This window comes from Aphelocoma coerulescens, chromosome 1A (assembly GCF_041296385.1).
Source record: "Aphelocoma coerulescens isolate FSJ_1873_10779 chromosome 1A, UR_Acoe_1.0, whole genome shotgun sequence".
Lineage (NCBI taxonomy): Eukaryota > Metazoa > Chordata > Aves > Passeriformes > Corvidae > Aphelocoma > Aphelocoma coerulescens.
This window is the reverse complement of record NC_091014.1, coordinates 38,918,932-38,990,325: the sequence shown is the minus strand read 5'-3', so window position 1 is coordinate 38,990,325 and position 71,394 is coordinate 38,918,932. Positions and strand designations below refer to the sequence as shown.

The following is a 71,394-nucleotide window of genomic DNA, read 5'->3' as shown; positions in this document are numbered from 1 at the left end:
CCTTGGTAGGAGTTTGAAAACAAATAGGTGTAATGCTAGTGAGACCTTAGATAAGTATTATCAGTCACAGTCATTGACTACAGGCACTGAAGGCTAAAATGGGAGCCAGGGTTAGAGACTCCACTGAGCTGCAGTACAGCACCAAGGGGACCCACACAGGAGGGAGACTTGAGCTGCCTGCAGGCCACGCACACCAGAATGAGGAGTGACACAAGACCACGTCAAGAAGCTGAGTTCAGAGGGCAGCACACCAATACTGCCCATTTTGGCACAACACAAGAAGTCAGTAGGACTGGGATTAGACTGATTGTTTAGCAGCAGGAATGAGGACAGCAGGAACAGAAGCATGGCTGGAATATTCAGCATCTAATGAGATCCTGTGAGACTGAAAAGCATTCAGGTGGCTGGCTACTGCTGTCTGCCTCATGAGATTTGGAAGGAATAGCTGTAGATGTAGGTATTTTTGGAGTAAGCAATCAATTTAATGAAACAGGATTCCTCCAGTTCATTGACTGTCAAGAGCATATATTTGCAAAGCAGTATTTCATCAACTCATATTTTATCATCTAAAAAAAACTAGGGCTCTGAGCATGCTAGACATTCATAAATATTTGGAGCACTTCTTGCCTATGAATTTATATCCCATTTACAAATTACTTAATTATTGTATTCCTATTTTTCTAATACAAGTAATTATAAAATGCTATGTAATGTGTAAGTATTTTAAATATCATGACATTCTAATGAATGTATTCATGTCTGAATATCTAACAGGAAACAGTATTTTCAAACAATGCTTTACTGATAGACTGCATAATGAAATGTAGTAGTTTATAGTAGTAAATGTTTATATTAGTATTTTACGGTCCATAATATATTGATATGTGAAATGCCACTACTTGGGTAGCTACAGAAAACTTAAAACCAATATGTTACCCTAAATGTAAAACTGGTTTGGTAGAGAAATCGCAAGAGCTCCAAGGTACAATTTACTTTGTGGACAGACAAATCTTCCCTAGAAATTTCTGAATTCTGGAATTTACTGAAGACTTGTTGTAAAATTCAATTTCATAATGTTGAATTTACATAGAACACCTGATTTTTACAGAACAAATGTAATTATGGTTGTCCATTCCTAAATAAAAGGTGGTAATCTTTTTTAAGTATGTCTGTATTGTTAGTGATGGCTAATGCTTATAAATTATTCATGTTGTAATCATATTATTTTTCATTGTGCATTAGCAGTGAATTCATGACTGGATGATCAGCTGTTAAGGAGAAATCGGAGAATCTGGCCTTTGACATGTGGGGAATTTTTTTTCAGAATCCCTTAAGGGATTTTGCAGAAAGGCTCTTTCCACCCTTTTTTCTGACTTCCTTGTTATTTTATCCACCATTTATTATTCCTTTTGAGCTGAAAAAAAAGGCTATGCCACAGTAATGTTTTTTCAAGAAGTTGTTTATGTAACAGATGCACATTTCTGTCTCTTCTCACTGCATAGCTTCACTGTTGGATCAGGTTGCCTCTTTACCTTTATGGTGCCTCATTTGGATGAATTCCCCAGGCTTAAATGCTGCTTCATAACCAGGTATTTCCAGCTCAATGCAGATTTGTTCACTCGAGGGACACATACTCACCATAGCAGTTCTAGGCTATCATCTAGACCTTTCAGGAGTCCTGACCCGGTGTCTTGTCCTTCTGGCATCAGCAACAATACTAAGAATTGTTGCTTCCTGGAGCAGCAAATTAATGAGAAAAGGTATCTTGAGGACAAACACCACATCTGCCCCAAACAACAGAGCTGTGCTAAGGGAAATGAGAAACACATCATACAATATTTGCACATCTGCCCACACCTGGAATTTTGCAACCATCAACAAGTCCCAGAGAGTAATTCTGGAGCACCTGAGGAAAATGGACTCAGGGAGCCAGGTGAAATTGGGCAGAGATGTTATCCTTACAAACCCAAGCCAAACAACCTACTGACTGTATCTATACTCTCTCCATTTCAGACCCAGATACCTCTGCGGGAAACAGAAAGGAAAAAGAACACTAAACTTGCAAAATAAATATACTAGGCAATTTGTGTTCCAGGCATTCTAGGGCACTCAGGTTTGGCAGTATAAGCTGCCCAGACTGCTTCTAATCTTCATCTTTCTGTTCTTCACTTTAGATGTTGAAAATAGTTCTAGAGAATTTATGTGGATTCATTAAACGCACTCACTTATATTTGAGATCATCCTCTAGGCCTCGTATTGTCAACAGACAGAAAGAGGCATTTCTACAGCATAAGTCCCACCTTCAAACAGTTAAAACAGCCCAGGTGAATTGCACTGTGTGAAGGCTTATCTTTCTCCACTATCAATGCAACACAGGAAAGTGGTGATATTGAAGTCGAGAACACCTAAAGTCAGGTGGAATTAATTCCACTCCTTATTTTTAAAGGCTTTGGTTACTTCACTCACCAAACTTCCTCTCCTTTGCTCTCCTCCCATACTTTGCAACTTCCCTTTATTTTTCTGCCTAGTTTCTGCCCTGCCTCCTTTTTCAGCTGATGTAGCAATACCACAGAGTTCTTAGGAACCCCAGGTCTGCTTATTGCAGTGGGAGACAGAGAAAGATGAAAAGCAAAAGCATCAAAACAAAGCAACAAAACAGAATGATAAGCAAAAAAGTCAAAGCAGCTTTAGCAGTACCATCAGCTTTTAAATACTGTTATATTTTGTAAGAAACCAGCCTAAATTAGGCTACAGATATGATTTGAAATGCGTAGAGATTATAAGGCCAAATGATGCAGAAGCAGTCTGCTCTCCTGCAGAACGCTAAAATGCTATATTTATAACTGGGACTCAGCATGGCTTTCTAGAAAGAGACCTAATAAATAACAGAGAATATAGACAACTTCCACTTCCCCAAGTATGAATGCTCTCTTTCACCATGCAAATCTGTCATGCAAACCATAGTGAACAGTTTTGATTTGCCTTCCTCATGGACATTCTGGAATTAATCAGATGACATGTGAGCATTGTGTATGTGAGGCATGCTGTGCTACTGTTCTGGTTCTTTTAAACTAATGGTATTACACTGCATTTTTCATAATGAAAAATTTAGCTGGGAGTTTTTTTGCAGCTTTTCTATCTCACATCTTTCACCATCAAATGCCAACAAGGCTTTTATCTAAATACCATAGAATCACAGATAGTCTTCTAGTCTAAACTCCTGCTCAAAGCAGGAACAGCTAGAGCAGGCTGCTGAGGGCTGTGCTCAGTTGGGGTTTGAGTATCTCCAAGCATTCAAACTGGTATCCTGTGCCAGTGTTTGATCACTCTCAGAGTGAATAATTTTTTCCATATGTGTAAATGAAATTTACCATATTTCAATTTGTGTCCGCTGCCCCTTGTCTTTTCACTGGGCACCACTGAGAAGAGTCTGGCTCTGTCTTCTTTATTACCCCTAGGCAGGTGTTCATAAATATTGATAAAATTGCCCTGAGTATTCCCTTCACAAGGCTAAACAGTCCCAGCTCTCTCAGCCTTTCCTCCTATGAGAGATGCCCCAGTCTCCTAAGCAGGACAGCTCTTTTCCAGAGCTGGTATGTACATCCATATCTTATTGAAGAGCCCTTCAAAAAGGGAAGGGACTCAGCACTACAGATTCATCTCACCAGGGCGGATCAGAGGGGAAGGAACACCTTCCTAGACCTTATGCAATGCAGGAGGCTGTTGGGTCCAAACTTTCACTCTGTCTTCTGAGACCTGGAACTCCTGAAGGCAAATCTTATCTGTGAAAATGGAGGCAAAGGCAGCATTGTGCATCTTGGCCATTTTCGTGTCATTTGTTTGTCCTGTTCAACACAGGGCCCTTCCTGCTGAGACACTTGTAGGAGCCCTTCTGGTGGCCTTTCATGTCCCTTAACAGATTCAAGTCCTGGTAGGCTTTGCCTTTTCTAATGCTATTCTTGCATGCTCAGACAGCACCTCTATATTCCTCACAGGTTACCTATCCCTAGTCCTACCCCTTGTGATGCTTCCTTTATATGACAGTGTTTTTTCAGGAGCTCATTGTTTGTCCATGAAGACCTCTTGCCACCTTTGTTTGGCTTTCTGCAAATCAGGATGGACTGCTCTTAAGCTTCGAGGAGAGGACCTTGAAAAATTAGTAAACTCACCTGGACCTCTCTTCTCTGCAGGCCTATCTCCTATGGGATTCATCTAAGTAGGTCCCTGAGCAGGCCTTTTACCAGGAAAAGTGTAAGAACTTCCCTCATAATGTTGTTATTTTAGCACGTTCTTATTTGGGTGTATATGCTTGAAGTCCCCTTCAATCCTGCACTGCTGGTTTCAAGGTCTCTCTTTTTTACCCTGCGTCTTTTACTTGTCAGCCCAGGCCATCCCTTCCTCACTTGACTATGGTTGTCATTTCCCTTTCCCATCTTTCCCATTTTCAAAATGTCTTTTACCTCGTTGGCCAGCCTGTTGGCAAAAATGTTTTTGGCCTGCCTACTATGGTGGGATCCCATCTCTTCCCCAATGATCTTTGATCCTCACAAAGGACCCAGGCTCATAAAAAAAAATCTCTGTCATTGACATGAGCTGCACAATCACTTGTTGATCCAAAGGATTAATTCACTCCATGTCCAGCCCTTCCCCTTCACCAGCAGGATCAAGGACAAACGCATTTGTCCCCCATGCTCTCACCCACAGTCATGTAGACACACTCCATACACTTCATGTCTTCCCTGGTAGTAGCTTTGGTGTCCACCTGGAAGTGCAGCAGGGGTCAATATTCTGAGGACTGGGCAAGCCACATCAGTGTCTCCACAACGTCCCAGATGTAAGCCCCTAGCAAGTAGCAAACCTCCCTAGAAACCAGTTCAGGTGGGTAAATGGGGCCTTGAGCAATATCAATATCCAGCATGATCTGATCAAAAGTGTGCTTTGGCTATTCCAGTAAACAGGATTTAAGCATCTGAGAACCCCACTGGTACAAACTCTTCCAGACACCCTCTGGGACAGAACTGGTGTCAGCCCCTGCCAGACTGTCCTAAGAATCAGCATTCAAGATAGTGCAGCCATTGGCCCAAACTCAAAGACCTTCAGCTGAATATCCTTACCTTTCCTTATGACTCCTCTCAGCTCTAGCCCCAAGCCAAAGCTACAGAGGAAGCAGTACAGGAGCAAAGAGAGAAAATGAGTCTTACACAAGGTTTAAACATGCACCATTTCTTACAAATTTACTTAATAAAGCTTGTTCATATCCCCATGTTTACATGCTTCAGACAGCTTTCGTCATGCAGCTGATAAGACTTTGAATGAATACTTGAAGTGCTGTGTTTTGAACTGTAATTTTGAGGCACCTTTAATTTTTTTGCCGACTGGAGCAGCTACCATTCTATCCACCTGTATTCTGTACTTCTATGTGGTGCCAAGGCACCTGCCTTCAGGAAAGAAAAAAAAAATTTGCTCATGTTGCTGAAGAAAACAAAGATTTAGAAAACTGCATTGAGAAAAGCAAGCAGTGTCTGTGTCTATGCTCATTGAAGGTTCATCATCTTCTGAGAAATCCAGCTACAAGGGGGGAAGGAAGTAGCTCTCCTGTGCTAGGTCATACTCTGACTAGAGCTGCTGAGAATTTTATTTTAAAGGTCAAGGTCATATATTAAGTTGGTTATTGTCAATTCATTGAAAATAAATTGCTTGTCCAAAAGGGTTAGTCTTAGCAAATGTTTCAACTCAAGACATGTATGGGACAAAAGTGCTAAAATTGTCAAAGTTCCATTTTGTTATTTTTAAATTACAAAATGCAAGATTTGACTTTATTATGATTTTTAGTTGCAAACATTAGAATTAATGCTAATAAAGGGATAGTGAAATAGTAAGAATAAAATTAAACAATTGAAGATGATCTAAATGGAATGTTTGTAACTGCTCCATCTGTGATTTTTTTAGAGGGAAAAAAGGAGGCAGGGAATTCTGTCCACAATAATGGGTTATTGTTTTCTCCCCCTTATTTGGGATGCTATTTTTTTTTCATATGGCTCCAAACCATTTCCTGCCTCACTGTGAGGCTGAATATATATCCAGGGGTGCTACTGTGGGCACTTGAACAGCAACAGAGAGTTCTGGCACTGGCTAGTGCACTCTCTTACTGTGAAAACACCAAATCAAATCAAACCAAACTCCAAACTGTTAAACCTGGTAAGGTCAAAGAACTGGAGTAGTTTAAGGGCGTGAACTTACTCCTATCATGTATAAGCTATTGGACACCCTTTAAGTTATGTATTACATTCTTATGAGACCAAAGCAAACCCCTTGACTGTAACTATCAATTTTCATGGCATTTATTTTCTCAAGTGAAGTGACCAGTAATACTAGAAACAAGAACCCCTCTGGACATAGTTTTCCTGTTAGTGTTAGATACATTAGTGTTAGATACTGTGTTAGTATTAGATACATTAGCACCAATCACAGGCATTACAAGAGATACAGCTTCTTTTTCTATTATTACTTAATTCACATGCATTATAAAAAGATTTGTTCTAATGTAATGATTTAATAATTCATCAGTTTCCACATACAGCTTCTCTAAAAAGTCTATTCTACAGTGACATTTCAGTTAGCACTCCTGATTTTTCCCCAATAAAATTATTTCACAGTAAGTACAGTATTAAAATAAAACCCACCAAACCTGCAGGGAGTTCTAGCCCCCAGCAATTACCCTAAAAATACCAAGTGTGCCGTACTTGAGATTTTAACTTCTGTACTACCCCTAATGTACTTGTACATACATTTCTTCATTGTTTTCAATACATGTGAATCATTTACATTTTTTTCCCCACTTTATCACTACACACTGTATCCCTATTTTCTCTATCTCTCCTCTAGGTTTGGATTTTTTCTGTTTTTTTTTCTTTCTGTTACTTTTAATTTATACCTTGTGCATCCATGCGCAATCGCTCTAATGTAAGGAAGGTCGTGATTTAGTCCCTGGACAGTTAAAAATACTGAAAAATGAAAGATGTTGAAGGTTTACTGTATCAAAAAGTGTATAATCTTATTTCAGCATTTCACTTTTTTTTCAAACCATGTAATTTTTCTTTTTATTTTATTACAGTATGTCAAAGGTTACACACACTGTATTTCTTTAGTTTGCTGCTAACCCCTGCATTCCCTGAGGGAAAATTTGCACTCATTTCACAAAAGTAGAAGCAAGTGCAAACCAGAAACCTGTGAGAACTGTTCACTCAGCTCTGCAGAGGAATTTGCATGATTTGCCATGTGTTATCTCAGCAGAACTTTCTATGCTGCCTGTGGCACTGTTTCTAAACTATGACTTGCTTTCTGGGATGATGTGTTTTCCTTTATAAAACAAGTAGCTGCTCAAAAAGTAAACAATACAAGGAAAAACTAACCAGCTCTGTGCTGTGTCATTCATTGTCTAGCCATGTAATTTAGAATAATCCAGTAAGAGTTGAAAGAATTGCTTTTAGCCACAAGAAAGCAATCTAGTCTTGTTAAAGGAATACTCTGGATTCTCTGTTTTCACTGTGAACTGATTAACCTAGTAGTTCCACATGGGGTTTCAGTGCTATTTGAAATTGTACCGAGGAAAAGGCATCTCTTTGTGGCACTTGGAGGTTTTACTCTGTAAATGGTTGAGTGTTCTCATTTTCAGTGACTGATGACAACTTCCATGGTGATTGTAGCTCAGCCAGCTACCAGAGACACAAGTAGACAAGGAGCACTCATAGCATCCATTGCTGTAACTCAGTGCTCACATTTGCCAACAGATTTCAGGAGACAGTAACCTTGGGCAATTGGTCCTTTGGAAAACAGTCAGGGTGAGCTGTTCTGAAATGAGCTATGATCAGAAGAGAATGCATAGCTTTTCATATATTGCAGGCTTGCAGTGCTGAGCAGGACACGAGTCCTGTAAAACTGAGCCTTTATTAGGTGCCAAACCTGTGCTAGTAGTCTGAAGGGATGTCTATGTGTTCTGGTAATCACATCCAGGTTCATACTAAGGACCTTCTGCATTTTTCTAGTAGTACAAAAGAGACTGAAAGCAGCTTTAATGTTCAGTGAATCAGCTGCCACAGTGAAGTACTTGATCCAAAGTAAACATACTAGGCTTCATGGCCAACATATTTCTCTAGCTAAGGCACTGCGGCTTTAGCTTGGCTGTAGCCTGAATGCAGCACAAGCACACTGGATGCTGTGCTTAGTGAGACTGAGCCTGGATGTCAGTGCCAAACCCATCTGTTCTGCAACAGGCTGTTACAGAAATACTGGTTTAGCCTCCTGCAACAGCATCAGCACTTAACCTTCCTCAGGGCCCACCATGTACAAACCAAGAGCTGTGCTCCAGCCCTGAGTGCCCTCCAGGCTTCTGGAGACAGCCTCTGCTTGAGCCCCCCTCCACAGTCAAGGACTGAGTCAGTGATGCAAGCTCTGGGGCAAAGGACTCAGAAGGGAGCATCGCTGATAAGTGCTAGGCACTGAGGGAGAGGTCAGATTCCTTGGTATTGTATAGCTCCATGAATAAGACACTCAACTAGCATGTGAGGGACTGGTTCAAACTCTTCTTCTGCTGATTTGGAGCAGCAATTTGACCTCAAGTCACTGTCCCCAAGACATATTCCAGCTTCTATGCTACAGGGAAGTTCTCCTAGTGTCTCTCATCAAGGTTCTTTGTCCCAGCTGGGAGAAAACAGTGTGTCTCTGTGTACTCAGTGACCACATCTGAACATTTCTTACACATACATTCTGAGTCTTTTAAAAAAGTTTCAAGATGTAATATTAAAAAAACCCCCCACATTTACAAGGAAAATATATCTATGTCAATATCTAAGATATTCTCAGGTTGCTTTATTCCCATTATTCAAAAAATGGCATTAGTTTGATGTTCTGTGCAATTCCAAGGCAGTACGTCAACTATCCAGACAGACTGAAACTAGAAGTTACAGAGCATGCTCATAGGAAACACACAAAAAGCAAAGAAAAATATATCAGCCATTAAAACTCAAAGTTTCTTTATATAATTTTCATGACTGTACAAATGTCAGGATAAGTTGAACCATTTGACAGCAAAGCAACCGAAACTATAAAGCTTGCAGGTGCATAAAATTCAGATATTGTAAGAAATAACTTTGTCTTTTCCTCTTTTCATACACATGCGGTGGCAGGTGCCACATGGAAGCAGGAGCTGTGTCCTTATATCCCGTCACTTGTCCCTTTCTAGCTGGTCACAGAAACTGCTTCTTATTAAAAAATGTTTCCATAACTTGTTTTAGCTGTTCTTCAAAAACTGCTAAAACGCCCTTGGTTAAGGACTTTGGTTTTGTCTTATGAGAAGGGGCCGACTTACTTGACTAATTCAAACCTCCAAAAGACATTTCCAAATTCTGGTGGAAAAGAATTTCCCTCCAACCTAGAGGTACGCTTCCAGCTTAGACATGCTTAGACCTGTGCCCAGTCCTTAGCTGTGGCTGTTGACTACCTTATGCTCTCTACTCCACGCTGCTGGCTTCTGCACGTCTCATTCCTTCTGTACCTCTTCACTGGGTGTCACCTCAGGGTTCTGCAGGTCATGAGGTGCTAGATCTCAGAAAGACAAGCAAGGTGAGCCACTGCCTTGTGAATCACTTGTTTACAAGCTGATTGCCACTTTAGCTGATTGAATAAAGGGAACGCCTGCAATAGCATATAATTGTTGTTGCAATAATATCAGTCGACTGCTCATTTTTACCAAATGCCTTCTGTGCATCTCTGCCCTCTTCATATTCCCAAGCACCAGACACCTCGGATAAATAAGACACTAGTATCCAGTGAAATTTTAAAAGGGTTGCAAGTGGGGGTAGAGGTATTTTAATTTTAGAATCATGTGGCACCTCCATCTCTGTTTCTCCCAATTCCTATCACTTGGACTATGCACCCCTTGTCCTGGGTCCTTCTTTTTCCTCCTTACAGTTTTGTGGTTTCTAGCTATTTAAAACTGCATGATATAAAGAAGCCCTTCAAAATTTCAGTGTGCTGGGGAATAGGAGGGCATCCTTAAGTTCTCTCCATAAACTTCTGTCTTGCAGATGGGATTTATTTACCACAAAGACATCTGCTTTTGGGGGCCAAGATTTTACTGCCAAACACTGGAACAAAGCTGGTGTGGCACCATATGGAATAGAATCCTTTACAGTTTCCTTGTTCTTAATATAGAATGTGTTGCAGATACTTGGCAGATCCACCACTTTTTCTTCTTCTTTTGCTTTCTGTTGTCATTTCCATTATTTAAATAGATACATTTACACTATAGAGTGCTTTGACAAGTAGATGGAAGAATTTGGTAAATTCCAAAGAGTACACATTAAGTATTTGGCAATATAATCCTTAGCAAACAGCTCTTATGCCATCAAACCATGTGTCTGGCCATCCCACCTAATTATATTTGGAATCATTGGCTCATTCCAGCCAAGGGGAACTAGAAGTCTCAAAGACACTTACATTTCTGTAAGTTCAAAGTAGATCACAGGTGTTTTCTCCAAGTGTGCTCCATGCTATTATTCAAGACCATGAGCATGGGACAGAAACCTTAGAACGGAAACAGCTTTAGGAAAGGCTTAGTTTGGACTTCGAAGTCAGGCATGACAGGCATTTGCAGGAAACCAAGTCTGCAGGAAACCAAGTCCCTGGCAGGCAAGTGCAGCAAGTCAAAACGGGAGGGTTGAAGCTGTTGCTGCCTCTGGCTGTTCACGCCAGCCAAGGCAGAAATGGTCGAAACCCTGATGAAAGAGCTTTCGAACCACCACAGTGCTCATCTTGGTCTTTCAAGGTAAGCAGTACTGACTGTGGTTTTGTGGTACCTGTGGCCCATGTGAGTAGCGTTTACCTGCCCGAGTAACTTCTATTGGTACTCAGGTGCCTTCAGAAACCGCCGAGATCGGGCTTAAGGCAGCACCGAAGCAGTCGGAGCAGCATCACACCCTGGCCCCGCTCCTGCCGGGGCGGCACCTGGCGGGTTGGCTGGCGGGCGGCCCCGCGCTGTGGGGCGCGCTCCATGGGCCCGCGGGCGGACGATACGTGAGCGGCCACGCGTCCCGGGGTGACAGGGCCCCGCGTCCCGGGGGGTGACAGGGCCACGCGTCCCGGGGGTGACAGGGCCACGCGTCCCGGGGGGTGACAGGAGCACGCGTCCCGGGGGTGACAGGGCCACGCGTCCCGGGGGTGACAGCGGGGGCGGCTCCGCGCGCGCCGCCGCTCGGGCCCAACGGCCCTCGGCCAACGGCCGGCGCGCGCTCCCGGGGCGGGCGGGCGGCGCGAGGGCGCGCGCACGCGTTGCCATGAGACGCGGGCGCGGGGGAGGGGGGTTACGTGCTGACGTTAATTCTATATGAGCGCGAGCGGCGGGAGCGCGGGTCCTTTCACCGCCGGCCGCGCGGCGCCTCCGCCTCGCTGCTCCTGAGTCACCGCCGCCCGCGGGCCACGCAGGTACCGCCGGAGCGCGGCCGCCGCCGCCGCCGCCCCGGGCCGGGGGCGTGGGGGGCACGGGGGGCGGGCGAGGGGCGCTGGGCCCCCGCTCCCGCGCGGGGAGGCCGTGGGTGCCGGCCCGGCCTAGCGGGGCGCGGGGGGCCGGCGGTGCCCGTGGCACACTGACTACCCTCCCCCCCCCCCCCCCGCGCGGCCCGCGGGGCGGCGGCGCCGCTGCTGCTCGCCCCCGGGCCCGCAGCGGGCAGCGCTGCTAGCCGCCTCCTGCGCGTCTCTCCGCCGCGCCCCGCGGAGCGCCCGGGCCGGGCTAGGCCGGGGCCCGTGGCGCGGCCGGCGCTGGGGGGAGGCGGGTCGGCCCCGCAACACGTGGGCGCCGAGCGGGGCCGCGCCTGGCCCGGCCGGGGAGCGGGAGGGCGGCGGGGCCGGAAAGCGGCGCGGGGAGGAGCCGGGTGAGCGTCCGGTCGGCCGCGGGGAGGGCGCGGGAGGGGCTCGGTGCCGGTCCGGCGCGGGGCCCGCGCGGGGTGTGCGCACATGGCGAAGCGGGGAGCGGCGGATGGCACCGCGCCGTGGCCTTGTGCCGCCTCCCGCGCCTCCTTCCCGCTCCCGCGCGGAGCCGCGGCGCGGGTGTGCTGTGCTGTGCTGCTGGCAGGGGGACCCAGAGATTCAGCTCCCGCGTCCTGCCTCAGGATGGAGTGGTGTCCGGGAGTTCAACATGTCGCTTCTCCGGGTACCTGTTAGCTGGTATCACCCAAATTAGTGTCCCCAAGGAAGGCTGAGAAACTACCTGGAAGATTTAGTAACTACAGGTGGAAGTATTATCTTGTGTTCAGCTCTATGTGCGTAGAAAACATAATCTGTCTACTCCGTATTGGATGTTTAGGGCCTTACACTGCCAGTACTTGTGAGGCTTTCAATATTTAATTAAAAAACCTACCTCATTTGCTTGCAGGAAAAAAACACAAACCTTTTTTCAAGTGACTGGTATAGTAATAATACATCAGCACCTTCCACAGTTTATCTCCAAGCTCACTCTAGTTATGTACGTGTTTGAAGCCCTGTTGAGATAAACTTAACATTTCATGTTCTAACTCATTTGTGGAGGGCAAGAGAAGTGGGCGCAGTGTCTGCCAGGTATGACAAATACTGTCGTCTGCTCAGCCCCTCTTGGGATTTTAACATCTGCTGGTAGGTCCTACATTAATCAGGCAGGAGATAGTGCCTGATAATTTTAATTGCAGTCATTAAATAAAACTTGAGAGAAGAGGTAAGGCCTAAGGCTGTGAGCTGCTGAACGTAGTTTCTGACAAAAATGTTAGTAGCTTTTTAGCAGCCTTCCTGCTCTGCCCATTTTACAATGGTGCTCTTTAAAGAATGAGAGAAGCACTGTACTTTGAAGCAGGCTGAGTGGCTTCCAGTCTCTTGTAAGTCCAGAAATTATATTAATCCTTAGTGGAAGATAGAATTTAAAATCTACATACATGGAAATTTACATGACTTGGATGCTTGTGTACCAGACAAAAGTTGAGGCCTCTCAGGCTTTGGATACCTGAACCATTGATATAAGTGTTTAGAACAGGCTGTGATACCTAAGCCTGTGTTTGTGTGTCCCACTTAGTCCTGTGAGAGTGATACATGTTAGCAGTCTTGCTGCCCTCCACTTTTTCTGTGTTTTGTCACAAGTCTTGGATATCATGGACTCTTGGTTTCTACGGACAGAGTTGTAGAATGTTGGTTGTGTGCACAGGTGGTAGATTGGTGTTTTTCAGAGCTCCTAGTCTCTCTCTGACAAGACTAGGAAGTGAGTGTTGGAAGCACACAGAAGTACTGCGCTGCATCTGTGCTGCCAGCCCAGTGTTGCCAGAAGTGCCAGATCTGCTGCAGTGCTGTCTGTTTATGAACAGCACAGTAATGCTCCTGCCATCCTTGTGCATCGTCTAGCCCCTACCTCACTCAGAAACTATTCCTGGAAGCAGGTGGGGGTCTTGTTATGGTGACCTGCTTACTGAGCACCCTGGAAATGGGTGGTGTGGTTTTTTTCTTAGCTTTGAGCATGTGTGCACAAGCAAAACTGAAACCAAGGCGCTGGGGTAATGGTGTTATGAACCTTTGTTAACAGAGTTTTCACAACCCTGAGTGAGACCTGGATCTTCTAGGCTGAGGCTGTGTCCCCTAATACAGAACTCCAAATCTACGAGAAAACTTTGTCTTACCCTGTACACTTGATAAAAAATTGTTTATTCACTTGGCTCCTAAAAGTTGAAGCAACTGTAACACGAAGAGCTTGACTCATCATGGTAGAAATTGTATTCCTTCAGGGAGTAAAATAGCTTGAGGATATTAATTTCAATAGTGAAAAGTCTTAGGAGGGGAAGAGGACAAGAATCTTATATTTTGAATTTTGGTTCAATCCTTTGGTGAAAGCCAGTTTATTCCAGTAGAGCAACGGGTATAATGAACACGTCTCTGGTATCTTCACCTTTTTGCTAATGTAGTTATAACCCAGTTCATCTTAGGGTTCTTGTAAAACAGCTGCAAACATGGCATATCTCAAACTAAGGATCTGATTCTAAAGGAAACTGCAGGAATTGGACAGGTTACAGAAAAAGGAGATGCAGGTGTTCTTTCAATGCATGTTTGTTTTTCTGCATTTGTATATACATGCAGTGGAACTTCAGCTCTGTGACTTTCCATGAGCTGGGAGTGCTTTGGTATTTGTGAGGTACTAATAGCCATTTACGCAGAAGACAGTACTTTGCAGACTGAAATGAGACTTTTTAATGCTGGTTTTATTTTAGTACAGCTAAGGAGTCTTCTCAGCTGGTCTGGGAAACTGCATTCCATCGAGCTTCTCCTTAGGGAAGAGGCTAGTAAATAATAGAGTGGAGCTTCACAGTACAAATTGTGTCTAATCCGAGGAAGGGTTGTGATGATGGGTTTAATGCTTATATGTCAGTTTTCATTTGGAAATTTCTTAGCGTTCAAAAGTGCTTATAATTAAAGCTAATTCAATCTATCTGAGTCTCACTTAGCTCAGAGGTTAGTGCATTTCCTCATCACCCAACATTGTTAATTTGGAGAGTAGGTCTGGTGTCATAATGTATTTGTCTAGAAAACCAGACATGCCCAGAAGGCATCACAGAAGTTGCTTGGGGATTTATTTGATGACCTTCTGAAAAATTAAGCTATTTAGAAGCTTTGTATGAGGGCTTTGAGGGCTTCCTACACTAAATGATTCTATGATTTTCTGAATCAGCAAAGTTAATGCAGAAAGAAAAAATCTTAATTACTGATGTGGCCTTGTGTATTTAGTCGTAACTTTTGATCTTAAGTTTTGAGGAATACTCAAATACACATACTACAGATTAAAACTTGAGTTGCATTCAAAAGAAAAAAAAGAGTTCGCTAATTTACCTTTGATACTCTAGGGTTACTTAAAAATATAAATAACTTAAGATATGAAGTAACTTATATTTTCCTGAAAGAAGAATATTTTAAAGGAATTTGCATAATCTGCTTAAAGGAAGACATCATCTGCATCTTAACTGTTTGTCAGAGGTTAAGCTGCAGGTCTTTCCTAGATGGAAAGCTGTTTAGATTTTAGTACTGGAAAATACAGATGCATTTGGGGGCTGTGTGCTTAAATGTACATCTGCACAGACATGACTTGCAGTGGTGATGTCTCAGTTTAAATCTTAACTTGCCATAATGAATAGACAGTTTGCACATCAACTGTTTCACCTGGTCTTTGAGGACTTTAAACAAAGTACTACCAGTTTATCCATAGTAGGTTTTTATGTTCAAAAGGTGAAAGCAAATTTCAGATATAAAAACTGTGGGGTTTGGATATACCTGTAGCTTTGAAGTATTCAGTTGATGATTTTACATTTATTCTTAAAAAAACTACCACTACCACCCCCCAAATAACAAACAAATAATGAAGAAACCTTCGCTCAAAACATCAGAGATAATAGAATTAGCCAAGTGTTGAAAATTCTTAAGATATTTGACAAAGTGGGTGCCTGGAAATCTGGAATGGACAAACCCCTAGACTTCTAAGACGCAGGTTAGAATCATAAATGCTTGTTATCTTTTCTGACCATCTGCACTGTGATTAGTTCAGTCCACTACTTTATTTAGGTATTGTTTAATATGCAGTGTTTCAAAGGAAGGAGAAGCAGTTCTTTCAGATTTCTTGCCCATGAGGGAAAGTTTTGGTTTAGTTCAGGCCCTAGTTAAAAACCTGACAGGCATTGAAAGGTCAAGTTGAGGAACACAGGGTGGGTACATAAAAGAAAGATTGTTTATACTGAAACCAAGTTTGAATCAGTTCCTTTTGAACTTCTTGTTAACATAGGTATTTTTGTGTCATTTCTTGTTCCTCTCCTCTCAAATACTGTTAATTTAAAATGTGAACCTCTTCTGTTGCTCAGGTATTCACGTTGCTAGGCCCTTAACTGAGCTAGTTCCTCTCTTCAGTGTTGAGCAGTGAATACAGTATTTTCATTAAGGGTACATTACTGAAGTGCACGATGATGATATTTTGTGTTGTGTGTTTTAGTCACCATGCATTCATTTCAGACCTTCCCACATACACATGTTGAGTAGAAGTCTTCATTGGGCTGCATGCCATAATGTATGTGTCTTTACATAGCAGGTTTTTGACCTTTTGAATTCTAGATTAGTTGGAATTGCATCTTTTTATTTGTTCCTTTAGATTTTAATACTATTTATCTTGCCTCACTTGGGTCATCCTTTTAAGCAGTTGTTAATTTGTGATACCACAGTTTTGGAAATTATTAATCTTCGAATGTTTAAGTGTAAGCTGTTATAGTGCTTTATGCTGTTTCTTGTATGTGCAGGGTGGCACCATCAGAAACGTGCTTGCTGTCTTTGAGCAGGTGAGATCTTCATGACGCAGCCTCTTGATTCTTTTGCCACCTTCAGTGTTTTGGAGGCATCACGTACTTCTATAGTGGCACCAGAAGCACGACGGAGTGAAATTCACAAGAGAATTATTTTGAAGATAACTTTGTAAACAGTGCTCAAGTTCTGTGGTTCAAGTTCTCTGTAGCCCTAGTACATGTTTACAGTTGCATTTTAAACTGCACCTGTATTCATTAGAAAGTGACTTGCTGGAACCATAACTATGGGCATTCTTCTGTTGGGTCTTAACTGCCAGTTGTTACATCTCATCCCAACAGCCTCCAAAATGTGTTAAACTTGTGGTTGTGTTCTTTTTCTGGTGCACACTAATTTGTTAGTTGAAAACTGGGTATTTTAAAGTTGGTAGTTTAGTTAGAGGCTTGGCTTCCATGGAAAAAAAACTGAATGGAAGCTAACAAAGAAGTTGCGAAATATATTTTAGGAATTTCACACATTTTCCACATTTCAACTTTAAAGTGCTCTTTAAAGTTTCTTGGTTAGTGAATGAATTTAAAATTGCATTCATCAGATATTCTAGCAAAAAGCACACTTCTGAAACCTGTACATATTTTTCAGTGGTTTTTAACTTTCCTTTCACATAAGGATGCTTAGATGTTTTTGAAGTCAAATTGGATAAAAACTTTAATGCTGCGGTGTGTGAGTTTTGCAGATAGCAATGTAATTGCCAATATGGTTGTGTTTGATTATGTGGCCATATAGGTAGCCGACTAATGCTCTCCTTCCCATTGTTTGATGTTGTGGCATGCACAAGTTGTTTTTCTTTTTAAGCTGTTAGCGTGCACTTGGCTACCTGAAGAACTTTGTTAAAACACAATTATTTTTTTATTATTTTGCCACTTTTTAACAAACTGAATACCTATACCAACATGGACTGTATCAAGAAGTACTCTTTTAGGAAATTTCAAATATTTCTTTATACATAAAGACTTTGATTTCAACTCTCTAGGATGGCTGCTGCTCTTCCCATTATCCATGAGGGAAAGCAAAACCTGTAGAAAGCTATACTGAGTAGTTTGTTTTAAAAGAAAATAAATAAAGATCTTGTTAATTTTTTCCAGGTTTAGATTTAAACTTGTTACATTTCCAATAATAAAAGATTGTTCTAAGTAAAAATTGTTAGGTTTTCTGCTACAGAATCTTGGCATTCAGAACAAAGGCAACATTGTGTGTTAATTACCCTATTTTTAGAACATGATCAGGGAGCTCAGGTCAGTAGCATAGACAAGCATGCAGATATAATTTAGTCCTGCTTTTAAATTGTAATTTTGTAGTCCATCTGCTTCTCAGTGTGTGGAGGTTCTTTCTGGTGAGAAACAGGCACTATCTACAATGCAGTAAAAATGCTACAAAGATAGGAGTTCAGTATTTGTTGATTGAATCCTCATTTCCTGATTGAAAAATTGTTTAGGGGAAAGCTTAAAATGGGTTTCCACTTGAGTGAAAACAAATCTTGCAGTTACTGGTAACAGTTACTTATATGTGTTATCCCTCTGTTTTGTTTTGCAGATTTTGACTTTTTCCCATCAAGTAACTGCTATTCTCATGCAACTGTAGAGCACTTTAAAGTTGAAATGTGGAGAATGTGTTTTCATGCTGTAACATGTATACATGTATTGTGCAGAGGCCTGTAAGCACTAGTGAAATAGTTGCATTGGCAAATGGCTGAAGTTCATGCCTCTACCTCAGGAGTTACTAGAGAGTGCAAAAGAAAAAACACTTGAAGGGGAGAGAGCAGACAGTTTCAGTTAATTGTGTTGTGTTACTTGGTTCAGCATTATCATGTTTTAGTGGTTTTTTTTTGTTCTCTACAGCCAGATTCTGAATTTTGCCATATTACTGTGAGCTGAGATGTAGCAGTACAGTTTCACAGTAACTTCAAACTTGCTTAACCCTTTTCATGAGTTGTTATAAAAGGTACATGCTTGTGGCAGCATCTGTCTCTTGACCTGCTGTTACTTGTGCAACTGAAGGTCTAACGCTGTACAAAGAAACGCTTAAAACGTTTTTTAACTCTACTGTCATTCAGACTGGAAGATCGTTTAGAAGAGAAACTGGGTGTTCCCTTTATGAAAGGAATGTATCTAGCACTTGGTGGTATGAGTGCTTCCCATCTTGGATATTTAAGCACATGCACATAGCTAGAAGTTCGGAGTGTGTTTTGTGAAATGCCTCTTCTCTTCTGAGTTTCTTACCCTTTTCTGCTTGGTCAGGAGACCTTACTTCAGCTCTGCTAAGGATTCCCATATGTTGCCATGCCAGTTAGCATTTCTGTTGTTAACTGTGCATGTCTTTTGCACATAGTGGATGAGTTGGTACTAGCACAGTAAGCTGTGTCAAAATGAAGGGATTTGAATTACTGCAAGGGTCCGGTGTCACCTTCTTGTTACTGTATTGAGGCACCTGAATTCCTTGCTTCCACTGACCATTAGCTCCTTAGTCTCTTTATCCAGAACTTAGTAGCTTCTATATTAATACTGTCTTCTTTATTGTATCATACTCCTGTTTTCTGTGCTTGTATTTGGGCAGACACTTTTAATTATCTACTCTAAATTTAAAAATTTAAATAAATTTTGTCAAATTTGCTCCTAAATTAACAGTTAGAAATCTTTTGTTAACATAATAATTTTGATGTGCTAATAAAGGAATTGTCTCTGGGGAGTTTGGTGGCTGATAATGTCTTTCATCACATAGATGTGGTATCTTGATGTTGTGGCACTGCACTGCTCTGCTCATTTAATTGACATTGGTTTTTTTTTGGTTTTTTTTGGACCTTCAGCTTTCCTGAGAAGGCATATTTTTTCCCCAAGATGAATGATATAATCTGTTTAACATGTTTATCTGCCATGTTAAATCATAGAAACATAGAATTGTTTAGGTTGAAAAAGGCCTCTCCTCTAAGATTGAGTCCAGCTGTTAACCCAGCACTGCTGTGTTCACTGCTTAACTGTATCCTCAAGTGCCACATTACGTATCTTTTGAATGCTTCCAGGGATGGTGATTGCAGCACTTCCCTAGGCTGCTTGTTTCAATGCCTGACAACCTTTTCAGTGAAGAAAGTTTTCGTAATATACAATCTAAACATGCCCTGGCATAACTTGAGGGCATTTCCTCTCATCCTGTTGCTTGTTAACCTGGGAGAGGAGACCACTTCCCACTCAGCTACAGCCTCCTTTCTGGTAATAGTAGAGAGTGATGAGATCTCCCCTCAGGATAATAATAGATACACTCTCCCCTTGTTTTATGACCAGTTTTCATGCTAGTGGTAATAGATGCATGAATTTGATCTCACACGTATAAAGGAAACACTCGGTCTTCTACTTTATTCCCTTTTTAAAATGGCATTTTCAGCCTGATGTATTATTCGATTGGTTCTTTTTGAAGAAGAGCTAAATGTTCTCCTGGTTTCTTCTTTTCTCTCGTAACAATTTCCCTACCCAGTGATATAGTAGAAGTGGGATAGCTTCTACTAACAGTTTTGGAATGATAGGTGCATTTTTTGGGTTTTAGTACCAAGACATTTGAAGTGTGAAACTCTATACCGTGTACTGTGCACTTTTTAAACAGTTCACTCAGTTCTCACAGAATTGTTTAGGTTGGAAAAGACCTTTAAGATCACTATGCAGAGCATCTGAGCTCTTCAAAGTTACAAACCTCTGTTAGAGGTTTTGAGGAAACTACTCCAGACAATTATTTTGAACATTTCCAGTCAAAGAGTGCTTTCTAATGGATCTCTACACTGTTTTAATTTTTGTTTACTGTATTTAATGATGATTATGTAAGGAGAAACCTTACAAGTTGTCCTGGAATTCTAGGCAAGAACATCACTTTGAAGTAACTTGTAGTGAATGTATTGCTCTTGAGTTTCCCAGTCTTTAGTGAGAGTTGAACTTGGCTGGTATGATGTCATTTGTCTGGCACCTTTGGTTTCTGCACACATTGCAAATAGTTTACCAGACTTAATCCTGATGATTTTTTTAATACAACTAGCTGTCCTCCAGCTGGACCTCCCTTTTCTTCACTGACATCTGACTTAGTCCACTGCTTAGTTTGTTACGTTACGTTGCAGCTTCTGAATGCCACATAGGGCTCATTTTTTTAGGTATTTTCTGTTAATGTATTGCTTTCAGTTGCCCAAGGCTTGCCAGGGACAGAAGAGGCTGATATGCTAGTCTGTGGACAAGCTGACTTGTATTTGTAGTGCTCTGAATTAGTGACTTCTGAGGAAATCAGTTTGTGCAAAATAAGTATTTCTTTTAAAAGTGTGGCTTAACAAGGCTTGGCTGTAGTTGGCGTCTCATAGCCTCAAAAAGCCCATTTGTGACTCTTGAACAACTTGAAAAATTTCTTTTAATTGCTATTCCAAGGTAATTGTGTGAGCAGTTTGTCTAGAGAAGGGTAAGAGGTGTTTCCTGAAAGGGAGGGTATGGGTACTGTTTGTGGCTTGTTATGCTCAGAGATGCTGAGCAGCTGAGATGTGTTGTGAGCATGCCAGCCTTAGGGCTTGTGCAAAAATGCTGTTGTTTTGCTGGAGGAACTGTGTCTCAGGAATGTCTTGCTGCCTCAGCTGACTTGTCGTTCACCTTGCTGTGACCTGTCTTCCTGAGGGAGAGCGGATATCCGGGTAATCTAATAGTGGCCTGCTTACTTGGGACATGTAAAGCTGGTCTGAAAAAAAAAGGTTTCTCACCAAAGCCTGTGTCCTAGCTGTAACATGGCTGGTGCCTCTGTGCAAATTCAGATTAGTTTCTGTGTGGATAAAGGAAAGATTAGGAAGTGCTGAACACTTAAAGTTTGTATTTCTATCTTCACTTGTGCAAAATCACTTAGTGAAGAAACAATAACCCTTGAAAACTGAAAGCTCACTAATGACTAACTTGAGGATGAATACATGAACATTCTGCATGTATCAAACTCCATTTCTTGAAAAACATGGCAGATTAACAAGATCAAGTGTTCTTTATGCCTAATGAAAATAGCAAATTGTCATACGGTTTTGATAAGTTTTAAATTTTAGGGGGATTTTGCTAATTTTTAGTAATTCTGCAGGATGTGCTCAAAACTGTGGGTAAGGTAGTGCTAGTCTTCTAACCTTTCCATTTTGATATAGAACATGCTTTCTTGTGATGGCAAGCAGGCTTAAGGTACCTCTATGAAAGAGGTTTTAAATTTGAACCTTTAGGAAACTTACCCAGTAGCTTGCTTTTCTGTACTTTTGCTTTCTTTTTGTAGCACAAACTTCCTACACATTCTCTTTAAAGCGCTGCAAAGATAATGTAACTATTTCTTTTCTTCTGCATATTTTTACAATGAGCAGCAAAGCATTGTAAGCAAAGCCTGGGGGCACCTTTGTATTTGACCATAATGCAGTCTACTTCATTCAAACAGCTAGTGGCTGTAGCTGTTCAAGTAACAGGGAAATAAAATATTTTACTAATAAGGTTTTTTGCATGCTGGCTTTATACAGGGATGGAGACTACCCTTTATTTGTGCTCATAAGCCTTTTCTTGCAGTGAGGAGGCTTAGATTCCAAGCAGTATCTCAGTCCAAAGCAATCACCTAGACACGGAGGCTTGAAGTAGTACACCAGGACTAGCCAGGTTTGTTATAATCCTGCACTGACAACTGGTGAACTGATATCTCCCTGGAACTACTTCAGGGAGTGATGGAAGTGGTTCTTGTTGCTCACATGCCAAGGTACAGCTGCTGTCTACAAACCTAAATGCACCTATGAATGAACTGGGAAGGACAGCTGTGTCTTATGGAAAGTGGAGTGATACAAGTTCTGTATTTAAATATTTAGTGTTGGGGAGATAGTGCAAAATAAATACTGCAGTGATGTATTCTAACATTACTGATTGTGGTATGTAGTGTATTTGAAACTCTGAAGACTAGATCAGGACCTTGTACTGGGCACTGCACGATGATAGTGGAGTTTGTTTGCTCTTAAGGAATGCATTTTCTCAGTGCATTTCTGCAGTGTTCTTGTTTCTGTTTGGCTTTTTTTAGCCAGTAGAGCTGTGTTTGCAGAGAAGCTTATGGTTGTTTAAGTAAATGACAGTAAACAAAATGGAATGCAACTACATCTCTTCCATGCTAGTGGGTTGCACAGATTAGCCTAAATGTCTGCCAGCATAGTTTTCTTGGCAGTGCCTTATAGTCTCCTTACTCAAGAACAGTTGTCTAGAGCTGGCACATAATTGTCATGACAGACACTAGTATCTCCTCAGTTTTCAGAAGATCTCTTCCAACTGTATGCATTCTGATACTGAGTTGTGTAAAAAGTGGAGGGAAGATTAAAGGATGGTACATGAAAAAAAGACTGATGCAAGGAGAATAGGAAAAATTGGATGTGAGAAACAGTAGAGGGAGGCTCTGAAGTTGACAGCTGCTTGATACAGTCTATTTTAATTTCAAAAAAAATCTTTGAAGAACGTTGTTCAAAATCTTTGAGTGAACTGGGCCATAATTTGAAAACATAGTGCTTGCATGGATTGTTTAAGAGCTAGAAAGCAGCGGGTGATAACTGCCCATTGCTATGAGGAGAGAGGCAGATGCTGGAGTCCCACAGGGTGCTGTAGCAAGATGAATGCTTTTAGCAGGGTCAGAAGTGATCTTGGAAAGAGGATGAACAGTGAAAGGATAGATGAAAGTTTATGATGACAAGTAGTTGTTCAGAGGGTGAGAACAAGGGCCCAGTGAGAAATTCAGTAACACCAGACTGCTGGTGAAACTTCCTCTGCTGCACAGTTGCGTAGTGTAGAAAAATCTTAGTTCTGAGCTGAATATTGCGACTCAGAAACTTGAGTGATATCATCAGCTTACCTGCATGGTTTGGGGGAAAATGAGGACTACCTTCTGAAATAAAAATTTATGACACTGTCGAATACCTGCACTTCTGAGCCAGTGTGTTTTTTCTGAATGTGATTGAAAGATAGAAGTGTTTCTGGGGGAATTCTTACCATGTCATTGCTTTTTTCCAAGGCATTGGCTAATGGCTGTTGTTGGAGATGGGATGGCTGTTTCTTAAAGTTTTTAGACATCATTTGTTCATAGACAGCCTTATTTTCATTTAGGAAACAAAAAGTTTAAATTAACTGTAGAAGTCAGTCTCTTTCAGAAAACCTCTAAGGTGTTTCAGCTGCTGTTTCATCTAGCCCACTGGCTAGGAGAGACCACAGGGTTTGTGCTGCCACTGGTCATACGTTTGTTGAAAGAACTGCCTTTCATTTTATGGATGTTGAAGCTTTATTTGATAGGGAGAACAGAGAGAGGAAATGCTGCTCGCTGCAAGGAGCATTGCTGTGTTGCATTTGCAGAAAAATGTGGGGAAGGGCAAGTGAGCTCTGCATCATCTTGTGTTCTTTTGCACAGCAATACTGTCAGCCTCCGTGAAATGGTCCTGCATTAAAAACAAGTTAAGAGGAAGTGTGTAAGGAAAAAGTTGACTATTTTGCATGGATACAATGTTCTGTAAATCAAAACTAATGCTAATTGTTATGTTGCTCAAGAAAAACAGGGACCTGTATATGAGAGTTGTAATTGTAGTATGCTTTCAGTTTCTGTAGGTCTGCAATCCAGGCTATCTTTGAGAATGGTATTTGAAGGAGAGCCATTGGAATTGTTATATGGACAGCCTGCATCCATGTGTAAAACTAAAATCACAAGACAGGCAAATGTGATCTGAATAAAATGAGTCAAGAGCATTGTTGTAGTTCCTGTTACTGAATTGTTAGATGTACTTTGGTTTATAGCAGTGCTGCCATTCTATTTATTAGCAAATACTGTATTATTTTTCTGATACAGATGGACAAGTACTTGATTCTCTCGTTTCTCTGCGTATTAGGGAATTGAATCTTTTGGATTACATTCTAGATCTTTAATTGGCACTATAAAGTTTTGGTCCTAAATGAGGCCATCAGATACTTTCTTTCTATGTAATTGTTGGGAAGTAGTTATGATGGCAGGAAAAATATCTTTAGATTATATTTACGTACATGTAGGTGTTTAATTCTGAAGCTTAGATTCTAACATGATTCTTCATATTGACTGTTAATATCCTGATCTTACTGGGATTGTGTTTTTGTGTTACACTTTGGACAGATCAAATGCGGTTTTCACTTTTTCTGGACCACATCTCTCCAATACTTTGCTAAAATTCCCATTGGAATGCTTTATAAGAAGTTGAAATTCCTGAAGGAAACTTGAATTTTTTTAGCTTGCAGGACAGCAGGTAAAATAGACTCTCATGCTTTGTGAGCCAGTGAATTATTCCTGGTAGCTGGAGCCTCCTGAATTACTGGAAGATGGCAGTAATGGGACAGTGTTTTCTTGTGCTTGGTATTGTCTTAGACTTCAAGTTACCTGAAACATCTTTTTGGAAACCAGACTCCCAAGTACTGTTTTGGTGGTAGAAAATGTTACTCATTTTATAATATGTTTGGGAACATAGGTGCTTCATGGTATGCAAGATTTGTAATAGTCTCAATATTAAATGTTTCTAGTTATTATGTATGGAATATGTTTATGATAATACTGAGATATTTTAAGAAATTAATGATCATTCAGGACATGGGAATTAGTCATGTTCAATAGCCTGGCACCAATTTTGTTTTGTAAAATGTTGCAATATTGTGAATATTCTGATGAACTACTTGGATTGGTTTTATAAATTTGGGATTAAAAGTAAAGCCACAGAAAGGCATCTTCATTCTTAAATTGATTTAGCTGTAAGTATTCCCTGTCTGCAATTACATGCTGGAAATGAGTAAATAGTTACCAGCACGCTTTTTGCTTCAGTTTTTCTCAGGTTATATTCCAATTTTGTACTTAGGACTAGTTTTCAGTCAGTGATAGTAATACAGTCCTAAGATCCAAAACTCAACATGGCATTTTGTTGGTACTTGGTACTTCAATTTGTGAGTAGATCTATAGGTTCTAAACCAGAACAAAGGTTTTCAGTATTTCTGTGTGTTTTAGACTGAGAGCTCAAAATATGCATAGAAGATGTCACTCATGTTTCGTAAAGCTGACATGGTTTGTGTTTTTTAGTGGCAAGTGACCACAGAGTTTATAACTGAAATCTAGTGCTGCTGTTCTTACGTGTTGATTTTTTTTTTTCCTTAGGGTTTGAAATCTAGCAGAATGGCAGACATAGACAAGTAAGTAAAATCTGTAGGTTACTGAGGCTCTGAGTGTGTCCTGTGCTGTACTTTACATGGTTGGGTTCTCCATATACTGGACAGGCAGGGTCTAGATACTGTCCTTGAGCACTGTGGCAAGACCTGTGGTTTATAGCATGTGGGAGAAAAGCTTATGTTGCTCTTGATAGATGGGTTTGTGATCTTAATTGTAAGTAATGTAAAAGTGGAAGAAGGCACGAGTCAACTTCCTATGTTAGTTGGAATTCCAGAGGGGAAAAACAGATAGTATTGCCCATTCCTATTGTTTCACTCTATGTAGGGTTTTTCTGTACTTGGAGTGCTCTTATTTTGTGGCATTTGAAGTATAGTTTAGGTGAACCTACCCACAGTTCTCAAGGCATGCACATCTTAAGGAAGATGGTATGTAGAGCAGAAGGAGGCTTTGACTCGTTGATGAGAACATGAGATGAAGGACTTCTGCAGAAAGGAAACTTTGTAATTCTGGAAAGTTGCTAATTCTTTAAACTGTTCTGGGTTTGTCAGATGTGAAACTTCTATGAAGACAAATTTGGCTTTGTTTGGCTATTAAGACTTGTTTGTCGTAGATCAAAAGATGCAACAGTTTGCTTCTACCCATGTAATCTCTAGTTTGATGTCTTTAAACTCATTATAGTGTTTTATAAAATTAACCTATTGATGCTGTTATTGAATATTTCTAATAGCAAAGAACAGTCTGAACTTGATCAACAGGATATGGAAGATGTTGAAGAAGTAGAAGAAGAAGAAACTGGTGAAGATGCCAACAGCAAAGGTAATGTTACAAAGAGTTTCTAAACATCTAAGCATATGTGCTTTCTAGTTAGTGTTAAAAGGATTTTACTGCAAAAAATAATAGGAAATGGTAAAAGAATTTCAGAAGTACAATTGTCTTTGAGTTCTGAAGCAAGGACTTCATTTTTTTAAATTGTGAGATTTTTATTTATTGTCTGCAGTTACTCATTTTAGTCATGGTTAATACCAGGTCAGGCAGTGCTGGCCATCTGTATAATTGGGAAAGACAGGATGGTTGTGGATATGTGACTGGATTATTTGAAAGATGTAAACAGTTAAAAACTTCACAAATCTGAAGCTTTGGGTATAAAACATTAATGTACCTATGTGTGTATGTGTATCTTACTTTTTGATTAGTACTTTGCTGCTGAGTTGACTGTGAACAGAACAGATCATGCTTAATGTTACCACTCTTAAAATTAATAAATCGTTTTTTTCCCCCTCAACAAAAAACATGAATGCATATCAAAATGCTTGTTTTGTCAGTGCTGAACAGTCTTGCTCATGCTTTGTGTTCAAAGTCCGGGGGCACAGATAGAATCTAAAGAGTAATTAGCCAGAAGAGAAATAACTAATAAACTCTCCAAAAAAATTACTTGGACTGCTTATAGTGCCATGTTATGTGATTGCTTGAACAGAATAATAACATGAAAGTAGAACATTTTGCTCAAGATGTTATGCTTTGCTAACCTATTGAAAGAGGTGTTTTCAAAACTGGATTGCAAAATTTTGGGGAACACATTCACTAGCTGAAGTAATTAAATGGCGTACAGTAATTAAATGGTAAGTGTCCCACAGCAACCTAGAGATGAATAATGTGTATTTTCAGTGATTTCCTAGCTGTTATAGGTGAGAATCAGAGGGGAAATTATACTGTAGGAATTCTGGAGGGAAATTGGATTTTATAAATCAGAAACATGTTTTGGTAGTAGGGAAACTTGACACAGTTTTCAGCAGTTCTGCATCTGTAATTCTTGCTTGTCTAATTTTCTTTTTTTATATACACAATTCGTTCTTTCAAGATTAGTCCAAAAGATTCACTTTTTGCTTACATAATTTTCTTTTTTAATTAGCTCGGCAGTTGACTGTGCAGATGATGCAAAATCCTCAGATTCTTGCAGCCCTTCAGGAAAGACTTGATGGTCTCGTAGGAACATCTGCAGGATATGTAGAAAGGTACAGCATTTGCTTAGCATGAGCAGAGTGTTGTAAATAGTTCTTTTGCTTTCTGAACAGTATTGTCTATGGCATTAGTGGTCATAAACCACCATGCTGCTCAGATAGTAGAAAAACTAATATAGTCTGTCTGTAGTGCATCTCAGAATTGAAGAGTTTTTAGTAGATTTTTTATGAAGAAAGGAATGCTAATATTTACAGTGGCTAATCTTTTCCCCTGCAGTTACAATATGGCACACTTAAAACACTTTCCTGCTCCTTGGAATCTCTTTTTTAACTTTGCCTTAGTCATGAAACATCAGTTATTTAAACTATAGAGAGATACTTGGAGGCCTAGTGTCTCTAATATAGTCATTTTATGCTTAGAGTGTAACCACTAGCTGATAGAGGAAACCTCTTCATGTGGTTTTCTCATGTATCAAAACTTGCTATAAATTCTTGACAAAATTTTCTGTAGTTGATCTGCATTTACGAGGAATGCAATAATTGCTTTCCTTTTGCACATTTGTAATAGTGGCTCATTTAGCAAACCAGTTCTGGCTCACTTTGGTACAGACAGTGTGTTTCAAGACAGTGCTACCATATGCTTTGCTCAGTGAAACAAAGCAGCAAATTTCGAAGATTAAATTCCTTACAAAGAATAACTCAACTGTCTAACTTTTTCATAAAACCAAGCAAAGTAATGGTGAGTCCTTTCTTAGTTGTACTCAGTACTATGAATTTACTTTGTTACTCATTGATAATGTAGAACTTGTTTTTAGAATGAAGATTTATTGCACAAGTTTCTCTCATGATTTACCCAGGTGTTTGTAATACTCTGGTTCTAACTGTGGTTGAGCCTCAGTTTAAGAGCTTGTGCTAAGGATTTCAATCTCGGTGGTGAAATTTGGTTGTAGTTTTGATTTAAGCTTTCTAAATCTTGAAGTAGAGTGTAAAATGTGTTGTGGTACAAGTTGGTTAACTTGCAAGGGGTCTGGTTAAGGAGGGATCAATATGTGCTTAAAATGAAGTGTTAGTAACAGTTCTGCCACTGAATTTTTCAGCTTGCCTAAAGTTGTTAAAAGACGTGTGAATGCTCTCAAGAACCTTCAAGTTCAGTGCGCACAGATAGAAGCAAAGTTCTATGAGGAAGTTCATGAGCTGGAACGAAAGTATGCTGCTCTCTATCAGCCCTTATTTGACAAGGTATTTTAATGCTACTCTGATTTGTACTATAAAGCTTCATCTAAAATACAAAGGAATATAAAAACCAGAAAACATATTCATGTTCCTAATTACTTTGGTCTCATATGTGCCCCTTCAATTCAATTGATACAATTTTGCCATCCAAGGGACTATCAACTAAGATTAAGAGAGCAAAAGGTTAAGTCTGTTTCATGGTTACCAAAATGACTTCAATATATCATTTCATTTTAGTTGAGCAGATGTCAGATGATACTGTATCTTTTCTGGGACTTTGGTGTTTATTTTAGTGTGTTGGAAACCTCCTAACTGCTGAATCTATCCTCTAGAGCCAGAAGAAAAAGTTTTGATAAGTAGTTAATATATTACTAATTGTGTAATTTAGGATTAGGAATTTATTGGTTAGGGCATTGCTGATTGCAATGACTAGGAAATTTGAAAATATTCTTGGTTTAATCTTCCAGCGAAGTGAAATCATCAATGCCATTTATGAACCTACAGAAGAAGAATGTGAATGGAAAGCAGATGCTGACGAAGAAATTTCAGTAAGTATCTTAACTGGTTCTCATCAATATCTCAAGCTTTTAGCATGAAACAAGATTCAGTAATCTGAAATTTTTTTACAAAATCAGGTTTGTAATGATTACTTGCTGTTAATAACAATATTAATTCTTAATGGTTGCTTAAAGCATCCACATGAAACCTAATCCATACTGCTATCAACAAAGAACTGATGAACCTTATGGACACTCTTAAAATTAAGGAAACATAATATTTTTATTTTCTCAAGGAGGAAATGAAAGAGAAAGCTAAGCTTGAAGAAGAAAAAAAAGATGAAGAAAAAGAAGACCCTAAAGGAATCCCTGAGTTTTGGCTGACAGTATTCAAGAATGTGGACTTGCTCAGTGATATGGTTCAGGTAGGTGGTGGTCTAGGCTTGTTTAAATAAGTTGCATTGGTAATTAATCCTTGTGTCTTTAGGAACGCAGTGGAAACACTATGATGCTTGATATGTCTGTCAGAGAGCAATAATGGAACCGTTAGTTGGATGTCATCTCTGGTAACTTTCCAAGTGAGAGTATAAAGCACTGAAATACTTCCCTACTGTTTTATTTTTTGAACCTATTCTATGATCCTAATACATTTTTGGTGCTTATAAAGTGTGTGTGAAACGTGTATTAGATGTTACCAGAAACGATACTTGGTGTTTGCATGGGTTTCGGTTGTGTGCTGTGTTGGAGACACTGTACACAGCCATTGTTGCCATCTGCTGGTCATGTTCATGGAAGTATTTCAGTGTTGTACCAAGGTTTTTGTTCTGAGGAAAACTTGTTCTAAACATGGCTTTTTATCTCTGCAAGGCCTTAAATCTGTGTATAATTTAATGTTATAAAAATTAAATACACTGTGTTTTCTCTACAGGAACATGATGAACCTATCCTGAAATATTTAAAAGATATCAAAGTGAAATTTTCAGAAGTTGGACAGCCTATGGTTAGTTTGACTTATTAAACAAGATTACTTTTGTGTTATCTTAAGAATTATTTGTATTTTAGCAACATGGTCTGTGATTGCCAATTGTCTTGTGGAAGTCATGAGAAAATATATAGCTGCTGCTTCTGAGAAAGGAGTACAAGGACTAGTGGTAGTCTTGCACCACCCTGTGAATAAACATGTACTAGATTTTAACCTTCAGCTTCTGATGAGATTGGCCTTAATATCTGGTGACTTAAGTTTCACCATCTCATTTTGATACTTTTGGGTACTTTTTGTGTAACTGATGTAATTTCATAGATTTCCCTGGCAGAAATCACACAGTTTTCTAATATTTTTAAATTTAGAAGTTCTCCCTATGCATCAGCAGCAGGAAAGCTGTGTGCTGGGAGCTCTGTCATTACTGCAAGCAGTATAACAACTAGTAAGTGCAAGATCAAGTAAATGAAAGGATTTGAAGATTTATGTAGAACTTGGGTAGCAAATTCTAGAAAAAGTTGTGGATGTATTGGAGAGAGGTGTATTCTGTTGCATGTGTATTTTTTGGGTTTGGCTTTTAGGTGTTAAGAAGTTAAAGGTGTTTGTAAATAACTAAAGTTACTGCTCTGCAATTTTTTTCAAGAGTTTCACATTAGAATTTCATTTCGAGCCAAATGACTACTTCACAAACGAAGTGTTGACAAAGACGTATAGAATGAGGTCAGAGCCAGATGATTCTGATCCCTTCTCCTTTGATGGACCAGAAATCATGGGTTGTACAGGGTAAGTGCTAATAGATAGCTTTAAGGCAATATAACAGTTTCTTCCTTAGCATTATCCAACTATAGAATTCTACAGCATCTTGGGGAGGTGCTGGAAAAGATAGCAACTTGTGAACAACTAGGTTTGACTTGAGTGTTTTAGTTGTTATCCATAACTTCAATACAATATAGAAAAACACGTGATTTATATTGCATAGTTTATAATCATATACATTATATAGGCATATAAATTAAAAATTTAGTCAGTATTTTTTTCGTAATACTGTTCTGCAATCACAAAAGGTGAATTGAAAGGTGGATGCTGGTATCTTTTAGTAGGCCTGGAAAGCTTTAGCTAGAATTTGTTTGATCGCTTCTTTTAATCTTTTTGTATTTCTGACACACAGCATTTTGGGGAATTTATTACAGATTTACTTTTAATGTTGCAGTTATCCATTTTGTTTTTTGAGTGTTGACTGTTTGCCTCTGAATATCTATCCATTTGTGAAATGGAGAATAGTCATCAGTTAATTCCAGGTTACTCATTTTTAAAAAGCTGTCACATTCCTTTCTTAGTGAAATCTTCTGTTTTAAATTAGCTAAGTAATTTTTTCTCTACATGCCCCTTTTTTGTGAACAGAGGGATGAGAGAAAACTGTGTTGTACATAATTACCTTATGAGTATACTTGGGCCTGCTCAGTAGCTTTTGTGTTCACGTCTCCAATGTTCTGACTGCTCTTCTGAGTAGTGATGTAGTGATATGACCTATCACTGCATAGTCAGTGTTGGTTTTATTCTTACATTAATCTCCAGTTGCTCATACTGACTTATTTACCACTTTATTTCCCAGTCACTTCACATATTTTGCAAAGTCCTGTAAGTTCTAAATGCTTTGGTAGCTTTGATTAAACTGTTTTGTCTTCCCCAGTTTGGACTGTTTTTGAAAAGCATGAATCCTGGCAGAGTTTGGTGTGAGATGCCACTGCTCCTGTAAAAATGATTAACTCCTAGTCCTTGTTCTGTCTTTTAGCTAAGATAGCCCCTTCTTGTCCCAAAGCAGCTCACTCCATTTTTTTGAGTCTTTAAAAGAATCTAATCAGGAACTTTTGCAAATGCAGTTAGTTTCACTGACGTAACTTTTTCATTTACGTGGTGCCAGAATGCTTTGGCTGTTAGAGAAGCCTGTAGGCATGATTTTGCTCTGTAAGCGGGATGGAGTTAAAAAACCCCAAAACAATAAAACCCAAACAAACGAATAAAACACAAGAAGACAAAACCCTCACAAACAACTCAAAATCAGCCAAAAAATACATGCCTGCTTGATGCATTACTTTAAGGACTTACTGGTTATAATGATAGATGCAGTGAACTTTGGCATATTACTAACAGGCCCAAATATGACATTACTTTATAGTGGATGGGTGGCTCTAAAAATGGGGCAGTACTAGTGGTTGATAGGAAGCTAGGCAGTACTTGGTAGCTAATGAAAATTAGCATTTCAGAGATTGAGTGGAGAAGGAAAAACTTCTGGATGGAAATAATCCTAAAATGAACACGTTACTTTTGTTACCAACATATAAACTAATGAAAAGATAGCACTGAATAAATACAACCTTAAAATTTTCTTTTCCCTGTGTCTCTTGATGTTGTGATAGTCTCAGTAGATACTTGTAACAAGGCAAATGGTATGAAGCTGCAGCTGGTTGTGGGGGTTTTTGTGTCATTTGTTTTTTATTTACTCTTCAGTTGCCAAATAGACTGGAAAAAAGGAAAGAACGTTACTCTGAAAACCATTAAGAAGAAGCAGAAACATAAGGGCCGTGGAACAGTTAGGACGGTGACAAAAACTGTTTCCAATGACTCTTTCTTCAACTTCTTTAGTCCTCCTGAGGGTAAGCTGAACACTAGTTTATGTGTGTTAACTTTAAATGTAGAATGTACCTCACTCACTTGTTTCTTCTGTTCTTTTTTCTACAGTTCCTGAAAGTGGAGACCTGGTAAGTTGACTTTTTTAAAAAATGATGGTGGAGTGTTTATGGAATTTTAGAATTTGTTAAACAGCCTCAACTTCAAGACAAATTCTGTCTTTAACTGAGAATACCTATGAAGACTAGTATGTATTTGAGTTTTCTTCTTTAGAAGAAGTGTTTGTTGAGTTGGATGGTAGAGCTTCATTTAGTCGACTTTAACAGTTTATGCTTCCTGAAAGCTACCTTGTGAATTGTTAACAGTTGTAGAAATGTAGTGATCCACATTGTCAGTCTTCGATTTAATGGGTGGTGTAAGTCTCTCCCTTCAGGCATTCTTTGGATGATTTTATCTAATGGCTGAATGTATCCAGTTTGTATTTTATTTTGTTAAAAATTTCTCAAGCTGTTACATCGTGAAGAAAGTAATAAAACAAGAATGGAAAATTGCAAGAGCCCACTTTTCTGTCTGCTCACTAGGGCAATAAGCCATGTTTTTGTAAGGAGGGAAACTACCAAAAATACTTAACAGTAGGGAATATGTTACACAGTTTGAGTGAGAAATATGAAATTAAAGCTTCCAGAAGCATGCTGTTAGAACTCTAGTTGTCATGGACACCAAAAGCTGTATGTTCATGTTTAGAAAAAAAAAAGCCCAACCCAAAAAGAAGTCTTTTGAATTGAAAATAATTGCTCAGGTGGGAGACAGCAGAACACTTGGGATTGGATCAGGGAGCATTTTTAGGTGTTCAGGTGCTTCAACAGTGGCCTGTCTAATGGGAATCAAGAAGGAGATGTGCTGTAGGAATCAGAAGTAGGTTGTAAAATCTTTAATGTTAGATAGGCTCACCTGGCTATTGTTCAGTTCTTAAAGGACATTGTGCATATGAACTGAAAGTCTATGAGAGATACTAAATAATCTTTCTACTTGGAACAAAAGGAACTCCAGAACTGTATATAATTAGGCTTACTGAAGCAGCAGCTCCTGACTGTATAATGTAGGTGGGCTGTTGAAAGTGTCAAACTTGGCTCCTCAGTTTCAGTTTGGTAAAGCGGGTCCTGGAACAAAAAAATCAGTAATGGGATTTGTGTAAATCTGGCCACATCAAAATCCATGTAACTTGTGTGTATGTGTAAAGTAGTTACCATCTTATAGTTCAGGAAATTAATATTGTTTTATACAGGATGATGATTCCGAGGCAATCCTTGCTGCAGACTTTGAAATAGGTCATTTCTTGCGTGAGCGTATAGTCCCCCGGTCAGTCTTGTACTTCACTGGAGAAGCTATTGAAGATGATGATGATGACGTAAGTGTAATGTTCATTCAGAACACTATAAACCTTGAAATAGTGCTACTTAAAGACCTTGGGTAATTTCTTACATTGGTATCTTTAGAATGGGATGTACCAACGTGTAGTTGCAGCAGAGCTTCCTAGGTTGTTCAAGAAAGCCTGAAAATAATTCATCTTTGAAGTAGTGACTTCAGAGTTTTGTGGCAAAAGCAGTGGTAGAAGCTGAACATCTAGAGGTTGTCATAGTAGCATTTTGTGTGTAAAGATTCCTAGAGAGGTGTACCCAATACTTTGTAGAACTGTAATGAGCTGCCAGAGAACAAATGAGAACTGTTTATCTAGCTGCTCAGCCTGTTCTTTGTGCTTGCAGTGATATTGGGCTATGAAATTTCATGAGATTCAAGCCTCTTCCATTCAAAAGTACTCTTACTAAAAAAAAGCTAGATAAGCACATTCAAAGCATGCCAAAATAATCACAGCAAGTTCTGCAAAAGCTTTAGTATTTTAAAAGAGCTAAACTAAACTTGAAATTGACAAACATGAAGCCTCAGAAATTTATACAGGTGTAAACCATTTTTCTGTCCCCTGCCTCCGCTCAAACAAGGACAGTTTGATAGTTAAAATGGCTTAGATAAGTCCTGTCTTAAAATTAGTTCTTAGAATCCAAACTGTTGGCCCTTGTTGCAAAGGCGTGGCTGGGGCTGTGGAGGAGGGAAGTACTGGCAGGTCTGGTTGCCTTGGGGTCTGCTGTCCCCTGCCGTCCCCAAGTGGTACCGCAGTGTAATCAGCTCCTCTCGGGCTGCATGGAAGGGTGGAACAGTCTGCTCTGCCAGAGCTTGGCAGGGGAAGTTGAACATCGCTCGTGCTGGTGCAAAAAGCATTTTTAAATCTGACAGACACAGGAGCTTCTGGGCTCAAAATGAAAGAGCGTAGGTTTAGATTAGATATTAGGAAAAAGTCTTTACTGTGAGGGTTGTGAGACACTGGAACAGGTTGACCAGATAAACTGTGGATGTCTCATCCCTGCAGATGTTCAAGGCCAGGTTGGATGGGACTCCAAGCAATCTGATCTAGTGAAAGGTTTCCCTGCCCATGGCAGGGTGCTTGGAGCTAGATGACCCTCAAGGGCCCTTCCAACCCAAATCAGTCTATGATTCTCTTAAGAGCACAATACAGAGTGGTCTCTGAAATCTACTTGAGCTATAAATGGCTGCATTTATGGTGCTATCAAAACTATTTATTTTCTTTTCTAGTATGATGAAGAAGGTGAAGAGGCAGATGATGAGGTAAGATAACAGATGCCTTTGACTCAAATAGTTTACCTCTTGTAGTTTATTTTCTGGAATAAGAGTTCCTTTAGTTTTTCAGTGCTCCAGACACTAAGTTTAAGAATTACTTCTGAAGTAAGATAGAACACATTGTTTTGTGGATCTCAGGTGAATAATTTAAAAAAAAATCAAAAAAAACAGCAAGACAACAACAAAAAAACCAAAACAAACAAACAAACAAAAAAACCCAAACCAAACTAAGACAATGCTTAAGGTATCCTAAAAATTAAGCTACAACTCATGTCAAAAGATGCACTTTATGGAGGATAAAGTAATACAATATGTATAACATAAAGTGGTAATATTGTATTTCTGAGTACAATTTAATGTTAATTTTCATTAAAATGGCTCAGAAAGCTGGATGTGGATAAGCTAGAGAAATATTAACAAGTTTTCTTTCAGGAGGGAGAAGAAGAAGCAGATGAAGAAAATGATCCTGATTATGACCCAAAAGTAAGGAATTAAAATGAATGTTTGAAGTTTGTGTATGCAACAGACATTTAAAATTTTATGTATGTTGAATCTTGATTTTAGTTTAAGTATTAAACTAAACTTTAGTTAAGTATTAAATCAATAGTTCCTGTGGTGAGCATGTTTTGTTTTGAGGCTGTTTCAGGTCTAGTTCTGACAGACTAGTATTGGTAGAGAAACTTCTACAAAGTTCTTTCTCCAGGAGTCATTTTGTAAAAGTAACTTTGGCTTTGAGCACTGAGGTTCCTCAGACTTGGTTTTCTATGAACTTGTCTTGCAGCAAGTTGCTGCCTAATGATGAAAATTGCAAAATGGTTGTAAGGACATGGAGAAAACTATGTAATCCAGGTTCAGTTTTTGGGAACTTGCTACAAGCTGGCTCTGGCACAGGTTTTCCCAGCAAAATACAAAATAAGCCCTTTCAGGTTAGATAAGTGGCAAGTTTTTTATTGTTTGAGGTAGCAAAAGTCAAGGTTCAGGAGCACATCTACAGCCAAGTGCTAAAATGTGAACAGCCAAGAGCAACTGGGAGCTTTCTTACTCCATGGGAAGGGCAGATCACTAATCAGGCTGGAAAAACAATTGTGAGCCACTCAATTCATACCTTTTTAATAGCTGAGGGAAAGGTACATCTGGCCACCTGAAAGCATCTGATGGTGGTAGGTGAAAGTTGCAGTCATGAGGTCTGCTCCAAAATGCCTGCTGTTAAAAAGGCTTGTCATTTCGAATGAGTGCTTTCCAGTAGGAATGGTTTGAGCTACTATTGAAGTACTGTTGAAAAAATTACATAATCTTAGCATTGTACATAGATAGGGTACAAACTTGTAATCAAAATGTACAGCCCTCTCAGTGATGTTTCATCTGCTATAGTGTATTCAAATTGCTTCCTGGTCAAGAAAGCTTTGGAATCAAAATGAAACAGCTGCAAGTTGTACTTATTCCCACCATTTCAGATTGCTTTTCTGTTTCACTTTTCTCAGTGAAACAGAACTGAGAAAGGGCAAGACTATGGTCTGTTTGAGAGCTGCTCAAGGGCTGGAGATAGTAGTGGTAGTATAGTGTTGTAAGCTGATTTCAGGCTGCAAGCCAGCTGAATGTATTAAAGCACTGTGGTCCTAGAATAGCTGTCCAGACCAAGGAAGGTAGTGGAGTAAAACCTGCAACTGAACTCTGCCCCCCAAAACACTTTCTTAAATTCCCATATTTCTGTGACAGATTACTGGCTGTCTATTTCAAGAACAGAAGACATTTTCTGTATTAGATTTTTTAGTAACTGGAATTTATTGCAAAAGATGTTTCCAGAGCATTAGGAACTGTGATTTGACATTTCATTGCATTGCTCTACAGTGTCTTTTGGCATAAGGCCATGCTCTTGTTACTGCCCATAGGAAGTTTCTTTTGTCTCAAACTGTGAAGAGGGTCTGCATGCTTTTTTTGAGCTGGGTTGTTTGTTACTGCACATCAGTCTTCTCCTTTCTCCAGTTACAGTGTCTTTTAGAGTATTTCACCACACTTAGTTCTGAACAGATTGTTGTTCTGGATTGTATCCTGATGTGCTGACAAAGCCAAAATGAATGCAATGTGGATGTTGCTGCATCTAAAGGCAGCAGTGTTGCTAATACTAGACAATTAGTGCAATGGAAAAGATGGAGTAACTTGAATCTTGCAGCTTTAGAAAGCATGCTTAGCAATACTGATAGTTCTTTTAAAATACTGATTTCTGTAAACTGGTATTTCCTTTTTTCTCAACAGAAGGATCAAAACCCAGCAGAATGCAAGCAGCAGTGAAGCAGTGTGTCTGTGGCCTTGAGGATTACCTGCACTGTAATAGCCTAAACACAACTATTAGTTACTTACAGCCTTATGTTTTGTATCTTGGTAGAATTAAGTAACCAATTTGTTAAAAAAAGAAATCGAACACTTAAGAACCAGTTTAAAATGTAGGTTCAATCTACCTAGCATTTTAACAGTATAATTTTCTGCCAATATGTAGAATGCAGTAAATCCCCTAAAGCATGAATGTTAATTCATTGCTACATAGTTTGGTTCTTGTGAAGTCTTTGTCATGTAGCTATTAGACTGCAGCTGTGAAGATGATCAGAACTGTTAACTGAGACCAATATTTGTTTAGAGAAAACTCTCCTGAAGAACCAACCAAAGTATTTTTTCAGCCCAGTAGTCTGAACGGGTTTAAGTCTGCTTGCACTAGCTGTGCCTTTATTACTTTGTTATAGAAATGGCAGTGACCTGTACTAACTAGGAGATGATGATGCATTTTGAATTTGACTACTTGAGAAGACTAGTATAACTTGTTTAATTTCCCAATGAGACCACATTAAACATTCATAACTGTCAGCTTGTTTATGCTATGGGTTTTGTATTTTATGTGACATAGTGATCTACAAAAGAAACCTAGTCATCATATTAAGGTTATTGTTTACCACAGGGGTGTGAATAAAACCTAGTATTTTCAGAAGCTAGTCTTGTTTTATTACGTGTGTATCTGCATGTATAAACTGGTAAGGCATATCTTACATGCTGCAGTTTATGTTTTACTAGAAACAAAAGCTGATAATTACTGAAAAGTAAATTATATAGCATTTGAAGAACAAACACAATAGTTTGGAAAGTTTGATGCATACTTTCCACTTGCAGTGTGATACTTGTGAATCTGAGCTTGATGTTTCAGTGATTGGTCCACACTGCCATTTTAGAGAAGATAAGTTCTTAGAAGTGGGGCTAGATCTGATAAAGGACTTCTGTATTGTTGTGCCTGACTAAGGTATTGCCTGTTAGTATGAGATCTGGAGCAAAGTGCCTTGGATTTTCAGTCTGTGTAGATGAAGCTAGGTGGTCCTGAACAAAACATGCCCTGGAGCCGAAGGGAGTGCTGGAACACTTGGCTGTATTCTAGTTTGTCCTCACTGTATCAAGCATCTACGAGGAAACAAACCCAAAGAAATTCCACTTTCTTCACCTAATGTCTGTTCACTGTGCTTGTGTTTGTGCATTCTGGTTCATACTTTGTCCATATTGGATATTTTTGTCAGCTGAAACACATGGGCTAGAAGATCTTTCTGACCTTGCCTCTAGCCTAACAGTGGAGGTGCTTGATGAGATGTGGATTTAAACGTATTCAGCTGAAAGAGAACTGATGTATTCTGAGTTTTTCCAGTCAGTAGCATGCTACTGTACTCTGTGCTGTCTTGTCTTTCACACAACAGTGTAAGTTCTGATCTTCTAAGCGAGTAGGTAGCTTTTTCAGGGATGGAAGGGTCCTTGTAATGTTAAAAAGAAATATCCAGCTAGCCATGGATCTATTTCTGCAGTAGCTACTTTTTTTTTGTGATGCTTATACACTTAGGCATAAAGATTTGAAAAGAGCAGGGCAAGCAGGAGGTAACAACCACATTAGGGTGGGGCTGGTAGAAGAGTTTCTCTAGCATGTCTCTTGCCTGGAGGATAAGTAATACAGAATGAAGCTTATCCCAAGTGCCCTTCTGAATCCTCAGCCCCCCCCGCCCCCCAGAAAAGAAGATGTGGGTCTAGTGTCCTCTGAGTAAACTGTTTTAGTTTTCATACTGATTTTTCTTTTTAATTCCTTGAAGGCTTAAATATCACAGTGCTTCATTTCAGAATCCCTGTCAGGCTTCATCTCTCTCCTCTCCAGATATCCATGGATTTGGGAGAAGGAGCTTGTTATCTGTAGCTGTATATAAAGCAGGACCACTGAAGCTGTGATCTTGGGTGGTTTTTAGGTAACACAGATCATAGCATAGAAAAAGCAGTTATAAAAGGTTAACAACCACTCTCAGTAGCTATGTGTTAAAGGAGATGTGGTTGTTTTTGTGGTATCAGAATATGCTCATCCTTTGAGGCACTGACCCTGCCAGGTGTTTGGGTTTCACATGGTCTTTTCTCTAAACATCTCCCAGGGTTAAGTTTAAACTTCAGGACATGTAGAGACCAAACTGTGATGGTATGTTCTGAGCTTGAGAAATCATTAAGATGGGGCTTTGGGGTTCATACTTCTGGACACGGGAAGGCTCTGAAGTCCTTACTTAGATCTAGCCCATTTTTGCTAATAGCATCTGGTAACTGTATTTTAAAAAGAAAATGAACTTTTAAAAGTTGTAAGTTTCAAAATTCGCTACTTAACAAATTCGGCTTGCTCTTTGATTACTTTCTCATTTAACACCTTCATAACATACAGTGGGATACAATATTTGAAAAGGGGAATTGTTAGATGTCAAAGCACACCTGCAGCCTGCAAGATTCAGGGTTGTGAATATATCCTATTGATGGATTTTGGTAAGCTTCTCTCCAGATTGACATGCTAGTTCTAAATCAGCAGTTCTTGTGCTCTCCAGACTGCAGCAAAAAAAAAGAAGAATATAAATGAGGTGCCAGTTCTTATGGCATTGGTTAAATTAAAACTGTTCTGGTGCTTACTGTAGTTTTGTTACCAATGACACTCTTGTTTAGCAGTTCTGAAAGGCAGTATGTAGCAGGAACATTAAACTTTCAACATTGATTGGAGTGTTGTGACTCATTCTTTTCACTTTTCATTTATACCAGGTGTAGAGAATCCCATTTAGTGTTTGAGGAGGGTAAGTTACCTTGTGAACAGGTTCAGGCTAGGAAAATGTGTCACTGAAATAAAATGTCTTTGGCAGCAGTTGCAGGAATGCACCATAATTTTACATCTCTGTAAATGGTGTCTTCTGTCCAGTTTTGGTTGCTGTATTGAAGGGAGAATTATTTTATGGGGAAAAGTGGTAGGTTGGTGAGGAAAGAGAATTAAGTGAGACTTTGGATGATAGGGAAGGTGCTTGGGGTTTATGCTTGATAGAGAGGGAGGCTCCTTTGCAATCCTTTCATAGTTGCTTTTAGCAATCTAGGTTAGATTGGATTAGCACTAAAGAGTTTACCTGTCTGATACAACTTTGTTCATGTTAAAAAAAAAATAAATTAACAGCATTGTGAAGTAAAGGAGCCCAGATTTAAGTTTAGCATTCTGAAGTTTTACTTTTTGGAGAAGAGTGATGTCAGGTGCAGTTAGAAGTGTTACCTTGGATTATTTGAACACTGGGCATAGCAACACTGCTTACCAGCATCTCATAGCTTCATAAGCTTAGATTGTATTCTGTGTTCTTAGAAATGATGTTTCTGAAACTAATAGCAGATACTGTAATTTTGACTTGTTTTGCTTTTTAAGTGAAAAAGCCAGCAGAATATAGAAAAATGCAGAAAATGAATGTGTTCATCTTTGTTTTCAAGCTGATACTCAGACTTTCCCTGTGTTGCTGTGTTGCCCATTGTTGCTGACCTGATTCGGAAATTGATAGGAAACTTACATAGAGATGAATGATTAACCTTCCTGCTAAAGGTTTCCTATTTCCAAAGGTGTCTCTGCAGCAGTTGTGTATCAAATGCCTTCTGTTGGGCAGAGGATTGTGCTGTGACACTCTCAGCAGCTTAAGGAAGCACAATGCTACACCACTCAGTACAAACAGGACAGCCTGATAATGAAAGCATGAACAGCCTTGATGGTCTGTTAGGTTGGGGCTAGAGCTACATGGATGTTGGAGTAGATAGACTCAGCTCTACAGCACTTTCTCCTTTGTTCTGTGCAGTTGTGGTCTTCTCCAATGCAAGACTTTCTTTTACAGGTTAGAGAAGTTGCAACCACATCTCTTCATTTTCATTTCTTAATAGCTGCTCAGTAGCCTGTTTGAGGTTCCCCACAAGTTTTCAAGACTGTTAAAATAATGACTTTTAACTGCTAGTGCTTGCCTAAAGTGAACATAAATTACTTGCTGAAAATACTAAGTCTTACTTCTGTACACCAGCGAGAGGAGGTAGAAGTTTGTCCACATGCCATTTGTCTCATTGCTCTTTAAATCCTCTTGTCAGACCTTTGCTCAGGCCGGGTAGTCTTCCACATGTGGCCTGTGTCTCAGGTTTTGTAGGAAAATCAGAGTGAGTAAAGCAGACAAGACAGGGTACACCAAGCAGATAAGTTATTCCATATTTGCCTCTGCCTGGTGTATATCAGGGATGGGCACACAAGGCACAAGAGGCTATGGCAGAAGGGCTCTTGTGTTCACAGGTGTCTAACTAAAGCTTGTGAGTTGATTGACAGCACAAGTTGGCTCTGCAGCTGCAGGAGGGGCTTAAGTCCTGAGCTTGCTGTTAGGAGCTTTGCTTCTGTGTGCTCAAGTGTTGGCCAGAATTGCTTAGATTTACATTTGCCCTGCAGTGGAGAAACTTCTGAACTCATAGTATGTTTTATTGCAGTGGTCAAATCTGAGAAGCTTAAAAGTCCCTTTACAGCCCAGTTTTTCTCTCCAATGTGTGTGCTTAAGTTGGAATATTTTTGGAAAACAACTACCATGGAAATGCAGAGTACTTTGAAAAAGCCAGGCTGGAGAAGCTGCTGTGCCAGTAGCTGGTGAATTGCCCCCAGTTTCTTTATTTGGTACTGCCATGGGTTTTAAGGAATGCTAAGGCCTGGGGCAGTGTGCTTGTTGGTTATGGTAAATTTTTTGTCTATTTATGCTTGGCTTACTGAGGGGTATACACAGATACCTGTGAGATGGAGTTCCTGAAAAGTCTGCTCCCAGGTCACATTTTCAGTGCTCCAGTGTTCTTTCAGCAGCAAGTTCCAGTGAAATTACTGGGAGATAGTAATGGTCAAGAAAATTCTTTAAGGTTTAGCCACTTACTGTCTACTTGCTTTAATCACGTGTTGCAACACATCTATTTGTCATGTATTTCTCATGAAATTTCCCCTGACTTTTTTTTTCCTCATTTTCCTTCTGTCTAGCAATGACCAGCTCATAATTAAGTTTCCCTCTTAAACTCTTTTCTGTTTTAGCCACTTCTCAGTAATAGAAGAAATAATGATGCTGAGGGGTTGTCAGTTGGGATGGGCTTAGCATCCCTTTGACACTAAAAGTTGATTGTCAAGCTGCTGGCTGCAAATTCATTATCTGGGAGAGCTAGTAAAATCATGGGCTTTTTAGTTTTTCACAATGGCTTCCCAAAATAATGCTTAACTTGCCTCAGGGCTTAAAAAGAACACTTTAAATACTCTTGCTATAATTACCCTTTAATTAAAGTTGTGCATACAAAATTTCAACCACTTGAGTCTAAGTTACGGAGTTTATGATACAGGAGACCAGAGCACTTAACAAGCAGACATTTCTGCAAATATCAACTTTGAACACAGAAAAGGAAAAATTCAATGAAAGAAAAAATAATAAATACTCGTATCTGAGAAGTAGAGAGGTCAATGGATCAGATTCAGTGTTTTTTTCAGAGTGTAGTATTTCAGGTTTGACAGTAGGAGGCATCTTCACACCAGCTATTTCTGGAGGAATGGCTGCAGAACCTGCCTTGTATTTAGTGAAACTTCGATAAAGGTAGCTGATGTGAAGCATTTAATATTAATGCAGTGGTTTAAATGTATATTTCAAGAAAAGTAACATCTCAGTGGGATATTGTAGAGTGTCTGACTGTTGAATGCGGTTTTTCAAAATAGTAATGTAAGAAACATTTACAGAAGTTCAGTTTTGACTTGCATCTAGGAAAATGAAGTTATCCTTTACTGGCAAATTCTGCACAATATTTTGTTCTTTTATCACGGAACTGTCAGCATTTCATCTTACACTAGTCTTGTAGCTTTTGACTGATCTGGTGGTTTTGGTCAAACAGTGTATTTTAAATGGCTGTTAATATTTGTTGGCTTATAGAATACAAATGTTTTGCATGTTTGCTTCTGACCACATGCTTAGGTGAATTTCACCAGGAATAAACAGTGCTGTGAGTCTGTATATTAGCAGAGTATGTCCATCGGTGTTTGGAATTGTGTTAAAAATCTCACATTCAATGCTTTGTCACAGAAGGGCAAAGTGGAATGAATTTAGTCTCTTTCTCTGGTACGTTTGATGGAAATATTTTGCCTTCCACACTAGTCTCCCTTTTTTCATTTGATTAATTGCAGTTTACTGTAGTACTGAGAACAAGTAAAAAAGCTCACATTAAATTATACAGATACAGGTTGTGTGTTAATGTCCTTAAGTGCTACAGTGCAGTGTTGAGGGGTGAAGGGGAGAGTTTTTTGAATGCTGTTGCAGTGTAACATGTGGCACTCTCAAATCTAATGCGAGTTTCCACACTACTGGTTCGTGCATTTACCTGGAATCAAATGGCTGTTTGCTTACAGCAGTGGAGCAGCAACCAAAACTGAGCAGATGAATTGCTAGAAATTGGTCTTCTGTAGGTTTAGTCTACTGTTCTATGCCTTACATAAACTCAGTATTTTAATTAAGCTGCTCTGTATAGATGAGTGTATTTTAACCAGTTTGCTTTAGGAAGAGAGTTTCAAAATCGTATGTCACATGCACAGAGACTTAATAAGGAGCAAAGAAATAGGTGCAAAACACATCAGGTGAAAAGGCAGGAGTTCTCTTATGTTGCTCAATCCATTTTTGAGGCACCTTGTATATGCACCAGCAGCTGGAGATGCAGATATTTGTGCTGGGAAATTTAGGTTGAAATGGCAGTGAACTGCTGTTTGAGGCAATTGTGAATGGTGTTCAGATCTTTTGAAAATTAGCATGTGCCCCTGTTAAAATAGGTGTAAGATGGTTGTGAGAATGACTTACATCTTACAGCGTATCTATTCCGCTTTAGGGAGAAGGGACTATTCTTTATATAAATGGATGTTTTAGGATATTAATTTCCTTTTTTGTTTAATTTATGGCTAGTCAAGTTGCTTTTGTTGCTGAGTGTTTTCCAGTTACCGCAGGAAGGGTAAACTGGCTGCATTTTTATTTGCTTTTATTGCCTTAATTGTTTACCCATCAACAATTAATCAGAATTAGCTTTGAACTTCAAGAGGAAAAGATTGTGAGAGGAAATCCTTTAAAAAATGTTATCAGAGATAAACTCCATTGAAGCTATCATTAATGTTGATTATTTTTTTCTCTAATCTGTTGGAACACAGTATATGCTGCAGCATGATCTGCTTCCTAGATGCCAAGATTGATGTGAGGAGGGTTTTTTTATGGCCATGATAAATGCATGTTTAAAAACAGTCCTCTCAGACACAGCATGGAACTTACAGCATTCAGTTTACATTGGCTTTGTCAGCCAAATTCAGCTATGTGGGATTTTGATTTACATCAATACATCAAAGGATTAAAAATTAAGTAGTTTCATGTTAACCTTAGGTCACTGTACTTTTCTACTCAAATTTATTCAAAAGCTAACCTCGGGGTAACCAAACAATAAGCAAATGTGTGGCAACAAAGGAGAATAATAAAAACCCTCCTAGCTGTTTGCCAGTTGGGTTTTGTTTGGGTGGTTTTTTTTTTTCCCTTAGTCTGCTTTTGCAATTTCCATGTACTGAGGTTCTACTGTTTCCTTAGGGAAGTGGTACAGATCCATGCTTTCTTTAGACATTACTCAGACTGCTGCAGAAAGTAAATATTTATTTGATATATACAGTTGAAGCTGCTTCTCCCCAGCCCAGCGTAGGGATCAAGCTCTTGTACCAGGTTCTTTCAGGCTCTTTTTCTTTCTTTAATGAAGCGACGATCGCTTAAATATCAGGATGTTGCTGAAAACTGGCACCGGTTTTAGTGGGCTTGAATCAAAAACACGCAGAAGAGGGCTCTTTGCTGCTCTTGCTCAAGGAGGCGGGCTGAGGAAATGTGTTTCAACTAAATAGTGCGGGAACACCGCGACGAAAGCAAACGAGCGGTGTATTAGCCTAGGGAGGGTTAACTACGGCGGGGAAGCCCTTCCTTTCGCAGCCCCGCCGTGCTCTGCCGTAGCCTTGGGCGAGGGGCGGGGAGCCGGGCCGGGCCCGCTGCCGCCGGGGAGCGCAGCCCCGCCCCGCCTGCCGGGCGGCCCCGCCGCGCCTCCCGGCTCCGCTCCCTCACCGCGCTGGGCTTCCCCGCGGCCGGCGGGCGGGAGGAGCCGCCGTTTCCGCTGGGTGTCACTCTGGGGTGGGAGAGGCGCGTTCAAAAGCGGAGGGGAGGGAAAACCCGCCGACAACCCCGGCCGCCCGCTCTGGCAGCGCCCGCCGCTCGCCACGCCGCGGCACGGGCGGCAGCCGCTCCGCTTCCTGCGGGCTGGGGCACTCCCGGCCCTCCGCCTCGGAGCCGGCGCCCGGCGGAGAGTGCTCGGCTGGTGCCGGCTGCCCCCCGAGCCCAGCCCCTGCGGGCGGAGGCCGTCTAACCCTGCCAGAAGGATGCTGGAGAGCGGCTGTAAGGCGGTGAAGGAGGGCATGCTGGAGAAGAGGAGCGACGGGCTACTGCAGCTCTGGAAGAAGAAGCGCTGTATCCTCACCGAGGAGGGGCTGCTCCTCATTCCCCCCAAGCACCCCCCGCCGCCACAGCAGCAGCAGCAGCAGCCGGCGCCGCCGGCCGAGCCGGCCGCCAAGATCAAGGAGCTTCACTTCTCCAACATGAAGACGGTGGACTGCGTGGAGCGGAAGGGCAAGTACGTGTACTTCACGGTGGTGATGGCCGAGGGGAAGGAGATCGACTTTCGGTGCGCGCAGGAGCAGGGCTGGAACGCGGCGATCACGCTGCAGATGGTGCAGTACAAGAACCGCCAGGCCATCCTGGCCGTGCGCTCCACCCGGCAGAAGCAGCAGCACCTGGCGGCGCCCCACGGCCCGCGCCTCCGCGGCGCCTCCAACTCCGCCTAGCGCAGGTACGGACCCGGCACCGCGCCCGCAGCACCGCACCTGCGGGGCTGCCGGCCCCGGCCGCCGCCCTTCGCCTGACGGGCTGCCCTCTGTGCTCTCTGTCTCACTGCAGGTTACGTTCACGGAGCGCTTCGGGGAAGAGGGACAGAGCGCGTTCGTGGCGGACCTGCTTCAGGGGCTCAGAAACTGGGCAAGCGCCGGAGGTGCAGGTAGACCGGAGAGAAGCGGCTCAATAGCCTGAACCTCGGCCAGCTGCTGCTGCTGCTTTGCCGCCCTCGGTGCCGAGAAGCATTTCAAATCCATTATTTATGAACCTTGGAAAGGATCCTTTGGTGCGATGGGACTTCTAGGAGACATGATGTACTGTAACTTTATTTTAATGTATTTTATTTTATTTATTAGGGTTGTTTTCCTTTTTTTTTTTTTTTTTAAGGCTATTTGCAAGACATTTCTGAATGTAGGCCATATCAAAAAAGTAAAGGAAAAAACGATATGCATGTTAGCTCCCAAAAAGAACTAAAAAGTTCTGGGTACTTCGACTGTGTGCAATTTGACAAAAAAGTTACTCGTTTTTTACCCAAAATACACTCTATTCCACCAACATGGAAAATGTGATGTGTGTTTCAAAATTTGGCTGAAACCTATACTGCATATAAAATCTGTTTTCTCTAATGAGAAACAATATTTAGAGTCTGGGGTTTAATTTTTTTTTTTTTAAGATTAAGCATGGTGGAAGATGATAAGTCATTCATGTTCGGCTATTCAAAAAAGCAATGTGGCTTGTCATTCTGAGATTAAAACCAATCTGTTTAGTGTATGAGTGGAAGGAATCTGACTAACTTCTTTTGCGATACAGGAATCTGAGTTGGATTCCAGCTATCTGTGTGATGTGCTTGTTCCTAGGCTGCTGGGCCAGAGCTGGGAAGTGTTCATGAACGTTTCTTATTGTCCAAGTTCAGGGCTCCCTCTGCACGCCCAGTTTTTAAGTGATCTGGACTCTCAACCTGTGTTGCATTTTCATGGCAGTTTTTAAATGCCTTGCATTAAAGCAGTTCATAGTTTAAAATCCATTTTATGTATGTCTTAGTGTACAAATAGATTATTTTGGTCACAGTTTTCATAAGCTGAAAGTTGCTCTCTAGCTGAGATGAACTAGATTAATTTTGGTGTTTAGCACTGTCAGATGTTGAGAGAGGCGTGCTATCTTGCCTCTAAAAACGTTGATGAAGCCATAAAGTTGGAAAACAAAGGGCTAATTGCACAGCTGGTGTGTGTTTCTCTGCCTCTTAAAAGTCAGTGGGAGTTTGGCTGCCGATGCTGGCGGGAGCAGGTCGGAGCTCTTTGCCCAGTGCAGAGGAGGGAGTCGGGCACGGGCTGCTGAGCTTTCTAGGACAGGGCCCTTCTGACGATGGGTGGCTTCACGCTGGGCACTGCTACCACCCTGGTTCTCTGGTTTAAATGAAGTGGGGAGGCTGCAAGTGGGACAGAGTAATGTGGTCCGCTATCTCTGGTCCAAGGTAAAATGTCAAAGCCATGGAGATACTTATTTTGACTAGTGTGATGAGGAAAATGGCTTTTGGCCCCTTTGCAATTTACATTAATATAAACAAAATCTTTTAAGACTACATATCCAAGGCTTTTCTTTTTGTGTAAATGAGGTGTAATTTTACAGCAAGAGCATCATATTCTTGGTGCAAGCTCATTTCTGTGAGTGTTTAAAGCAAAAGGCTGAAGTGATATTCAAAGGAAGATTTTAGAATTCGCTGCTGTGTATCTCAGCACCTTCCTCTGCACTCTAAGATTAAGCTCAGTCCTGTAAGGAGTAAGTTGAGGTCTGTGTTAGCCCTCCTCTTTTGTTCCTTCCCGCAGGTGTCAGGGTCACATACCTAGACAAGCAGAGCATGTCATGGTGCAGAATCAAAGCCCTGATGATCCTCTGTAGTTACTCCTGAGTGCGTGTCTCCCACCTGGCCCTTGACAAGGCTGCGTGATGAGCTCGGGGTGGTAGATTACAGCTGTCCTAACAAAGTCATTATTTTGCAATTAATTGAAATCGAAGGTGCCCTGCATCTTCCAGGATTAGGTTCGCTGGCTTGGCAATCATAATACTCAATTTCCACGTCTCTGTACATCTGCCATTATCATTCTGCTAACGCTTGGATGTTAGGGCTGCAAGGGGATTCTTTAATGAACTAGTCAAAGACTCACAAAATAGACTGTAATTTGTAATTTGGCTCCTCTCGTTAGAGTGATTAATTACAGTTTACTGAGTAACTAATCCACCTTTTCAGGTATACAGATGTATTGCTGATCTCACCTACTAAAATACATTTTAGCCTACTGAAGGATAAATGTAACTGATGAGAATTAATTCCTGTTTGATCAGAGACACATGTATTTCTCTGAGAGAGGCAGTTATTCTTGTCCTCAGTGGATACAAGCCTCTGAATGCCACAAAAGTCTATGGATGTAGTCTAAAGCTGAAATTTTACTGTTCTTCTGGCAGTACTTGTACTTTGAAAGCTAAAGGTGACGATTTTAGTGAGAAAATTGACATGAAGGTGTGAGGAAACAACTTTTGTTTTGAATTTGCTGTTCCTTTTCACTGGTTCAAGGTCAATACCCCACTTTTATCTTATGTTTCTTGTTTTAAGTTGTTCTGAAGGATGATCTGAAAACCTTTTGGACTGATGTAGTTCAACAAATTTTTGCTGGTTGTCATTGCCTGCTGTGTTACCTGCTTGAAACCCTTGGTGTCAGCCAACCTCCTAGTGTGAGAGGTGGTCACATCACAAAATCTACCTGGATACCTCCAGCCTGAGTTGGTTGGATGGGTGCAAGGATCAAACTTTTCCCTTGTGTCTCCAAACTGTCTCCTGGAAACTGAGTGGGAACAAATTGGCTGGGGTCCCCTGGGGACAACTGGACTGTGTGGCTCATGCCCTGTCAGTATAAATAAGGCTAAATTGTCTGATGGGGACAGTCTGACAACTTTCTCACGCTCTGAATTCCACGGCGTGTGGGGTTTTTTTTTTTTTTGTTTTTGGCCTATTTTTGGTTTTTGAGATTTTTTTGGATTTTTTTTGTTGTTTTTTTTTTTTTTTTTTGCCTGATAGTAATTTTAGACCAAGAAGTTGTTTGATGTTGTAAAAAGTACTTCTGGGGTTTTTTTTAATCTTGCCCCTCTATTACTGCATAGTCTTCATTTGAACTTCTGGATTTAATACTGTCTGTTACTGCCTTGTAAGCAATGGCTATGAAAATAGGTTCAGCACATCATGCTCCATCTTATTGGAGCTTTGCAAGTAAATAAGTCAAGTTGTCCTTCCTCTTCCAAAAAAAAACAAAAAGAAAAGAAATTTGACAGCATATGGCTGAAGTAAATTAATTAGGGAATAAACAAAAATGCCAGTAAAACACAAGCAAATGCTTGGTATAGATAGCAAAAGTGGGGACAGTCTGTTCATAAAGAGGTCAAAATTACTTGTAATCAAAAAAAAAAAGTAATCAAGGGGCAGATTCAGCAAGAAAATCTAAGCTGTGGTGACCAAGACAATTTAGGAACTGGGGGGAAAAGGAAGATCAAGTGGATGTTGTTTCTGTGACATCCTGAAGTAATTCTTCTTTTTTAAGGTTCATGATATGCAAATGCCAGCTTCTGAATTATAGCTGCAGTGATGTACCAAATGTTTTCTAGCATATCCTCTTGTGAGCAGAAATACCAGTGTTGTCAAAAAAAATTGTGTGTAAATATGACTCATAAATGATTTCTGAGAGATGTGATTTATTTTTCATATTTTTCAAGATACATTCCATTTCAAATAAAGAGGTATCTATTGAAAGAGCTCTCAATATGTTGGAAGAATGGTTGTTTGGTGGGCTATTTGTGATGATTAAAGCCTGGTCTAAACTTTTCCAGTGTTTTAGGCTCAATCTAAGTGCCTAAGAGGAACACTTTGAGCCTGTGTAGAAGAAAAGACCCACTCAGATGCTCCAATTAATCTTTATATATATAGCACAATTATGAGACTCGGAGTCCTCAGTTTTGCTTCTTGCAGTTTGTGATGTGTAAGCACCCACACCAAGTGTAGCTGATTTCTGTAATACTCAGTGTCACAGTTCATGTACAGCAGGTCTTTGGGACACAGAATTCAGGCTCATCACCTTTACCTGTAAATGCCTTGCTCTGTGTGACATTAGGAATCTAAACTGAAGCATTAAATGTGCTTTTTTTTCTCTTTTTCATATATCTTAAACACTATGATTGAATTTCAAGTAACCTGAAATCGATCCAGAAAAAATGCTTCCACCATTTGGCATTAACTCCAACCTGTTCTTTTCTAGCTTCATGGGAAAAGAAATGGGGTATGACAAGAAAAATGTGCTGCTTTGGAGTCTCCATAGAGCTGCAGCTGCTCAGATGTCTTGAACTCCCCTGACATGTATTTGTATTGCAGCAGGTCCTCATTTTCAAGCTTCTCCTGAAGGCGTATTACTTTCAGTGACACAGTGTGCATTGACCTAGACTTGTTGGTGCTGTTTGCCTTCACTGGGGAGATGTCAGTAACTTTGTCCATAAGAAAGCTTTTGCTGTAACAAGTACAAGTTCTCTTTTCAATAGTAAACACACAAAATGTAGGCATTTGAACCTAATATTGATATGCAAATGATGGCTTAAAGATCTGACCTCTCACAAGCGCTGGTGCTCAGCAGCTTTGAAAAATCAATTAAGCATCTCTAAATGTATTGTCTATTCAAGGACCCACTGTTGCTTACAGCTGTTAGAGGTATCTCTTACGAGCTTTTAATAACAGTGGTGTCTCTGTAAGGACATAAATATAGTAGAACAAAAGTTTTATAATTCGTGTTTGCTTCTGCCCCAGCATCAATGGTGATATCTTTAGAAAAGTGCATCAAATACATGCTTCTCTGCTTTAATTTTGGATTAAGAGGATGTAAAATAAGACTGCTTGTATATTTATGGTACATATGAAATGGTCCTAGAAATAGGGCCATTATTTTCCTAATGGAGAATATTGTCTTACTAGGGTTTTCTCTTAAGTTTTTTCTCATCTGCAGTACAATGTGGGATACAGAGAGAAAATCTGGATCTGATTCAAAGTTCATTGAAATCAAGCAGAATTTTTCCAGACTGCGACAGATGTTGACCTTTTTCACAAATGATGGCTGCTTCTCTTTTGATGTAGAAAACCCAGGAATGAAACCCCAGAAGCAAGACCTTTGCCCATGATCTATGCCAATATTGATTATGTGTGATTAGGGTAACACTGACATTCTGGCCTTTCATATTTTCCAATTAAATGAGGGAGAGAGGAAGAGGAAGATGAAATAATGCCTATGCTTTTTGAGCAAAGCAAAATACAAAAGAAGACCAATCTAAATGTGTGTGTTCTCCTTTCCCCAAATGAAATGTAGACCAGAATGCAATTTCACTGAATTCACAACACAGCTGAAACTGAACAATCTTCTTTGTAATTGAACCCAAACCAGAACTAAATGAAAGCCTTTACTCCTTTGACTGCTTGTTTCTAGCAGGAACATCTCAGTCCTTTTTAGAAAGTGCCAAATTATTTTCCACACCTATCCATATTTTTTTTTGTAAAATCAACCATCAACTTTCAGTCTTTTATAAATTTGAAATAAGCTTTTTTTAAAAAAAAAAAAAAAAAAGTTATAAATAGTACTATGGGTGTTTGGGAAAAGATTTTTTTTCTGTCTTTCCAGTGTGGGAGTTTTGATGTGTAAGGTAAGGACCGTGGTACACACTTGTCAGAGCATTGCTTTTTGCCTTCTGTGCTGAAGATGAGCAGAGCAAAGGTGCCTTTGAGCCTGCTAAGAGCTGAACCATCCTCAAGGTGTCCTGACACCCAAAGGACCTGGGAGCTGCTTGGGACCTCAGCATGGGGCATGATTACTTGTAGAGTCTTGGCCTAATGGTACACACTGAATTTACACAGAAAGGGACATCAGCTCCTGGGTGAAGCACTGGGAGGTGAGGCTGTACTGCCAGCTGGCATCTGCATGAAGCTCATGCTGTGCCTCAACAGCCTGGTTGGATTGCAGCACCTACAAGTTTTTCTTAGGAGACTTGTAGAAAAAGCAGAGGGGAGGTTTCTGTGCTTAAGTGCTTGGGCTGTTTTTTGGTTTTGCTTAGGCTTTTAGAAAAATATAAAAGCAGAGATATCCCAGCACAGAATCAACACGGGAACTTTAAATTAGCCACTTTTACAGCCTTTCCTGGTCTTCTCCTAGATGTCTCTGACTATGCCAGCCACCAGTGCAGGGGAAATTATTGTTTGAATGGGGGTTTGATTTACCTTTTGTGTTGTATTGTGCTATGACCACAGTGGATTTTGCATAAACAAAATTTCTAATGACCCTGCTTCCTAATCATTGCCTTGCAATAGTTTGTGAGCAGCCGTAGTAGATTAACTGAACCACTAAATATGTATAGAATGACTAACCATTACAATGAAGCATACAGCCCTCTGTGGTCAGCAGAATATTTCAATTGAGACAATTTACCCCGTGTTTTGTAAGGCTTCCAGTGAGATGAAGAAATCACTGCTTTTGTTTTTAAGATCTTGTCTGTGTTTTGTAAATATTTCTGATATTTATGACTGTACATATGGCTTTGATTGTAACTCACAGGAGGCTCAAGAACTGGGTCATATACCATCTAGGAGGAGATTATTTCATTATTGGTAATTTTTGTTGGGTTTTGAGGCTCAGCCTTTAGGATCTCTTGCACCTAGTGCTGTTTACAAATGTAAAAGTATAGCAGTGAACCTGCAGCTCAGAGAACACATACAGCCTGTTCTTGGCTTGGGTGCCAGAGCCAGGGTCCTTTGAGGGAATGGCTCTCCATGTTGCTGTGCGCTTTGGACCTGGGCCTGGGGATGATAATTCCCTGTTGCAGGGATAGCACCTCTCTGCAAGGCTCTCAGCCCACTTGTTTATCTTATCTCTCTTTTGGAGAAGAGGAAACTCGGGACCAGAGAGCCCCTGCTGCCTGCCCAAGGTCACGCCTTGGGAGCCAGAGAGCAGCATTCCATCCATGGCCAGGGTCCCTGTCCCTGTGTGAGAAGTGCTGCCTCTCACAGCAGAGGCTGCTTCATTTTCTGAGCTTGGTGGAGACCTTCCGTACAACCACCTGCACGTGTGGTGTCCAGTCCCCCTGCCAGTGCCACGGGTCCTTGGATGGAGACCTAAATGAGTGACTGCCTTGCCATTTAACTTCCAGCCTTAAAAATTCATCCTTGGAGACAAGAGCAAGGCACAAACAGCTAGGCTTCACTTGGGATTTAACAGAGTCTTGGAGGACTTCAGATTATTAGATCAGCTTCTAGTTATTCCCAGCACTAGGCATTGTGCAAACAGTGTACTAGGAACGAAGGGATCTGCGAGTTGTTCCTTATTTCCTGAGTGATTAAGCTCCTCTATTTACTGTGGATTACAAGGACAAAGAGAGGTTATCAGCCCTGTAACAACTTGAAAGGACTCTGTAGATATGAATCCAGTGTTAACGAAGCTTTTCCAGCCTGCTACCTACTTTGACTAAAACACACAAAGAAATAAAAGGGGGGGAATCATTTTCTTTACTATTCTGCTATCATTTAACCATTTAACTCAGAAACAAGGTGCTTTGAGAGAAATCCTTTTAGGCAGAGACACTTATCCCAATCTTGTTTTTCTAGCCGAAAAAACCAAAAACTGACTGGTGCACAAAGCTGTAGTAGCCAACCCCGCTTATCCTAATTTGTGGCTGGAGGGTGATGGGGCTGTCTATCTTTGTGGGCTTTCACAACAACTCCTTCAACTATCTCTGGAGCTGAAAGCGCCATGTCCTTTCCTGTGCTGCAATATACAGATGACTTTGCTTAGGGGCTTTTCTTGTACACAGACGAACACATGAAAAATTACTGTTCTTTTAAAAGTCAGCCTTGAACTGGAAAAGCTATTTCTTTATTGGTTTTTTTTCGGAGGCTGTTGCTACTCGCAGCCAGTCATGGAGCTGTGCCTCCAGCTGAGTTAGATGTGTACTGGCTGCTTTTTTCATTTTTATCACAGATTGTTGATATTTCCTGTTCCACTAAGCCACGTTTCCCTGGTACTCTTTCCTAGTGCTTGGCTCCTAAACAAAGTCACAGCTCTTGTCACAAGGCAGCAGTCTGCATACTTATCCTTTGTGTGAGTGATGACTGAGGGCTCAGCAGTAGGGAAGTAACGCTGACAGCTCTGCTCCAGGACGTCAGATTGTCAGCATTCCTCACCGGGGCACCCAGCTGGCCTGGGAAAAGGCTGCTGTTTTGGGGGGTGGGGGTTGGGCCTCTAAAATAAACTGGCTGTCCTTCCAGAGCTGAGGAAGATGGAGAGGGGTGATCGGATGATCTCTTTCTGATCAGAGGCAGAGTCAGAGTTATGCATCTGCAGAGCCCAGAGCGAATGCTCCGATTCTGCAGGCACAAGCTGAGTTGTTGGGTGAGAAGAGAGAGGGGTATCTGAAGGCTGAGATGGCAGTAAGACATCATAACATGATGATAAATATGAACAATTAGCCATTTCCCCCTTCTCCCCTCTCCTCCTCATTAAGAGAAAAGAGTAGCTTTCATAAAAGGGGAGGATGACAGGTGGGCCTGTTCCTGTGCTGAAGATTTAGCCCAGAGAGTTGAGAGCAGCAGCTGCAAAGGAGCACTTAGCTTCTGCTGCCGCAGGGAAGCTGCTACAATCACTCCCAAACAATTTGGAAAGCGTTCCTATGTGTTTTCCTGAGGGCTTGAGAAGCTTGCAGTCCTGGCCCACAGATGGCTAGAGTTGTGAAACTGCAGCCATGGGGCAATCAGCTCCCTACCAGCCTCACCGTCATCCTTAGTCATCTGGGAGGGAGGCTGAGGAGGGGCTCCCCAGACAGGAGCTGCCTCCCAGAGCGACTCGGGGCAGCCAGATGGGTGGGCTCTGCACTCACCTCCGTCCTTCTGCTAGGTACACCTGATCAGAGAAGTCTTTCTGGGCCACTCACTCCAAAGGCTTCTGTGACATGAAAGAGGGACAAGTTTTGTCATAAATGACATTGAAGGCACTCACTAGCCCCCCCGGGGCTGTGTCATTCCGCTGCCTTGCTGGCAGCTTCACCAGCACTGCCGTTCCTCACCAGGGTTCTGTGAGCTCTAACACTGCAATGAGCAGCTGAATGGGTTTACAGGGCTCTGCAGAACACCTTTAACCCTGCAGTTCTGCTGCTAATTAGCTCAGAAACAGCTCCAGTGACCTGTCTTGAATTGGCCTGGGTGGAAATTGGTGCTCTGAGCTGAAGGTGTGACGTAAACATACCTGGAAGACAGAGATCCCCTTGCCCAGTGGGCTTGGTGCTGGTCATCCCAGGAGTGGGACTGGAGCATCCTTGCTTGGTGGCACCTGCACTTGCAGGATTGGGGTCTTTCTTTCTAGTTTTTCCCTAATTCTGCTGGTTTCAGCCATAGAGCCACCCACCAAAGGGTATTTTCTTCTCAAAGGTAATTCTAAATAATTTCGTCAGTTTTCCTGGCGGTAGAAAATCCTCAGCAATCTCTTTTGCTGCTGAAACACAGTGCAAAAGTGTGAGTGCTTATGCAGGTAATCTTAGTGTAGTATTTCATTTTTGGCCTGGACAATGGTAGAGATCTAATACAATGCAAAGCTTGCAAAAAAGTAAAGATTATATATATTTGCAAATCTGTAATGGCTACAAAAATCATTTGTCTGCCTTTGATTTCCTAATGTTTAATTTAACTGAATCTGAGTGGATTTAATGGTTAATTTTCAGAGTATTCACTTAACAATTTTTTTCACTCAAAGTTGAAACCTTAAATCAAGCTGAGTTTGAGAGAAGTAATTTACTTTTGCTGAGGTCTGGATATGCTTAGTCTTTCTTCAGCCCTCTTTTTTCCTTTTTCTCATCTGTCAGTTGAGCACACAGCGTTTAGTGGGACCCATGATGACAGCAGCTGCTCCACCATCCACTCTGTGTGCCTTACTGATGAGGTTAGTGTCTCCTAAAGGTACGGTAGCCCTGGAGCAGCCACAGCTACGTCCTCTGCTCAGTCTGTATGCAGCCATCCTCTATTAGATTTGCCCTTGTAAAATGAAATTCCAGCACAGCTGGAGCTTGCTCTTAATTCAGCTGTCACAGTCTGCACTGAACTGGCCCAAGGGTACTTGGTAGGCAAAGCCCTACAATAGCAGTGCTGCACCAGTGTCCTTCAGGAGGGTCTTTTTTATTACCACACCTTTGTTGCAGTCACTGAAAAGCATTCACAGAAATCAAGATGGGATGGTGCTCCCCCTCTCACAGCTGCTAACATTGCTTTCCACATGTGATTGATTAACGTGAAATCTGGTTTGCCTTTGCCGCCATCATTGCTGTCTTTCTGCTGAAGGCAAGAGTTAAGGTGCACTGAAGGGAAGAATGGTCTAAAAGCTCAGGGAATTTATGTGATACTCTTAACAGGTCTTCCAATACTGTGTGTGTGGCCTTTCTTCAGCCTAGATTTCACAGAACTTCTGTAAAATCCAGTATCTCACTGACCTGTAGCCTGGGAGAGGTCAGGGTGGCAAGGTTTGTATGTACCACTTTGGAAAAGAAAAATGCTTTTATAACAAAGACTTCCCGGTTTGTGATGCAATGCAAGCCAGGTCTCGTTCAGTATGGTTCTTATAGAGGTACCTAACTCCTAATAGCACAACATTCTCTGGGTTAGCCCACATTTAGGGCCACTCATGAGCGCCACCCCTGTTCCTGTGCACAAAGGCATACCAGGATACAGCTGTTTTCAGCTCCCAGATGTTGACGACGCTGGAAAGCTGTATCTGAAATTTACTGTTGCTGGTCTGTTTAACAGTGTTGCTATAGATGCTACAGTGTCAGTGGGCTAAAAAGCTCAGAACCACAGTGAACTATATTAATTGCTGCCCACTCTCAACCCATAAAAATCCTCAGCTTTTATAAACTCTGTCTCCTTTTCTCCAGCCCTTTACATTCTCTTCTGGCTTTTTGAAGAGGAAAGCTCAGTTTTTGTATACTTCACCTCTCTTCTCCAAGAAACCTTGCTCTTAAGTTTGTCAGCAGTTTCAAAGAGATCTCCAGCCCCCAGGTTTGCACGCCACCTACTCAGGGTGTTCAGTTCCTTCATGTTCACAGAACACGTGCAAGTGAGGTGCTAGGAATGAGGAAAAATTAGTATGTTCAGCAGCCAGAGATGTTCAGTAGCTGCCCATCTTTGACAAGCTGTCATATTCCTCCATCTTGCAACTCAGGACATAGGGAGTGTTTGAATTTTTCATACTGGATGATTTCAAAACTCTTGGGTCTACTCTGCTGAAGAAATTAATGCCTGTACTTCAGTGTGCATGGAGGCATGCACAGGAGCAGAAATGCACACACCCCCAGGGTTGCTCATGGGAGTGATGGAACACAGAGGGCTCCGTGACAGGAGCCAGAGTCCAGGTACCCACAATGGAGGTGAGTCCCAGGTAGAGACATCTAGATTGCTCCTCTCTGGTCTCTGGCACTCTGCAAGGCTATTCTGCCTTGGATTTGCTGCTGGCATGTTGATGGAAAGTGGATGGTGGAGGGGGCTGCATAACTCAGCCCCCTCCCTCTGACTTACAGCTTGGTCTCCTTGGCAATTTGATCCGAGGCTGGCCCAGAGGAAAGGACACACCATACTTTAACATTCGCCCTTTGGCCTAAGCATTACCCAGGGGCCCAGGGAGAGCCTCGGTCCTTTGGTGGGAGCAACACATTGGTGAAATGGCCTAAGAAACAGTGACCTCAAAATGAGCAGCTCCATGAAAGGTCTTGAGGATGTGGGACACCAAGGCCTCTCCCTGCCCGTCCCTGGCCTTGTAATCAGATAGTGCCCATATGTGAGGGAGTGTCTTTCTAAGAGACTTCAAAACATGCTGGTGGAAGCTTTAGCGAAGACCAGACCCGGCTTTCCTCAGACTGGCACCACCCATGGAGACCCTTTCGACCCCCAGGTGAACGTGTTTCTGGTGCAGCCACCTTTGCCATGCTAACAGCACTGATTAAACCTTTCCAGAAATTTAGAACAGCTAAAGTGAATGGGGCATTCAGGAAAAAAAAGAATAAAGCTCTAGAGGTGTAATTATGGCACTGCTGAAATCTGTGACAGAATTTCACTGACTTCAGTGAAGGGCTTGCCGCTTTAGGAAGTCTGTGATCAAAATGGGAAGCTTGGGATCCATATCCATATTGGGATTCATATTCAATTTATATTCAATATGAAAAAGACATTAAGAAACAAAATCAGTTGCATTTGTCATAATTTGCTTTAGCTACCCAGTTATTGGGAGGAGAGGTAGGCACCAAAAGGAAAAAGTACCAGATATTCAGGTATTCACCCTCTGATAGGATGATTTCTGAGAAACTACTCCTGTTGGTCCCAGGAGAAGCTCCAGTGATTGCTTAGATGAGAAAGAAAGAGCTTCATTGGTACATGGTGCCCAGTTGTGCACCTTTGAAGGGACAACTGACATGGGTCCAAGTCTGTAGCAGCCATTTCAACACAGTTCCACTTTCCCAATTGTCTCTGGGAATTCAAAATTTGCCAGTGGTAACAAAATAGGTATTGTTCATTAATGATGAAATTTTGCTATCTTTCTCTTTACTTACATTTCTCTGCAAGATGCTGCAGTTGGGAACGTGCTTTGAGGACAACAGAGAGGAAGGTTCATACTTTCATACTGGCAGGGATGGGTCTATATGGCACCAAGCAGCTGAAATGCTGCTCTTGGTCACTGGTTCCCCAGAACTCTTAAACCACGAAGCCTGGCTCATCTTGGTACCTCTGCCTGCTTGCCAACAGCTGCCTAATGATTCTTTTCTCTGTGCAGCATAAATAATTACTGAGCTGTCTTGTCCTCTGTTGCTCACCCTGCCTCTGAGCCAGCCCTTGCAACCAGAGTTGTATTTATGCTATCGCTGAGCCTGCCTGCAAGCCCTGACATGCTGTCCCACGCAGCCTGCAAGGAGAGCTGTGCAGGGCAGGTGCTTCCCACGGAGGAGGGCCAAGGAGGAGGTGGCACTGTCCCACCCACATGGCTGCCCCGAGGATGCTCTGCCAGACAGCTGCCTTCTCCTGGGCAGCTGGAACCCTGTGCACCCCACATTTGGGGTGGATTCACAGCTGCTGCCTCCTTTGCAGAAAACTGTCACTGCTGGGAGGAAAAAAGTGGAAGTCCAAATTCATCACAGGGCACTGGGAGCAGGAGCAGGTACTTAATCTGCCTTTGCATGGTCCTACATGCCCTACCCTGGCTGCAAGTCCATGTCCTCATGCTGTCATCTGTAGGACTGGTTGGTCAGGCAGCCAGCTGCCTGGGGGCAAGCCAGGGCAATTCTGAGGGGCTGCCGCCCCAAACTCCAGCACAGCAGTGCCCATGGCAGCCTGCCACACTGGGGACTGCCTGCCCAACCCACTGCAGGCTGGCCACAGCTATGTGCTGCAACTGGGGCCACGTCTATGTTTCAACTTGAGGAAAATTCCCACCTCTAAAGACTTATCGTTTCCCTGTGAGTACATGTTGGCTGTTATACCCTCCATCCATGTTCACCGTGTCCAAAGGTGGAGGTTCTGTTATATCTGGTACATGAAGAGCAACTTGTACCTAGAGGCAACTCTCACTAAAGGAGAGTGAACCATTTGCCATTCTGTCTTCCTCTGTGGCAACTCCTCACAGAAGTATGGAGTTAAAACTAAGGAGCAAGTCTCTTTTGCCAGGTCCTGGTGACACTCCTGCTAGTTTAGGCATTTCTGGTGATAGCTGTATGAGGCATGCTGCAAGACCTGGGAATACTGCTGTGCTGAACAAAGTTGAAGCCCAAAATTGTGTGATAAAGAAATGAAAAGCATTGGTCCTTTTGGTTGTCTTTGTATTTGGACTGAAACAAATTCTGGGATGCTTAAATTGGGAAGTTTCAATGAGAGATCTGCCTAGAAGTGGGGAGGACCTCATGAGCATGGTTCACAAGGGAGACAAAGAGTAATCCATCCTTGCCTCTTGCATTTGCCTACCATCTGCTGTACCCACTCCTGAGATAGAGCTTTGGGTCCCAACCCCTCATCACCTCTTATCTGTGCAGCATGTTGATGACAGGCTGCAAACCCAAGGCTGGGCATCCTATGTCCTGAGGAAGTTGCAAATGATAACAAAGCAATATTATTCTTTAATGACTGCTGACCTGACACTGTGAATCCCACAGACTGTGTGTGGCATGAAGGATATTGGTTTTATTAACTCTAAGTATGTCTATTTTTTTATGAGACGTTGACTTAACATATCTGCAAAGAGGAGACCAAGGGATTTCATCCAGCTCTGACCCTTCCCTTTCAACCTCCCCTATCTGAGTCACCTCCTCCTTGCCTAATTCATCTGTTTTGCCCCAGTTATGTTCTCCTATGAGTGTGCCTGGCTCACAGCAAACATCTCCACCATTAGCACAGGCAAGGAAGTGGTTGCGTGATGTTGCCGTCAGTGGATGGTTTATCTAGTTGTAATTCCCATGGCTCCAACTCTGTGAGTGCTTATACACAGACCTCATTTTGCAGGGGTGGCAAGGGGAAAGGTCAGTATTTATGAATCATTTCCTCCTGGCTGTGGCAATGAGGTTGATTTGCGGAGTGAGTCATGGAAGAGCAGCCTGGATAGGCAACGATGTCCGAGCAAAAGACCTTCAGGTCCTTAGTGACCCTTGGACATTGCAGCCAAGTTACCATCATCATTTCACATCCCCAGTCACAAATGTCTTCAGTTACTTAAAATTGTAGGCTCTGTAGGTATCATATACATGTCTGTGAGAAATCTTGCTTCTTCTAGAAGTATTGCAAGGACTTAAATATATGACTGCCCTATGGCAAATCAATTATCACATGGCAAAAAGACAGAGGGAAGCCTATCATGCCTTCCTCTGTTATGAAGATGGACTTTTGTTTGAAACACCTATTTGTTATGGAGGAGGAGAGGTTTCTCAAAGGGAAGTGACCTGATAAAACAGAGTAGTTGAGGCCGGATTGATTACCCCTTGGAATGAAGCTTCCATGTTAGTACAGAAGTGATTCTGCTGCAGGGTTTTTATTCTTTGTATTAACACCGAGAAGCCAGTGTAGTACTGCTGTGTTATGAGCTGCAAAAACTTGGAACAAGCCCATCCCCACAATGCAGAGCATAAAAACTGAAATGATTGAGATGCTGAGAGAAGTTGTATATCATCCACCTCAACACTTTTGAAGTAGCATCAGAAAATTTAAAAAAAAAAATTTCCATCATCAAGCAAAAAAAGGCATCTACCCAAAGGATGCATCCTCTCACTCAAGAGATCCAGTTTTAGTGCAGACTTTCAGGGGAAACATTTAGTTCCCTCTATTAAAATGTTTTCCAGAAGAGCTGCCCAGCTGCAAGCTCTAAAATGTTCAGAACTTCCTTCAGAGTAGAGCTATTTATTTTCGCTGCCCTCTTTCCCCCATGCTCTCTATTGCTGCCATTAGGACCATAAGGAGCTGCAGTGGTGAGTCAGGCTCCTTCTTCACCGGATCATTTAGAGTTTTCCAGCCTTTTGTCTTGTCACGTGTTAGCCTGGCAGTGCCAGGACAGGTGGAGAGAGCAGGGCTGAGTTTTCTCCAGTGTTTGGCAGCGTCCAGACACATTTGGTGTAACAGAGCCTGACCAGTCCTAGAACTGTCCCTGCTGCAGATGGTCCCTCTTGGCTGTTGGACGTCTGAGAGGGAAGCATGCCCATCCCATCCCCACCCTGGTGTGGGAGTGCTCCTGCAGAAGCTGGAGTCAATATCTCCCTGTTTGTCCAGTCAGAGGGCAGAGGTTTGAGGGGCTAAAAGTAGAAGGGGAGCATGTCAGCTGGTGGTGGTTCTAGGCTGAGCCACTTCTAAATAATATTCCCAGCTGTTTCTCTGACAGGGCATCCACCTGAACATCAACCTGGACCACACGGGGCTTTTGTACTGCCACCATAAGGCCATGGCCCTACAGCACTAATTGTTAGCTGAAGACAGGAAAGCTAATTAAAAGGGAGATGAGCTACAAGGGGATAACATATGGTGTGCTCCCTCTCCATAGGCAGGAAAGGCAGGCAAGGGGGGAGCTCACTGTGAGGCATGGAAGGGTTGGGACGCTCAGACCAAGATGCTTCAAGTGCTTGCTGCACTAAGGGAAACCTCTGGCTGCCCTTGCACTGTGCAGGAATACATTCCTTGCAGGAATAACTTATCTTTGGCCAAAGAGCTTCCATTTACAGTGACCTTGAGGGCTCTCAGGCTGGGGGATGACCCTGGCAACTGAGGGTCTGTACTGCTACCAATGAGATGCCATGCGCTGAACGTGCCTGGGCATTCCACCTGCCTTGTCAGCTAGCAGTGCTGGAGGCTGCCAGGAAAGACTTGTGGTTATGCATTACATCCATCCCACTGCAGCACATCCCTGGGCAGGGACAGTGCCCACTGACCCAGCATGGCCACAGGAGGAGCGTGGCTGCTGGCAGTCTCGGCTGGGTGATGTGACCTATGCCTATGGCATACCTGCCTATGGCAGCCTCCAGAGAGTCTGGCCATGTAGTGGGAAAGCAGGCTTTATTTAAGAACAGAAAGCACAAAATGAAGTACCCACCTGTGACCTCCTGCAAGCGATGACACTGTGGCTTGGGCAGCTGAGCTGGTCTTGCTGCCACCATGCTGGTTGTGACTGACACTGGCAGCATGAAGTCTCAGCATTCCACACATCTGAAGGCCTGATCATTTCCTCTGAAAGCAATCCATAGCCACCTCTGATCACCACAGAAACACAAAGGTTGTCTTAATGCAACATCCAGTGCTGAATGCTTTTAGTGCTGATGGCTGCACTGTGATTAGCGAAGAGGCACCCCAAATCGCAGCAGTGATTGTCACATATGCATGGAGGTATTGTTCATCCTCAGAGATTCAGAGCACTGTGGAACAGTATTAACAAATATAATCACTCCATTCAGTTTAGGACTTGAAGTCTTTCTCATATATCTTCAGTACCCTCAGAACAGCTAGCTAATTCACAGGAAAAGCCTGAATGTGAAACACATGTTTCAGCAGAGTTTTAAATCCTCATAGTCAACATTTGGCTGGCTCTTTTTATTTCCCTCAGGAGTTTACTGATACTGTTGTTCAGGTGCACAGTAACCCTTGGAGGTTTTTGCTTCCTTTGTGCCTACTGAAAGGCAATGGGTTTGTCTTGCTGAGTGATCAGCAGTAATCGAGACAGGGATATGAGATAATTTTAAAGTTGCACAGTGCTTTTCCAGGTTGGACTGTGCTCAGTTTCTTGGCACTGCACTCTTCCCCTGGGTATCCACAAGACAGTAACATGAAGCGCCTGTACTTCAAAAATCTTTCCTTCATTTTTTCCGTAGTCACAACTATTTGGCTCATTTTTCTTTACATGCCTCAATAGTGAATCCTCTGATTCAAGACTTTGTACTTCAAATATGTTACTAACATTGAGGAGACATGTTTATGGTCATGATCAGCGCTGTCGTGTCTATTCTGTATCATCACTGTTCTGGATCAACTGTATGTGTAAGCCAGTGATGGGGGTTTTTTTCAGCTTTCCTTTTTGGCTTATCTTCCTTCTTTGCTTGAATTCTCTTGTCATAAACCTATTTAGAGGAGGCAGGATGACATGCTCCACCTGTCTTTAAAACCACACAGCTCTCACGGGTGTGTGGTCTTACTCCTGAATGTGAATTAAGGCCATTCAAGCACTTGGCACTGACCTTGGGGAGAGGCAGGAGATGGGTAGATGTGCCCAGACTGAAAGTCCTCTTTGCAAAGAGTTTTGAGCTATCAAATCTTTCTTTTAGATGTGAAGAGGAGGATCCCACTCCCAGAACTTGTGTGCCATTTTCTGTACTGTGTATTTCCCCTGTGGAATGGTTGTTTTTCTTGCTGTCCCCACTTTCTGCCTCCCAACACATTGTCAGAAGAAAGCATGCAGATAAGTGCTCAAGCATTTCCTGAGCTCATAACTCTGTCTCCTGAGGGACAGTTAATCTGATCCATTCAAAAGCTTGAGTACCAAGTGTCATTCTGCCTCTTACATACATACTGAATGAAATTTTGAAGGCTTTTTTACAGCACTGAATAAAACACTTAAAGTGTTCCTGTCTCTGCAACTGTCTGGCAGCAGGGGCATTTTTGCTATAATATTATGTATCACGTATCTAAATATAATGACATTCTTTGTTATATATAGACTCGGTATATATACATATACTGTATACACACAGCATATATTTTAAACTATTAGTAGATGTTTTCATCTTTTTGGGAATGTGAGGAGCTTCTATCAGCCATGAGGCTTGTTTGATTCAAGCAATGATCTTAAACTCGTGGTCTGTGGGTAACTGAAGGATCTTCAAAATGGGACTACAAGAAAAAAGCAAAAGCCACTAGACTTCAAAATTTGTACCCAGGGCTCTACATATCATGGACTGTAAAAATCTCATGGGACTGAAAGTTGCAAGAGGTTGAAATGCATTGGTCTGTGGCCTTGTTTTTGTTGCTTGGTAAGTGTACCTGGACTATTCAGTGAAATGGCATTGGGGCAACAGATATGCATATCTTTAAAAGAAGATTCTTCCCAATTATCCTCCTGCTACTAAGTCTTGTCTCAGGGTTGTCAATCCTTTACTTATATTCTACCTGCTTAATTTTACCCATCCACTTATATGGAAGCTATTTAGGTTTCCTGTAAGACAAAAATAAAAGCCCAGCTCTTAGGCTGAAGTTGTGCCAAGTCTAGTTTCCCATCAGCAAATCTTTTCTTCTTTTATTTTGATTTATTTTTTTATCCCAACTCAGTATATTGTTTTATTGCATGGAGAAAATGTTATCACAGTGGGTTGGTAGAACACCTGTTGCATAAATCTTGGTGATTTTTAGAATGTGAACTCCTGCTGGCAGAGACAGCTGTGTCTCACATTAAAAACAGAGTATAAGGTATCCAAGGAGGAAGGAGAGAAAAAAAAGGCTTAGGATAAGAAAACAGTACATGAGTGGCCAGAATCTGCTGTCAAGATTTATAAGCTAAATGAGTTACAGTTGAAGGGCATATTAAAAGAAAACCATTCTATTCCTAGAATACAAAGTGTGTTTTCTCATAGGGATTCCCAGAGGACTTTTCATGTCTGACAGCAGACAGAGTAGACAGCTGGTCCACATAAAAATGTTTGTGCTAATTAACCTATCCCTCGCATTACACCCAGAAAATATTTAACAAGCAGAGACACTGCTGAGGAATACTGGCAAAATTTGAGGGGCTTCCTTGCACAGTGCCAAATTCTTCTAACTTTCTATTCAAGGTCCTAAGTCTTGTTGGTTCAGCAACAAGTCTGTGGCACAAGGAAGGAATACAAGGACTGTTGCCTTCATCAGCAGAACTTTGCAAATCTTGGGGTATGTTTTTTTCATTGCAGTTCAGTCTCCTCCTCCTCTCCACCACTGCCTGGTGACAGGAGTAGGGCCACAAAGTCAGGTGGCTGCTAGCCCTCCAGACAGCCCCATTCTGTGTGAGTTATTCTCCTGAGGAGGTTGCTCAAGCCCTGCCAGTGGTGGCCTGGAGATGCCAGAGGTGGTGTTCTCTGGCAGAAGTGAAATGTAAAGGCTCTCTCCACCCACATTTTGGTTCACACCTTGCAAGGCCATGGGGCTGCTCCTCACCTGGACTCCAGGTTGGAGATAAGGACAAGACTCCCCAGCCCTGCTGAGGAGTTGATATTTTCAGCACCGTCCACAGCAGTACGGTGTGAACCCCATGGGGCATCTAAAACCAAGGAACCAAATCTAAGTTGAAAGAGTTAACTCAGCACAAGGAGCTACTGTCAGAAACAAACACATTATAGTAAAAACCAACTCTCAGAGGCAGCAGTGGAAATTTTGTCTACGCACAAAGGAGAATTAGGTCTTCAGGGAACAGCCTTAGAAGCAAATTAGAATAACACTGTAGGAAGGGTGATGGTATGAGAGAGGTCAATGCTTGCAAGCAGATCAGAGTGGACTTTTTCCTTCAGTGTTTGATTATTTGTGCTATTACTTAGATCACGTCAAGTTGACTCAAGCATAGTCGTATAGTGTTCTCCAAAAGCTTATCCCAAATATTTTAATTCACTTATTTCTCTCATCCGCTTCCCTTTCCTCTTCCACTTCACTATTACAGATGTCAGATCAACAAATAAAGTATGTGGGCAGAACAATGAAACTATTCTCTTGTAAAAAAAAAGAAGAGATTATTTCATTCTCCTGCCATTAACTTTAAAAGAAAAGGCCTTTTGTACCTTTTATACAAGCGTGTGCAATGATACGATTGTGTACCTCATCTCCTTAACCTCAGAGGAAATGATTCATGAAGAACAGTATATGGTTGTAAAGGCTGTTGGTATACCCTGAAATTCCTTTTACCTAGTAACTGTTTTCAAGTAGGAAATAATAATTCCTGAGCATAATGTGACACAAGTAACCTGGGCTGAGCTACTTCCATCCCCCTCCACCCTACTCCAAAATCCTGACTGGGTTGTGAAAGAGTCTGAGCAGTTCTCCATCTATTTAGATATGTTATCTGATTTTCCTTACTTTCCACATTATTTTTTTTTTATTATGAGGGCAGGGGAATGAAAGGGAAATGGGAGAAGAAAAGGCTAGGATTGGGTGAGGAAAAAATTGGTGTTTTTAGGAAAAAAAGGGTGTTGATGTTTTGCCTGATGTGTATTATCAATCCAGAGAAATTAATAAGAAAATAAATAACTATTTCGATGTAAACAATTAATTTTTTTTGTGCCAAAAATTTTGCTATTGCTACTGTAAACTTTGACAATAAGAACATGTATACCGTGGCACTGTCTTTCTAATCAGAAGATGCCATGATTTTTCTCATATCTTGAATTATTTTCTTTCCACTCGTGGCATGGAATGTGGGTTACTATGAGTATTTCAGCATCACTCTGCCTTCCATGAAGACACATTTCATGTGAGGCCAGCTGGATTTGGTGCCAGATCTTTCAGGCAGTTTATCAGTGCAAGGGCAACAAAATCCTTCTGCATATGGCTTCCACCCTTCCAGCAGTGCTCCTCTTCTCCACAGGCCTCTGGTCTGTGGCTTCTCTCTCTGCAGCAATTCATACTATGTGCTTGGCCAGCCTGGAAATGTGGAAGAGCTGGTATGTCTCCAGAGGAAGAGGATTTTAAATTAGCACAAGAATGCCCTCCTGGGTTCTGTGCTGGTACCAGCAATAGCTGTGCTGTGAGGATACAGCCCTCTGGAGGGGGGACACAGCTCTGGTGCTGGGGGGGCCATGAAGGGCTGCCAGTGCTGCTCCATGTAATGGGGCGGGCACGGCTCTGCTGGCTGGCATTTGGGCCCTGCGTGGCTCCTGGGCATGAATCACACGGCGCCTTGATAAGGACGGACATTACTCATCAGAATACCATGGACCCGATGCAGCAAAAGTGTCACGGTCTATTTTGAAAATGTTATCTCATGCTCATTTCCTTGTACATCAGGCATTAGTCTCAACAATGGCCCACTAAAATAGTGTGTTATTTGTTTCCAGGAATGATCTTCTGCTACTTGCTGTCTTTCAGTTGGGCTTTATTTGTGCACAACCACCCATAGTAGGGATTGAATTTGGTTCAGGGATTCAGTAGGGATTGAATGAAGCCGATGGGTAGCCAGCCTCTGAACACAGAGCTGCTTAACCAAGTCCGGTGGCAAGAACTTAGCTTTTCCTGCCAGCATGCCTGGGTGCTCTCTCCTGCACCCAGCTTTCAGTGGGGGTTACCATTTCTGCCCACGTTTTATTCAGAGGATGGTCTAATTCACCACAGTTCATTTATTCTCTTGTTTCAGATTTTGATGCCATTCAGATCATGACCAGTATTCATATTAGCTCAGTACTGGGGTTTTAATTAAGTACTGTGTGATTGATAAAAGGTTTGCAAATAATCTCAGGAATAAGAGGAAGGAATGAAACCGACTTTATTAGAGACCAGATTTGGACATCCTTCTGGTGAAAAATAATGAAGCCTTTGAATAGTCCTGTTACTGTAATTTATTTCTGTGGATCTTCTTCCAGGGCAAGACTTTGTGCAGCATAATCTGGACCTTTATGATTTAATATCTTCTGCTGACAAGGAAGGTTTACTGCTCAAATCCTCCAAGTATTTTGAATATTTCATAGCTTGTCTCAGGTCTGATATCTCTATCTTCCCTTAAAATGTGACTGGAATTTGGCTGCTAGATCACAAAGCTAGAGCTATCATCTTTTAAGTTTTTCCTGAGTTCTCGAAGAGGTCACTGATTGCGTGTCACATCTTCCACAGAAAACTAGTTTTCTGACAACTATTTTACACCAATATATATATAAGCATATATATATACAACTGCATTGCAGACCAATGACCAGTTAGTGTTTAGTTTGGAGTTATGATAATATTTTAATTTATTCTGGCCTTTTTGCACTCAGGAAAACATTATCAGCCCACTAAATATCTCTGTCCATTGGGAAATACTGCATAGTTTTCATTGTGTTGAGTATTTGTGAGTCCCCTTTAAAAGTGACTCTGGTGTGCTTGAGAATACTCTCCTGTCCCATGTATCCTACATGTTTTTGTGATGTCACTGTGGGACAAACTCTTTCCTGAAAGCTCCAGCACGCAGAATGGCACAGGAGGGGTACAAGTGCCTGGCAGCCAAAGAGGGGAAAGCAGAGGCACATCTGAGTGGGCTGATGGGATGGGGACAAGACAAAGAGGAGATACCTAGAAGGAAGAATATAAATGCAAGGAGCTTGAACTGGAGACATGGTGAGCTAAGACACCTGCACACAAACACAGATGTATAGAGAGGCCTACTAATACCTATATGAACACACTCTGCTGGACGTTTTACCCGTGTTTTACCTCACACCTTATGAAGAAGAATTTCCTCAGCTTTTCAAATTTGATTTCTTTGAGAATGATAGGAAATTCTTGATAGAAAGTCTTGAAATAAAATGCATTGCCATAAAAGAAGGTTTGAGCCAAGCCATAGAGGAAACATAATTCTATATTGACATATAAAACAGCTGAGAAGCTCTAGTGTTAAGAGCTGACCTAAAAAATGATATGTAGATGTTTGAAGACAAGTGCTGACTCAATCCTTGCTAGCAGAGAGTTTGCAGGAGAAACTCTTGGCTGTGCTCTGGGCTGTTCTGTGTGTTTAGGAACCTGTCTCATCTGCTGCCTATAAGTAAAGGTAAATTCCTCCTTCCTTGCTTCCTTATAGGAAGAGGACAAAGCCAAGGAAGAGCCTGTTTGAAGCCTTGGCTAAGGGTTGTGGAGGTGGTGGTGCTGTTTCTATTAATCTGTGGAAATAGTACAAATTGAGGTTAAAATAGAATCCTTTAAATCAATGGTCTTTACTTTTCAGATTTAATTTTCAGTCTTTTCTTTGAACTTACTTCCCTATTAATTTTCATGGCACAGTAGAGGTGGGAGGAAGTTATCCGTCTGAAGGAGTAGAGGGAAGTATTTTTTCAATCCATGTTTATCAAAAATAAGTTTGCTGTTTTAAATTCTCTTCACCTTAAACAAGGCCATTCTGACCATATTCTTTTGAGGCAGTGTGGTCAACCTTTCAAGGCTGGGTTTGGTTCAAAGTAGGTATATAAAGGAAACTTCTGGGTTTTATTTCTTTCTTTCTCTCCAGCTGAAGAGAATCGGTCTTTTTTAGTGTTTCTTGACATCTTTTCATCCCTGTTCTCTCAGATACACCCTGCTTCTTTTCCTCTCCTGCTCTGGTTTCACATTTATGCCCATAGCAGAAGCACTCGGCAGGCTGCAGAGCGTTCAGAAGACGTGAGCAGACTTGATGCTTTCTTAGCCCAAAGAGACATATTCACCCTTGACTGAATCCCATTAGCTTAATGTATTATGCACATTAACTTTTGCTATGCTGTCTTGGGTACTTGACACAGTCCATGACACCTAATCCTTTTTCTAGAGCTGTAAATGTAAATCAGTGTTCCTGATGGTCACGTCCCAGTGACATTTGTATAGATGAACACTACGGTCTGATTTGTGTATCTCCTATTGTAAGCCTTTAAATTTTCTAACACAATAGCTTGCCGGGCCTGAAAAGGAGACTTACTGGGAATTTAAGACAACAGGAAGATTTTAGAATTGACATATGAAGGAATTAATGTGGTTAATTTCATTCTATAATTGCATGGATTGTTATTTTTCTACATATTTTTCTGCTCTCCTATGAAACATAAAAGCCCTGTATTAATTACATTTGCTGTGATCTCAGCGGCAACCATTTTGATCATCACAGGAAGATGGTATCTAACTGTCAGCTCACAGCCTGCTTTTGCTTACAGATAGAAACCAATATTTCAGATTTTTTAGCAGTGTAAAAATTAGGTCAGGCTATGTGAATCGATAAACCACGCCATCACTTGGTCTTGGTGACAGGGCAAAGCTGAGGTGCAAAGCAGTAACTGTCATGTGCTCTCAGGGGGAAGTCCAGCCT

General features: G+C 41.4%; 2 protein-coding genes across 4 annotated transcripts; both read left to right on the top strand.

The window, feature by feature from the left end:
• The first annotated feature begins 11,369 nt into the window (after nt 1-11,369).
• On the top strand, nt 11,370-40,578 carry NAP1L1 (nucleosome assembly protein 1 like 1). Of its 3 annotated transcripts, none has more exons than XM_068999291.1 (15): nt 11,370-11,481; nt 25,546-25,580; nt 26,285-26,373; nt 27,467-27,569; nt 28,613-28,754; nt 29,216-29,296; nt 29,545-29,670; nt 30,174-30,245; nt 30,868-31,007; nt 32,733-32,878; nt 32,964-32,983; nt 34,138-34,260; nt 35,499-35,531; nt 35,976-36,026; nt 37,797-40,578. In XM_068999291.1, exons 2-15 carry the CDS (start codon nt 25,564-25,566, stop codon nt 37,830-37,832), a joined length of 1,179 nt encoding a protein of 392 aa, XP_068855392.1. In that variant the 5' UTR covers nt 11,370-11,481; nt 25,546-25,563; the 3' UTR covers nt 37,833-40,578. The 3 variants fall into 3 exon arrangements, with proteins under 3 accessions (XP_068855392.1, XP_068855399.1, XP_068855405.1); XM_068999304.1 differs by having other exon boundaries at nt 11,372-11,481; nt 29,542-29,670; XM_068999298.1 differs by lacking the exon at nt 35,976-36,026 and having other exon boundaries at nt 29,542-29,670.
• Nucleotides 40,579-46,214: 5,636 nt separating this feature from the next.
• On the top strand, nt 46,215-50,612 carry PHLDA1 (pleckstrin homology like domain family A member 1). Its single transcript, XM_068999315.1, has 2 exons — nt 46,215-46,775; nt 46,883-50,612. The coding sequence occupies exon 1, from the start codon at nt 46,309-46,311 to the stop codon at nt 46,768-46,770; it is 462 nt and encodes a 153-aa protein (XP_068855416.1). The 5' UTR covers nt 46,215-46,308; the 3' UTR covers nt 46,771-46,775; nt 46,883-50,612.
• The last annotated feature ends 20,782 nt before the right edge of the window (nt 50,613-71,394 follow it).

What these genes read in the sequence shown, in the direction of transcription:
- NAP1L1 (XM_068999304.1), top strand. An exon ending in TGAAGATGCCAACAGCAAAG is followed by an intron (nt 26,374 to 27,466) that starts GTAATGTTACAA and finishes TTTTTTAATTAG; the next exon opens with CTCGGCAGTTGACTGTGCAG. An exon ending in TCTGCAGGATATGTAGAAAG is followed by an intron (nt 27,570 to 28,612) that starts GTACAGCATTTG and finishes TGAATTTTTCAG; the next exon opens with CTTGCCTAAAGTTGTTAAAA.
- PHLDA1 (XM_068999315.1), top strand. Translation starts at nt 46,309, where the DNA reads ATGCTGGAGAGCGGCTGTAAGGCGGTGAAGGAGGGCATGCTGGAGAAG.